The sequence below is a fragment of the Colossoma macropomum genome, unplaced genomic scaffold (genome assembly GCF_904425465.1).
Source record: "Colossoma macropomum unplaced genomic scaffold, Colossoma_macropomum, whole genome shotgun sequence".
Taxonomy (NCBI): domain Eukaryota; kingdom Metazoa; phylum Chordata; class Actinopteri; order Characiformes; family Serrasalmidae; genus Colossoma; species Colossoma macropomum.
This window is the reverse complement of record NW_023494785.1, coordinates 33,712,458-33,782,227: the sequence shown is the minus strand read 5'-3', so window position 1 is coordinate 33,782,227 and position 69,770 is coordinate 33,712,458. Positions and strand designations below refer to the sequence as shown.

Below are 69,770 nucleotides of genomic sequence, written 5' to 3'. Positions count from 1 at the left end.
AAATTTCTCCTTCCTGCATATATTTGAAATGAGCATGACAAGCTGCCTTACATCTTAACTATTGTTAACATGTAAGGTTTATTTGTTTTGTTAATTCGACATAGACATTTAGATACATAGTTACTAAGAAAGCTGTATTTGCCAGATTCTACGACTAACCTCTGCAATTAATAAGGCTGTACATTTAATTCCGCCCCACGTTCCGTGCGGCAGATAGTGACAATTACAGAAAGAAGAAGGGGCGTGGTTATACACGTAGCAGCCCCCGTGTTGTCATTTAAAGAGACGAAAGGGCGGAGTTAAACGTTTCCCTGAGCGATCATGATAGATCTATGAGTGTCAATGATAGACAGTGTCAGTGGCGTATTTGGAGGCAACAGGCTGTATGAACTAGGTTATGTTAAGCATTGGTTTGAAGTCCATCTTGGGAGTTCCTGGTTCAGCCTTAAAGGCGATTTTTTCTTCTAAATTATTCAGTCGTTAGGGTATAAAAAAGTCATTAGTGGTTTGAAGTAAAACGGCTCTTAGTAGAGGCTCATTGTGGTGATAGGAACCAGGGGTTGCTGTTTACAACGTAAGTTTACTATTCAGAAAATCACTTGCGAGCCTAGACGTATCTTCTGAGTTCTTTAGTGCGATGTTGATAATGGTAAAACAGTAGCAATCTGAAAAAAAAAAGATTTATATGGGTACTATTTTGACCTACAACATCCGGCGTGTACCTCTCCGTCATGAATTGCTTTTAAAGTACGCTGTATGTCTATCGTAAAATGAGTCGGACATCTGGCAACTATTCTGAATCGTTTAACGTAAGAACTTTATGTGTATTGTGTGTGCATTAGCTTTAGGGGCATTAAACACTTCAGACATCTGGTTCTTATCTGTCGAAGTTTTTTTTTTTCTAGAACGAGACATTCCACATCAAACTGCTATAATTTTGCTTAGATCTTAATCATTTAATTATGCAGAAATTTTGAGAAATCGGTTTAATTCCCCTTTAAAAGAAATTTGTTTTCTGAAGGAGCTGCATTATGAAAACACTGTGTGGTCGGTTTATATCAAAATATCTAAATAGTTTAATCTCTCTGTGGTGGATTCTGAAATGGCTCCCTAAATGTACGTGACATATTGGTAAATGTGATTCCATTTTTCTGTTTTGCAAACGTAATGGTTTAGTTCTTCATTTGCGTGGCGGCTGGTTGTGCTACAGCTAGAACTTTTACTTTGAAGTTTCGCCTCACTCTAGCCATGTTGACGAGGCAGCCACGCCCCTTCTCCTGTTGACTAGCCGACGGTATCAAGTGGATAAAACTGCCTTAGCCAGCGAACAAAATATCGGAGTACACAGTGGCACCAGGCAGCTGGCTAGCTGCTTACAGCTAGTATTACTGGTTCAACATGCAGAAGTATGAAAAACTAGAGAAAATTGGAGAGGGTAAGTTGGTGCATTAAGCTGTCTTCCTTACCGCTGGTTGGGAAAGACGCTAGTGCCGTTGCTAGCCATGGGCTAGCTAGGTTAGCTAGCTAGCTAAGCAGGCACAGAGCCGCTTAGCTTTACCGGCGAAGGCCAGCTTGCCTACCTCAGCTTACCTCTAGATTGTACCTTAAAGTGGTAGAAACTATGAAAGGTGATGAAGAGGTTGCCATTAGTTTAGTTAGCTACGCGCCAAGAACAGACCTGGACGTTTCAAAAACGAAGCAAAAGCGATGTGTCCGGTGTCTGTGTGCCTCTAGTTAGCCAGTCGCCAAGGTCCCGTATAGCTAAGTAACCGTTCGTTAAGGTTTAATAATAATAGTTAACCTAATATCTTGCTAAATTATATCATATTGTATTCGTAGTTATGCCTCCTGTAGTCACTCAAGTATTCTAAAACGAATTGTGCATCTCTAGGTTATAAATGTGGCATTCTGCTTAACCAGAAGAATTCGCCTGAATTAGTAATTAATATTCGGCCAATCTTTGCTTTTGGAATGTTGACAGTTTATAATCCCTCTAAAGCTATTGATATGGCACCTACTATTTACATGCTTATTCAAAGTCCTCAATTAGTAGCTGGCTCAGCAGTAAGACATTTGGTAACCAGCGAGTGTGTGAGATCCGTTTTGATGCTGCTCAGCTGTGGTCCATCAGATAGAGCTGCTAGTAGAGTTGGGCGATATGGCCAAAAACGTTATCACGATAAACAAAACTCATATCATTCGATATCGCTACATATCGCGATAAATGTCATCATTATTTCTTTCACATTTGAAGGCTGATTTTGCTCCTGGGTGGTTAATTGCGGTTTTAAACTATCACTTATGGTCGGATCATGACAAACACTCGGCAAACAGTGGAACATTTCACAAATCTGTCTTGGGACAGTGGGAGAAAGTTTCTGAGCTGTTTTTATCAGCTGGAAAAGCACAGCTGCAATTTTTGTAACAGTCATTATTTAAGAAAGAAAACAGATTATTTCTAGCTGTCTGGTGACGAGTGCTCAGCTGTCCAGTTACAAATACTAAACAAGTGGCCAACAGCAGTGCTAAACTCTTCAGTTTCTCAACAACGTCAACTCGGTTCGGTAGGTCACTGCTGTCACTCCTACCACATCCTTGTCAGAGCATATCACAGTATTCAGACACCAGCTAGCGACGACTGGATTTCTCTATGCTATCGTAGTAGTTTAAGGGGTGAACCGCAAAATATCTTGACGTTCGCTGTGTAAAAGCATTATCTGCAGTGTGAATCTCTCGTACCAGTCAAACAGAGTCCTCCTTTTAGGTATGTTTAAACTGAAAGTGGTGATTTTGTGTCTTGTTTGATCTACCGTATCATCAATTCACCGTGTTGCGCCAGAGCGCTGCTTCAATTAGCCAGCAGCTAAAAAACAGCTAGCCTGGAAAGATAGCGCTCTCCTGCTCTCCAATGCCTCACAGCTTCCTCAGTTTACTTTGGTTTAAATCAGGGCTGTAACTAACATTAACCCACTTCTTTCTTTCACTTTCGTTGCTCGAGAATGCACTAATACTAAAATATGATGGTTTGGCGCTGTAACACGGCGCTGCAGACGTGATTTAACACCGCTAAAGTTGTTAGGATGCACAGAAAGAGGTGAGTTCACCGTAGGACAGTACAGTTACATCACTTATCTCGTCACTTGATCACAGGAGAACAGATCGCCGGTCGCTCCACTCAATCAGGGAATGTATAACTCCAAGTTTCAGATGTTGCTAAAGTATATTTGGCAACCCTTTTTTTTTCTTGTGGCCTCCTCCTTCTCTAATCAAGTCGAAAAACTCGGAAGTGCGCCCTCTCCTGGCGACAGCAGAGTAGTGTCACTTTCCTTGCAGTAGAAAACGCCACCAGGGCTTTCGCTAAAACGTGGAAGTGTGAGAACGGTGTATTGTATTGAAAATTTATCGAACCTGCCTTATCGCTCTATCGAGGAAAAGTTATATCGCGATACTTATCGTTACAGTTTTATCACCCAGCCCTAGCTGCTAGGGTTCCTTTTTCTGGAGAACATGGCTTTGGTTCCTGTGTCCACCAAGATAGAGAAGGGTGCCAGCAGTTTTGCATCCTTGCATGTTGGTAGCATTGGATTATTGTATTCCCCACACTAAATATGCCAGATTAATAACCAAATTTAGAGATGGCACTGATTCCAGGTATCAGTATTAGGTCGATATCAGGACAAGATGCTGGATCGGGTATAACAGGAAAGAAAATGAATCAGATTCATTTCTGTTATGTATCTAGCCTGTAATAGCACACTTTGTGGGATGTCAGCTGACAGACTGATAGATTACACGTTTTATAAATGTTTATTGATCTGTGTAGGCAACAGCAGAAAAATGTACATGAAAAACATTGGATAATGACATCAACCCACAATTCCCATGTTGGTGCATCCTTGCTTGTTAGCTATTTATTTCTTCCTGTGGGGTAGTAATTTTTGAGCATGAGAGCTTACATTCAGATTCTCATTTTAAGTGAAGTGCTTAATTGAATGTAGCTCATTTTAAAGCTTAGTAGCTTTTAAAGAAAGAAATATCCATATCAGTCTAGTAAAGAAAAAAATGAGCCATCTATAATGAGAATACTAAATTGAATACTAGAGAACTACGACTTGTGGCTATATGCTTTTTTACACTGTGTGATGACTGAACTTTGGGTCTACAGTGCTTTTCTTAACTGGGAATCAGTGCTTGATTTCAGTCTCGTCTAACAGGTACCTATGGAACAGTCTTCAAGGCTAAAAACAGAGAGACTCATGAGATAGTGGCTCTGAAACGGGTCAGGCTGGATGATGATGATGAGGTAAGTAATTCAGACAGTACTTCTGGCAGTATATTAACTGTACATTGTAAAATGTTTGTTTTATATTAACCACTTTCTCTTGTAGGGAGTTCCCAGTTCAGCCTTAAGAGAAATTTGCCTCTTGAAGGAGCTGAAACATAAAAACATTGTCAGGTAGGATTATTTACTAGAATTTCAGTTGGTGTCTTTTCATATTTGACACACATTTGCAGTCGTACACTAAATAATTATCATTTTCTATTCCACTAGCACTGTACTGAAGTATTAAAATGTTTGTTAGTCCTGATTGTTTTGTTTGTTTGTTTGTTTTTTGTTTAAGGTTGCACGATGTTCTACACAGTGATAAAAAGCTGACGCTAGTGTTTGAGTATTGTGACCAGGTAAGGCAACATTTGGTCAGAAAACGTCTTCTTGAAGCGTCTCAAAGCTGTACAGGAGTAGTGATCTGATGAGTTTCCTAGCTTTTGTTATTATGTACAGGACAGGACAGCTGCATGTTATCCAGATGACGAAATTGTGTAACCAAGGCAAGGGTATATTCTACTTAGAATCTACTTATTTAAGATTTGTGTAATGTATGTTTACGTGTATTACTGTTTATGCTAAAAATAACAAAAAAAGTTTTTTCATAAAAGTCAGGAAAATGTAACTTCGGAATTGAAGAGTGTGGGTCTGATAGGTGCTGATGGCCTCCATCACTTCCGATCAGATTCCACTCTGAAGAAGCCCCACCTATATGACTGTGTCTCAAATAAGCCCTTGTAATGAGCAGTGTTAGGTTAGCTAAAAAGGATGCTAAAGAGGGTGAGTCTGAAATTGTCCTTTCAGATCCAGTGCCTTTGCTGATTTCCAAACAGAAAATACTTGTATGTTTACATTTTAATTCTCAATGTTTAACACACCCTTTTGACACATCCCTCAAGAAGGAGGGCTGATTCCACAGCAACGGCTGTGATTTCAAGGCTAGGTTAAACAAGAATATTTTCATATTTTAAATATATAAATTTATGGAAGTATGCACTATAACAAACTAATAACTTATTCAGTGTAGGCTGAAATATAAACTAGGCGTCAGCAAGTATCTTTAGTTTTTTTTTTATTCAGTGTTTCACGTTTCTTCAAAAAAAATGAAAATTAAGAAATGATTCATATAATACTGTAATTGTTGCTGTTTATTAAGTTAATTTTGTGGAGATTTGATCATGACTTTAAATACATGGCATTCTGGATGTTCATTCTCAATGCTAAACACATCTTTCAGTTTTAATGGATCATCCTCAGATGTGGACACATCTAAAATTGCTAATTTCTTAATAATTATTGAAAACAGTGACTCAAAAACTTTTAAACAGTAACAATGCATGTGGCTTCATTAACAGGATCTAAAGAAATATTTTGACAGCTGCAATGGCGACTTGGATCCAGAGATTGTAAAGGTAAGAGTTTTCTTTGTGCTCTCTAATATGAAAGCCATGGAACACCATGCCATTGAAATGCATTATGAAGTGAATCTTTTGTTTCAGTAACTTGAACAATGTACCTCCAAGGGCACCCAACTATATTACAGGACGTCCACCAGCCTGGAGAGTGGTAGATTAACCCAGAACTAACTGTGCAGTTTAATGCATCTTCAGAAGCAGAGTTGAGTGTGCCTAATGTAAATCTTTAGCAGCTTGACTTGTCTATAAGCTACGCTGTTTATCTCCATAAATTAAACAGAATGGTTGCTCACTGGTAGTAGGCAGTCTGCGTAGATACACAGAATACATAAATAGAATTTGGTTGTTAAAATGCAAGTGATCAGCTCAAGATTTGGCTATGTTGTACATGACGGTGTTTGGGATGAATGATCTTTGAGACAACGCATCTCTGTTCCACTTCGGTGGAGTCAGCTAGCTCTTTATATTTTCTAAGAGTATTTTCGTTTCTTGTACAGTTTTCTGCAAAAGGGTGATATTGCTTAGCCCTTACAGCAAGTCCTCTAGTTGTAAAATGTTTTTAAGCAGTATTTTGCTGGTCCATTTGTATTTTTACTTGCGTGCAAAGAAAACTAAGTAGCACAATGCATATTGTAAATTATGAAAACGTCTGTGTGTTACATTTTTGCCATGTCACTTACCCTCAATTTGCAGGCTTGATTGTGTAAGCACAAAAGCATTCTTCACATGGGAAATGTTAAATGCCAAAGGGTTCAGACTGTGTTGTTATTCCTCTTCTACTACAGTCCTTCATGTATCAGTTGCTGAAAGGGCTAGCCTTCTGCCACAGTCGCAATGTTCTTCACCGGGACCTTAAGCCACAAAACCTGCTTATCAATAGAGTAAGTACATGATTGTCTACTCACCTGATACTCAACTTGGTCCATTGTCGGTCACGGTTCTACAGGTATTTGTTCTAACCCTGAGTGCCAACACCTGTTTTAACTAATGGTTTCTGTTTCTTAATGATAAATAGAATCGAACTACTGAGAGTGGCTGTTGGTGAGCATGCCTAGAGCAAATACTTGTATGTACTGTGCTTTTGTATACCATTTGTGTACCCTGTAAGGACCTGATAGCATACTTGTGTGTAGTACACCTTGACAGCTGTCAGAGGGCGTTATTCTGAAGGCATCACTCAGGAAACACTGACATGAAAAGCTTGTAATGTTTGCTTGGCCAGTTGTTCTTAAAATTGCTTAAATAGCTGTGAATAAAATACATTCCTTTTTTTGTGAATGCACCATATAAATCAAGTATCAAACATTTTCATAAGTTGTCTTGAAAATGGCTCAAATAATATAATATGAAGTATTTATAGCTGCAGCAATTGCAAACAGGACAGGGTAGAAACATTTTCCTTATTTGATCTTGCAGAAGGTACACATTTGGTTTCATGCATGTTTGGATAGGGTACACTTGAGATGGGAAATGCGAAGGGTTTTGGTATTTTCTTTCAGTGAAAATTTTTCTGTACTTGATAGCCTAACAATAGCTGAATTGGCTGTCCCTTTAAATAGTCACACCTGGTTCAAGTGCTGCACATCAGGCAGTTTAGCTTGTCAAACCCAGGAGAAACAACACTGCAGTGTTGATACATTTATGATGAAACTTACATACTGATGACAGAATGACAGTTGTGGAAATAAAGTGCCTAGACACATGCCTTTTTATTTTTTTAAACTAAACAAAAACATGAAACGCATTAGCACAGAATTTGCCAAAGTTGAGATATAATTAACATTATTTGCTCTTTAATGGACCAAACAGGCATTAAAAGTTATGAAACAAAAAACATTTGCCTATTTAAATAGCACATTTTGCCTATTTAAAGAACATGATTTAAATAAAAAGTGCTACAATGAAAATAAGAGGCTATTTAGCACAATTAGTCATGTATTAAATTATAATTATACTACAACATTTTGTTGTAGGTGTATTAGCAGCATTCAAATAAAGCAAGAGTTCACTTACCTGTTTTGGTGTTTGGAGCAAAAAATAGCCAATTCCAGTCTTGGCTGATTCTGATCGTGCATCCCTAATCACAGTGCTACACTGTTCAACCATGCATGAAACCAAGAGTAGCACAAAGGTTTAATAGTTAGAGAGACTACTACTGTTAGTCCAGCTACTAGTACTAATACTCCAGTACTTCAGAATACAGCTAATATCAAATAAGACTGCACAATATTTAGAGTCACAAAGTCTCCTTTATGTTTAAAACAAGCTTATTTTTTGGACCTGGTTGGTAAACCTGGCTTTGATTTCATGCTTCCTTACATTTGACATTATTTATTATTCTTTAGAATGGTGAGCTGAAATTAGCTGATTTTGGTTTGGCCCGGGCATTTGGAATTCCTGTACGGTGTTATTCTGCTGAGGTAGGACCAAGTACATGTGTCTTTTGCTCTCAGATTCATTAATTTAATTTTAAATTCCTTAATTCTTTCACTGAAGAACATGACCATGCATCACACTTGATCAGCATGCGTTGTGTGGTTTGACTAGTTTTGGTTCATTTTAGGTGGTAACATTGTGGTACAGGCCACCAGATGTGCTGTTTGGTGCCAAATTGTACTCAACCTCAATCGACATGTGGTCAGCTGGATGCATATTTGCAGGTTGGAAATGGAAACAGAAAAATAATCTCAGTAATTTACCTTGTTTGCAAAATTGTGTTTTAATGTTAACATTTTTTCTGTTTGCATTTAGAGCTAGCAAATGCAGGTCGGCCACTTTTTCCTGGGAATGATGTGGATGACCAGTTGAAAAGGATCTTTAGATATCCTTTAGCTGTTTTTGTTTGTCATGTGTTGTTTTTTTTCCAACCATATATTGGTAGCTGAGTAAATCATTGGGTAGTTGTTCTTAATTTGTACTTGCCTAATACATGCACTAGCATAATGCAGGCATGTTTATCATGCAGTCAACTTGTCCTTGCATCATAATGTGCAGAGGTATCTGTGAAGTTCCTTCCTGATAACTGCGGTATAGCTTAAGTTGAGGTAGTGGTTTCATTCAGACTCAAGATGGTAAAGTAACATTTGAAAGTTTATTAGTTCTGCTAATTGCAAGGCAAATATCTCTTTGTGAACTGCTGGCATTCTTTAACATGTTGGCACGTTGCTGGGGACACCAACAGAGGAACAGTGGCAGACTATGACCAAACTCCCAGATTATAAGGTATAACACTCATTCCACAAAAAATATTGCTGCTTTGTTTTCCCAAAATCTTTTCATTGCAGTCCAGTCAAAGTTAACATTAAAAATGTGTTAACATGATAAATAATAAACAATACTATTTTTTTTTTTTATTTGTTTTGACCATCTGTAGATTCAGTTCAGTTAAGGGGAAGAAGAGATAAACAAGCCTATTGTCCAAAGTAGGGATGAAAATGTTTGGCACATTTTTTTGACCAATAATCAACCATCATTAGTCTAGGGTTAAGGTTAGGGTTATGTAATTAATTGCTAACTGATAAGCCTAAAATCAGGAGCACGACTCATTAAAATATCAGTTACAAACAAATGGTTCCAGTCCTGAAATCTGATTGGCTGAGCCATATTTTAAGCCAGGCGTGTCCAATCTTGTCCGCAAAGGGTCAGTGTGGCTGCAGGTTTTCACTCCAGCAAAGTAGGAGGTCACCTGATAAATTGTTTGAAGACTAAGACCAACTGATTGAACAAGTGGAGTGGAGGTGTGCTCCAGCTTGTTTGGAGTGAAAACCTGTAGCCACACAGGCCTTTTGCGGATAAGATTGGACACCCCTGTTCTAAGCCGTTATAAAATACTTAATATACGCACGCTTATGAGTACACACATCAACTTATTTCTGTATTAATATACTAAAATATTGTGCTCCTTGTATGTGGAACTGTGGAATGTAGTACTGGTAGGTTGGGCCAGTGTCTACATGAAGTAAGTGGCCCAAAACCATATTAAACTTACCCTAAGTAATAACCTTTTTTGTTTAAACCAAGGGGTTGAGAACTGTAATATGTTCATGATTATATGACCAAAAAGAAAAACTTGACAAAATGAGTGGAACAGAATGATGGGCTACTGAAAGTTCGGTATTCTAAAATTCTAAATTATATTTATTTACTAGCTCAAGTTAAAACAAACATAAATGCATGACCAGTACAGGTTTGGCTCAGTGTACCTCACTAGCTCTTGAAAGCCCTCACCATCCACTATGTGCATGTCTAGAATTTTGCATACTCATGTGATTTCCTCACACCACCATGCATCACACTTTCTTTAAGAGAACATGGATGGAATAGATGTCTGTAACACTTTATTTGGATAATCAACTGTAAATGCCTTGTAGATGCTCACCTCACATCTAATTATCTATAAAATTTACCATAATTTACCCTAACCTTAAACCTTGATCTACCGTTGGATTTGGCTGCCCAACTTTATCCCTAAAGTGAGACCTAGTTGTCTGTTTAATCACTTACAGATGTTTGCTTTGATATGGTACTTTAGTTGTGCTGTCATCCTCTTAAACACCAGTGCTGTTCAAATAGAAACTGTTGTTTATTGGAACATTTTTAATTGTTAGAATTGGTTGAACAACTGTTTGTCATTTAATGGTTCATCAGTTAATAATTTACATCTCTAATAAAAAGCCTCATTTAAAATATTGCTTTAGAGATTGATTTATTGTTGAAGCTGTCCTTCCTTTGGAATAACTAAAAATGGTTATTTTAATTATATGTTTTATGTTTTATAGCCATATCCAATGTATCCTGCAACCACATCGCTTGTGAATGTTGTCCCAAAACTTAGTAGCACAGGACGGGACTTACTTCAGGTAGGTTATTAAAGAGTGCCTTTGTACAAAATCCATTATTTAAGAAGCTTTTATCCTCAGTTTTTCTGATTGTATTGATTGTATCTGCATTGTTTTGGTTTTCTTTGCAGAATCTTCTGAAATGCAATCCCGTGCAGCGTATTTCGGCAGAGGAGGCACTACAACACCCATACTTTGCAGATTTCTGCCCTCCATAGTGTCCGAAGCTCTTGACCCTCATTCTTCAGAATGGACCAACATGGTCTTACCTCGCGCACCCCCTCAAAAAACATCTTTCTGGTTTTATTCTTCATAGTTTGCACCTACCTTTTCTGTGACATACTCCTCTTGATGTCACTGAATATACACTGCATATAGAGACATCTAAACTTCACCGGTCAAGCCCTGTCAGATTTGCTTTAGCCAGTTGCCAAATGTGCTTAATAGTTCTCAATCGTTTACAAACTACAGTTTTGAAGGCAAGACTTCAAGGTAGTAATCTATTTTTTGAAGCTCAGATGAACAAAGTAAGTTTGATAGTAGACAGGTTGCTTACCAGCCCATGGCATGGTTATGTATAGAAGGGTTTTAAGAAACTAAGCAAATAATCGTTTTCTTCAATGAGGTTTCAGTTTTGCTATTTATTTATTTTTTTTTGCACTTACTAAACAATATAGTAAGTGTGTAGAAAGTATTGGTCCCTCTGCTCAGTGTTTCTATGGCTTTTTATTCTACTAGCCATGTATGAAGGAGCTTTAGGTTAATATAGTGTACATTCATAGGTAATTTTTAGTCTAAATATCTTCTAACTTGGAAATGTTTCATCATTTTAGTTCATGTGCTGAGTTAAAAACTGACATTCTTGAGAGTTACATAGTACGTTGTTTTTCTGCTTTCTTTTCTTTTGTCACTGGAAGGACACCACTCAGCCCTCAGATAGATCTGAAGTGTGTTTGATGTGTGACGTGGACCACAAGTAGCTCTTCTTTTCTAATAGCCTTGACAATATGTATGTCTAAAGTGTAGTGTTTTAACATATGGTGTAATATTCACATTGAAGTCATTCCTTCGATTCCCGCAGAATATGTAGCAACAAACATTGTGAACCCGCTCAAATATCTCATGAGAATCAGCCTCAGACCTCACAAGAGACAAGTTTCCACTGTTGGAACTTGGAGCCAAGTAGTTTGTAGATGTTCCTGGTCCATAAACCCCTGATTGTGGTGTTTCCAAAAATGAGAGAAACGATTGTAATATAATGAAAATTTTAGGCCTCTTTTAAAGTGCCCAGGTTTAAAAATAAGGAGATACATATGTACCTGTTAATGCAAGTGTGTAAAAACTAGGAAAGCTCACCTGTGGTACCTGGGCGTTACCTCAGTCACTTTGCAAACTACACAGATCAGATAATCACGACTGTCAAGGAGTTATCCCAACTGTTTTCTGGCTTGTTTTTTGTTGCATAATTCAGGTGTTGAGATGTAAACAAAATCAGTCAGAGTGGTTTGATGTGAAATCGTGCATTGATAAGAAACCTACTGAGTCTGGTTTCTTTACAGTGGTGGTAAAAGGGACTAGAAGGTGTCATGTCTACAACGCTGATAATAGCCATTTTATGTATATTTTTATGCATATTTATGTAAAGTGACCAGTGAACCTACATCTATATGTGATATTGATAATGGTAAAAAAGTGGGAAATCTGAAAAAAGGGGATTATTTTGCCTTACAACACCCTGCATGTAACACTACTGTGCATGTATGTTCAGTTATACATTTTAAGTGCAAACCTTACCACAAAACAGTGTCTGAGGCATCAGGCAGAGTATTTCTAACCATTTCATGTAATAGCTTTCTATGAGGGAACTTTGAGGTATTAAACCTTTCAGATGTCTATTTCCTGTTACTACCAGTAAGTGGCTTGGTCATTTTTTTGTTTTAAATAGAGCAGGACACATCAAATTACTCTGACTGACTTTCTGTACTTCTCAACCATTTAATTCTGTAGGCATTTTTAAAAAATTGATAATTGATTTAAATACATTTATCATCACCTTTCACTGTATTATAAATTCGAGTTATACAGGTTTCAGGCCTTTCATAGTGATTGTATCATTGATCAGAAAAGTTGTACCCTTTTTTGGGGGGAAACAATACATTGCTTAGTTTACTTTTAGGATGGTGAATAATTTCTGTTTTCCATTTTCGTTCTGTTAAGTGAATTAGAATGCATGTATTTATTTGTTTATGAATGTTTGCTGAGTAGTAGACTTTTTAAAATACAAAAAAATCAGGGTTATTATGGGGCGTGGCCGTTCCTGGTTTATTTTGTTGGACTTTCGTTGGAAAACTCAATATGAATGGGAATTGGAGGCTCATTTTCAGAAACAAACCAAAACATTAACGCAGTATTCAACCAATGCATTTTGTTCTAATTGTTGACAACAGGTACGCATTTCATATGCTAGACAACAAAGTTCCACTAAGTTCTCAAAAATCAGTTACCAACCTTTACCAAAGCCTGTAAGATTTGCCAGGAAATCAGCACAATCCTGTTCTTCAACCCTGCAGTACAGTACCACAGAATAAAGATGAACATTTTTGTTTGTGATATATTTGGCACTCTACTGTATGTGTGTTTACGTTGTAAGAATTTATTTTTCACATCTATTAAATATGTTTTCATCAAGATAAGATGACTCAGGATTTGAGTACAGAGCTACAATAAAATGTGCTAGAGATTTTGAAAGTTGTCCTGTAGGTGTCGGGGCAAGCTTGTTGAGGCTAAAAGACAGATTTGTCTGTCTAGTGTATATGTTTGTATATATACACCCATCAGGCATAACATTATGACCACCTCCTTGTTTCTACGCTAATTGTCCATTTTATCAGCTCCACTTACTATATAGGTGCACTTTGTAGTTCTACAATTACAGACTGTAGTCCATCTGTTTCTCTGCATAACACACCACCACATCAGTGTTACTGCAGTGCTGAGAATGATCCACCACCCAAATAGTACATGCTCTATGAGGGTCCATGGGGGTCCTGACCACTGAAGAACAGGGTAAAAGGGGGCTAACAAAGTATGCAGAGAAACAGATGGACTACAGTCTGTAATTGTAGAGCTACAAAGTGCACCTATATAGTAAGGGCAGCTGATAAAATGGACAGTGAGTGTAGAAACGAGGCGGTCTTAATGTTATGCCTGATCGGTGTATATCACAATTCCTGACATTTAATCCTAGTACACATTCCCTCTCTTAGGTCAGTTACGATCACAACTATATTTTAATAATGTGAAATGTCGAAGTAATTCAAGATACATACACATGGTAGTATTAGTATTTGGCAGCATTGACTTTAAATTGTTTAACTTGGATAGCTTTCCAGGTAGCCTTCCACAAGCTTCTCGCAAATTTTGGCCCATTCCTCCTGACAGAACTGGTGTTACTAAGCCAGGTTTGTAGGCCTCCTAGCTCACGCACACTTTTTCAGTTCTGCCCATAATTTTCTATGGGATTGAGGTCAAGGCTTTATGATGGCCACTCCATTACCTTCACTTTGTTGTCCTTAAGCCATTTTGCCACACCTTTGGAAGTATGCTTGGGGTCATTGTCTATTTGGAAGCCCCATTTGTGCCCAAGCTTTAACTTCCTGACTGAAGTCTAGAGATGTTGCTTCAATATCTCCATATAATTTTTCTTCCTCATAATGACATCTATATTGTGAAATGCAACAGTCCCTCCTGCAGCAAAGCACCCCTATGGTTCACGGTTGGGATGGTGTTCTTTGGTTTGCAAGCCTCCCCCTTTTTCCTCTATATATTATGATAGTCATTATGGCCAAACAGTTCCATTTTTGTTTCATCAGACCAGAGGACATTTCTCCAAAAAGTAAGACATTTGTCCCCATGTGCAGTTGCAAGCTGGAGCAGTGGCTTCTTCCTTGCTGAGCGCCCTTTCAGGTCATGTCTATATAGGGACACGTATTACTGTTGATATAGATATTTTTGTACCTGTTTCCTTCAGCATCTTCAGAAGCTTGTTTGCTGTTCTTGAATTGATTTGTATTTTCCACACCAAAGTGTGTTCACCATACCTTCTGGTGAAAAGTCAGGCTGGCTAAACTGCTACTCAAGTGTCACAAAAATGGAATCTCAAATAGCTCCCTACTCCCTATGTAGTGCATTAAATATGTCATGAAATAATGGCTTCTAACCCCAAGTAGTGCTTTATGTGTCAGACAGCCATTATCTGCATGACTATCTATCTGACGTTTAGACCAGCATTTGGATGTAGAAGCTATAGATCCATGCAGTGCACAAATGGAGTAGGGAGGGTTTAAGTTGCAGCTGAGGTAAGAAAAACCTTGCAACAGGTACAACTTACATTCCATTACCAACTCACCCACTCACACATTTTTCCTTCAATTTTGCATCCTTCAAATTCTCAGAAATGAAAAATGCATTTCTTGGAAGCGTTTAAAGGATTCTACAAAATGCCTGTCCCGGCTGTATCCTCAGCTTTCAGGCAAGTCTAATGTTTGGCGTAATGTGTTGGTGAGGTTCTGGGCTCCACACCATTCCTGAGAAGTGTCTGAGGAGAGTTCTCTAAAATGTAAACATGGCTGCTGCTAGTTGAAACTGTTGTGGGATCTGTTTTTATAGAAAAGCTCTCCATGTTACCCATACCTTCTTCCTTTCCCACGCCTCCTTCTTTTCACAAGATACTGGAAGTACTACTTGTAGTCATCATCAAACATCTGGTTTGCTTCATGATGTTAAATCAGGTGTGCTGTTGATGATTATCAAGCTTTGATCTTCAAACTAGCTCACAAAATATCAAATACTTCTTTCAAAAGAAGATATTTTGTTACTTTTTCTTGCAATTATGTTTGCTTGTATTTATTCTAATGATATGGTTTTTACAAAACACACACATTGTCAAGATAAAAGTTTTTTTTTTTTTTTAAATGTGCTTCGGTGCCTAAGACTTTTGCACGGCACGGTATGTACATAGAAATTTAGCACTAAATTTTGATGCCAACAACGCACGTGATCCATGACCTGAGGCTGGCACTGTACCGTTCACTTAGTCATCATTACGCTAGTATTAAAGTCATTATGGAACAGTTTCACAACACCCTTTAACGTCTTACAGGAGGGATGACATTGTCATATCTCTCCTGTAAGATGTTAAAGGCTGCTGTGAAGCCGTTTCAGTTCCAGTATTGCATTTCTTAACAGTTTTAGGCATTCCTCCAACTCACCACTCCCTTTCAGATATTTTAGGTGATATCTAAGAAAGAAAGCAGATGGTGTACATTGCTGCTTACCAGTAAACAGATTTCTGTCTACTGAACTATGTGGAGACATCATAAATAAATTTGATTAAATTTAATAAAATATTTTTTGAAGTTTTTTTGCAAAATCAAGCAGATTCATTTCTAAATTGCCATAACAAGGGTATTCTCAGCGACATTGCTTCTTTTATCGTATGTGCAGCTTTCTAACAGAGCTACATGAAATAAATTAGTTCATCAATCCTTGTAGTCACCTGTTTACACATACACATGCTGATTTTTCATTTTGGATCATATCTATCGGTCCATTCATCCTGGAATCATTATACAGTGCAAAGAGCAGCTGGTATTTTTGTAAATTATGAGGAAAAAAAAGAAATTACAAAAATGGAGATCCAACATTTCCTTCTAACAGTGACAATATGGCTACTATTTACAAGGAATAATATAATAGTCTATAGTAGTCTGTCCTTTTGTTTTTCTTTTTCAGTTTACAAGAAAAAAAAATGTGCAAGCTTTTCTAACAGTTGCTAAATGTCTGATCTTCTTGAGAAGATATTTAAAGGATTGTTGTCAGTACTCTAGTTCCTGATGGCTATGACTAAAGCTACATTGGTAGATTTCTCATTGAGCACCATGGGCAGCTGAAAAAACTTTGTTTGTTTTTCCACTTCATCAGGTTGGCAGTTTTGAGAAAGAAATGAATGGCAGAATGTTGAGAAAGTTTAAACCTAACTGCCACAGATGGGACATCTCTCACCCTGTACCTCATAGGCATTATATACAGATGCACATTCAAACTAGCACTCATACACATATTAGCAGCCACCTGGGATACCATTGCAACAGCCTAGCAACACCTTAGCACAACTTAGTTTTTTCACAAAAGTCCACATTCTGTTTCCCATTTGTTTCATTTTCTTATATATCACCAGTTTTATTGGAGGATATTTAGCTGTATTATCTGTTGTTATTAAAAATAACATGACAAAAGTATAGGCTCATGTTGATTGATTAAATGATTGATTAAATTTATTTGACCATATCATGTTTTACAACAAAAAGCATTATTCACACCTCAAAAATGGGTCATGTCATAATATAAAAAGACAGAAACAATCAGAGATAACACAAAAGCCAAAGGCTAATTTACATTGTGGTCTCTAAGACAGAAATCAAACTAAAGGCAACATAACAAGCATGGCATGATATACAAAATCACTACAAATATCAAACACAATCATTTAAAAAGACCAACCAACAATCTCATTTTTAAAACATTTGTTAAAACTGAGTATAATCAAATTTATTGTCCTCTATCTTAAAACTATTTGTTAATTGCATGTCTAAAGCCATGCAAATTGTTAACAAGCTTAACAATTCCTGGTAACCAGTTCCACAAACTTGCTGCCACAGACTTAAGAGTATGTCTTGGCACTTTAATAAGAAGGACGAACAAAATATGTGGCTCCTCCCCTGGTGCAATAATAAAGCAATAAACCACAAGAGGCCATGAGTTACTGCGATTTTATCACGGGAAGGGTGTTCTTAGGCATGACACGAAGCGGATTTTCAATACGTTAACTTAGGAAATAAACAGAAATTGCCAAATTAAAGTTTGTTCTTGTAGAAGATGTGTAAACATACTGGCACTATGTACAATGTCCAGAGGTAACTCCAGTCCTTTATCAGTCCTTTTGCGTACAATAAAGAGATCCAGAAGCTAGCTGAGGAGGACTTCATTCTCTTGAACCTGGCAGTGAGTGAACTTATTTCCTGCATAAAAATTTCAAAGGATTATGTTTATGATGAAAAACACAGTGGACCATGTTTATATGCTTTTCATTTTCATTACAGTATGAAACCAACGACGAGCAGTGTTTACTATTCCTGGTCCTGGATTCTCCCAGCTTTGCCAATTTCAGTGTTCTCCTTGCTTTAATACACCCATTTTAGCATCATGAGGGTGCTGCTGAGTTGAGTCACATGAGCTGCAAGCAGAGAAAACACTAAAATATGCAGCTTAAACATGTAGCAAAGACAGATCATGACTGACTTATTCTGACTTAACAGACCCGCATTTCTTTGGTCCTGTTGTTGAGAGGTAGCAGCACCATACTTCACATGCAAAGACATACCTAGAACCAACTCTACTTTTAGTAGATTGTCATGATGCAATGACCCTCAGCTGGTCAGCAAATCCATATTTTGGAGCAACAAATGTGGCCTTTTAGACACCGTCTTTTTCAGGGATGTCCATGCTTATTTCAACATAACAGCGCCAAGAAACAATCTGCATGTGTTGCGACAGCACAGCTGCAAAATCAGAGAGTGCAGGTGCTGAACTGGCTTACCTGTGTCAAAAACGTGTGGCACATTATGAAGTACAAAATACAGTAATGCAGCAATTGATCAAGTTTTGTCAAAGGGAAAAGTGATGTGGTAAACATGCCCAAACTATTTTGGAACGTGCTGTAGGCATCAAATTTGGAATGAGCATATATTTACAAAAAACAGTAAAGTTCATAAGGTAAACCATCTCTAATCACTAATCACTGTTTTCTGTTTTTATTAGGACTTCACATAATGTCCCAACTTTTTTGGAATTGAGTTTGTATTATTACCCAATAAAGATATACCCTTAAATTAAAGGTGAATTTCTGACATTCTGCACTTTAACCTTATTGTTTCATTATAAATCTAATGTGATGGAATACAGACACTCACAGACTGCACTGGATAGTTTAACTTCTTAAATCAGCGATGTCAATGCTGCTCCTGGATTTCTGTCTCTCTCCGGAATTTGTATATATCATTATTCTAAGTTGCATTTAGGTAGTTGCTGAAATATCTGTTCATTCTACTTACTAGAAATTTATGCATCTGTGAACCTGCAGCAGTGCCACTGTGGGTGCTATCCCAAATGAAGAAGTAATAGATATATTTACATTTTCAAACATAGTGAAACATGTAACAATATATTTCGTTTTTTGAATCGACCGTTCACTGAGTCACCATTACACGAGTGTCAATGCTGAATCACCGATGCAAGATGTTAAGGGAGGTTGTGAAACAGTTTCCTGTTACAGTATTGCAATTTCTTAAGCATGTCTGCGGTTTTTTCACTCCTAGAAATACCGGCTTATACCTGAGAGAGAAAGCAGATGATGCATCTCGGCATGTAGTCATAAACAGAGTTCTGCCTGTATCTCACTTTGCAACCAGAAGCGAAAAGCGAAGGTAAATCACTTTGAAGTATTATTTTAAGATTAATTTAAATCTATACTTTTGTTTTATTAATACATCCTCATTAAATCAATGTTAGAATTGTTATAATAATTCAAGAGTTGAAAAGTATTCATACTGACATTAATAAATGGATGTTTTATTATAGAGTTTGATTACAGAAAGTTTTACATATTTCTAATGGAGATAAATGAATTAAGTTAATTTCTATCTAGTTATGCCTGCAAATACAGGTGCTATATTTTGTGATGTTAAGCCATGAAAAAACAATTTATAATGCCTTACAAATTATATTACAACAATAATTATTTCTGAACACAGACAAAAGAGAAATGTAAGAACAAATCATAGTACTCCACAGCATCAAACTTTTCATTTTTTCCTTTTCTTCTTTTGTCCTATATACTGTGTCTTAGATGCTTAGACACTCTCTTTAACTGTGTATGTGGTTATCACAGATTTTGACATAGAAGAGAATAGCATCACAGTTGACTCATGTATTGCTGTTTTTGGTAAAGCTTGCAAGACAAAACCATGAAGGTGTTTAGCACTCCTAACAATTGTAGTCAATCTGTTTAATCTCTTAGTTTGAGAAGATGGTTAAAGTATTGCTGTCAATACTCCTGGTCCTTGTGGTCATGATTTCCATCATGGGGAAAACACAGAAGGCCGCTGTCAAGAAGGAGAGAAGAGTTCCTCAGACTCTCTCCAAAGGTGAGACTTTCTTCCACATGGCTGCCTTTATTGTTAAGTTGTGAGGAATGAGGGTTGGCAGGTTTACTTTAAACCAGTATTCACCAGCCCTGCTCCTGGAGACCCACCATCCTGCAGACGTCAGCTTCAATTCTAATCGACCCCACATGATCGTTCTAATTATTAGCTGGATTAGCTACTGGATTATTAGATTTAGGTTGATGGGGAAACCTGCAATAAGGTAGACCTCCAGGTGGAGGGTTGGTGACCACTGCTTTAAACATGTATGAGGGGCGTAGCCAGAACTTTCACAATGGGGTGGCTAGGTTAGGGTGGCAAATGAAAACAGCAGTTAATAAAGTTCTTCCATTTCATTCCATGTTCTTTCCATTTTGTAAAGAGTCTAGTCCCTCGTTCAGGAGCTGAAACATATTTTCACATATATATCAGATGCCTGTAGCTGAGCTTGAGCTACTTTTGGAAATGTACACTACATTTGATGAACTAATTTTTTTGATGTGGATGAAAAACAACCATCTAGTCCGCTTGGCTGTTGCAGTGCAAACCAAGGTGGTAACAGAAATTGGTGAAGTGAATTCATGTCACTTGTGAAAGTTGTTGTCATCTGAAAAATTGCATCTGATGTGCATCGTGGTTTGAATGTAGTTCGTGTTTTCATACCATATCTATAATCTAATTACTGCCATTTTTCTGTACCTGTAACGGAATACTGTTACTTTTGAATCCTGATTTTTTAACCATGTTACATAATTTCATTACTACTCAACTCTCTGTGGAACCGCACTGGAACAATTCTCAACCCTGGACAGCTCAGTTTGATGCCAATAAGTTGAGGAAATCTTAGTTATTCCTATTTTTGTGACAAAGACATTATTATATTAAAAATAAAGGTGCCACAAAGGTTTCTTTGCATAATGCCTTTAAACCATTTTTGATTCAGTACAAATCTTTCCGTAGAAGCTTCCACTGAAACAAGAGAACCATTTTTGTAAGTCAAGAATCTTTTCAAGTGTGAAGAACCTCTACATGATGTAAAGGCTCTAAAAAGAACCCTTAAACTGGTATGGAACGATTACTTTATGTGAAGGTTTTTTAAACCTTTAAAATGTTCTTCAAAATCATGAATCTCCTTTTGTCCTTGGTGGCACCTTTATTTTCAAATATATAGTTTCAGTAACAAAGGATAGGACTCAGTATGAGAAGTGTTCATACAGTGTTGTGAATTTGCCCTCATTCTATCTCAGGATGGGGTGATCAGCTGATCTGGGCTCAGACATACGAGGAGGCGCTCTTCTGGGCACGCTCAAAGTGAGAAACATTAGCTCTGCTAGTACAATATGCATTTGATCAGTCACACCTGCTTTATATCTTCTAAAGCATGTGTATGGTTGTATTTAACACTGTGAGCTCACAAAGCCATCACCATGTTCTAATATATAAAACTTCTACCACAGGAATAAGCCTCTCATGGTCATTTTCCATCTGGATGACTGCCCACACAGCCAGGGTAAGATTTGAACTCCAGCTAATAAGTCAGCCGATTGCAGACTTGTCCTCATGATCCAACTTCAGGCTAGGCTTGAGGAAAAGGCTTTCAGTCATACTTTGACAATTTTAGGCCAAATTGGCTACTTGATCAGGACTGAGTGGCAGAGCAAGCATCACACTGACCACTCTTTCTACAGTTAAGATGATATTAAAGGTAAAGTTCTTTTGGGAAACTGGGCCCAGGATACTAATGCCACTTTGTTGACTATGTCCACAAATGTTCAGTACTGTGCAAACATCAGAGACAGTCATTAAATACAGTTATTCATTTTTCAGCATCAGGAAAAAAAAACAGAAAATTACACAGACTACACAGATTAATATCAGCTTCCATTCTTTTTAGGAGACTTGCTTTCAGTTTTTGAAAGAAATCTGCAGGGATATTTTTTTCCACACCACCGAAGTTCAGTCTTAGAAGTTGGTTGCATTTTCTGCTTCTCACGATCCAAGTAATCCCAATTACAAAGACTCATCAGTCCATGAAACATTCCACATCTCAGGTGTACAGTTTCGGTGATCTAGTGTAAATTTTCTTCTTTTTTTGTCTGTTTCCTTTTCTCAGTAATGGCTTCTTGACAGCTCCACATTCTGTCAGACCCATATCATTGAGTTGTCTTCTCACAGTGGACAGAAACACCTGTGGATTTGTTTAGATCTGAAGCAAGAGTGGAGTTGATTTAGGAGCATTTTCTGTGGATCTTTTAATCATTTTTGAAATCCAGTTTTGGAAACCCCTATTTTTTCCACTTATTTTCCTTTGACCTCCCCCTTCATTACAGAAGTAGATGATCTCATATCTAATCTCCTCAGGAATATCTCCTGAAATAAGTAACCTAATGTACTTAATGGCTGTTTTGAAATAAGGGTGGTCTCTGCCTTATGCACAGTACTGTATTTGTTCTGGTCTTTTTTCAGCTCTGAAGAAAGCTTTTGCTGAGGATGAAAAAATCCAGAAGCTAGCTGATGAGAACTTTGTTCTCCTGAACCTGGTGGTGAGGGTTTTTAAATTACACATTTTTAATTCCTACAGATAAAGTCAAATGGATTATGTTTATGATGAAAAAAAAAAACAATGAACCATGTTTGTAATCTTGTGAATGCTTTTGCATTACAGCATGAAACCACAGACAAGCATCTGTCGCCTGATGGGTTTTATGTTCCCAGAATCGTTTTCGTTGGTGAGTCAACAGCTGAGAGATATGGACTGAGGTTCTGCAGGGCATGGACAGATTTTTTTTTTTTTTCTATTATTATATTTATTCCTTGTCTGCTCACTAAGCACCTGGCAACTTATGTAATTAATTTCACTGAAAACATTATGTATAAACTTAAATTTAATTCATGCAACCATGCAAAACTTTCAGAAGTCTGTAAATATTTGGTTAGTTGTGTTAAATCTGCCTCATCTAAAAATGTTAAAATATTTACTTTAACCACTAGCAGATACAAACTCTTATTACACACCTATATAATGTAAGAATGACTTAGTGATTAGTTTGTAGTTACTAATAAAAATGTTAAACATCTAAGATTTTAAGTGGGAAAATGCAATCATGTGCAACTCATTTAAACCCTATATTTCATTTAAGTAGTATAAAGACAACAAATCAAATGTTGAAACAGATATTTTATTGTTTTTTTTATAAAATAAATGCCCATTTTAAATTTGATGCCAACAACACGTTTCAAAAAAGTTGGGACGGGGGCATGTTTACTACTGTGTTTTATCACCTCTTCTTTTAACAACACTCTGTAAGCGTTTGGGAACTACTGCTGTAGTTTTGAAAGTGATATGTTTTCCCATTCTTGCTTAGCATAGGATTTCAGCTGCTCAACAGTTCTCAACAGTTCAGGGTCTCCTTTGTCTTATTTTTCATTTCATAGTGCACCAGACATTTTTAGTGGTAACAGGTCTGAACTGCAGGCAGGTCAGTTTAGCACCTGGATTCTTAATACAGAGCCATGCTGTTGGAATACATGCAGAATGTAATTTGGCATTGTCTTGCTGAAATATGCAAGGCCTTCCCTGAAAAAGATGTTGTCTGGATGGCAGCAAATGTTGCCAAAACATGTATATATTGTTCAGCATTAATGGTGCCTTCACAGATGTGCACACCACCCATGCAGTGTGCACTAATGCACCCCTATACCATCATGAATACTGACTTTTGAACTGGGCACTGATAACAAGTTGAGTGGTCTTTAGCCTGGAGGACACAGTGTCCACGATTTCCAAAAAGAATTTCAAATGTTGGACCACAGGACACTTTTCCACTTCGCCTCTGTCCATTTTAAATGAGTTGGGGCCCAGAGAAGGTGGCAGCATTTCTGTATCCTTTGTATATGTGTTTTTTTTCTTTGCGTTTTAGAGTTTTAACTTGCATTTGTGGATGCAGTGATGAACTGTGTTCACAGACAGTGGTTTTCAGAAGTGTTTCTTAGCCCATGCAGTGATTTCCACTACAGAATCATATCTGTTTTTAATGCAGTGCCACCTGAGGGCCCAAAGATCACGGCCAGCAAATACTGGTTTTTGGCCTTGTTCCTTGCACACAGAGATTTCTCCAGATTCTCTGAATCTTTTAAAGTTATTATGTGCCATAGATGATGAAAAGCAAAAGTTCTTTGCTATTTTACGTTGAAGAACATTACTTTTGAATTGTTGCACTATTTGCCTGCACAGTCTTTCACAGAGTGGTGAACGTCTCCTCATCTTTACTTCTGAAAGACTCAGCCTCTCTGGGATGCTCTTTTTATACTCAATCATGTTACTGATCTGTTACCAATCAACCACCAGGTGTTTTTTTAACATTGCACAACTTTACCAGTCTTTTTTGGAACGTGTTTTTGGTGTCAAATTCAAAATGGGCATATACTAAAAAAAAAAAAAACAATAAAATTTCTCAGTTTCAACATTTCAATTACATATAGGGTTTACATGATTTGCACATTATTGCATTTTGCATTTTGCATTTACATTTTGTACAGCATCCCAACTTTTTTGGAAATGGGGTTGTAAATAAAGGAAATTTATGTTAAGTTCTCACATACATCTAATTTATTGAAGCTTTGATTTGTTTTTATATTAAAGTACACTACCATTCATCTTTAAAATGTCATTTTTAAGTCAGTTTTAAAATGTTTTTGAACATTAGTTTTTATGTAGTATTCTTACATTTCTATCCAACTTGAAAATGCTGTACATCCATTTTGAACAATTTTGGATATAGTACGTTTTTATATAAGAATAACAGCTGATGTATAATGGAAAACATTTTATTTCTATGATACAAGTGTTATTAGTCATAATTTTGCATTATAACATTGATATTTTTGTATTTGTAAAGATAACAACGTATATCATGGAAAAAAGAAAATTCTATAATTTTGGAATTCAGCTTTTCATTTCAAGATGAACACTATGAGGCATTTTAGGATATTGACTGCATATTTTCTCTATTAGGATTAATCTTATTTCTTTCAATCTTTTCCTGAATAAGAACAGTTATGTCTTTATATGTCTAACATATAAAAAATGACAGATGTGCTTTGACACATATGGTATAATATTTTTGAACATTTGACATATATTGATAAACAAGCACAATATGCAGAACTAGTATGAAAATGTGCATAGATTTTAGCATGGTTCCATGAACTAAATATATATTTTTAATGAGATTTTTTAAGACCTAGTTGAGTTGATAAGAGAACCCTTTTATCAATAACTAACTCATTCCTCTGTGTTTCTCCAGATCCCTCAATGGTTGTTCGGGCTGACATCACTGGCCGCTACTCCAACCGCAAGTATGCCTACGAGCCAAGTGATATAAAACTCTGTAAGTTCAAATTACTTACTTGATTCCAAATGTAATTCAGTTATAATGTACCAAAAGTGCTTTCTCTGAGTACTGCAGAAGAGATTTCAATGTTACTTTCAATGTTACGTTACTGCCTTTAATGACAATATTCATTCTGACAGTGCTGAGCAACATGGAGAGAGCCATAAAGCTTGTGAAAACAGAGCTGTGAAATCAACATGCAGGACTCTCTCAAAGCGGATCTTCTCCCAGTTGAGAATTTACATTTGTTAATCCATTTACTGGTGTAAAATATGCAGTGATGTTGGCCATGATGTTTTTCAGCATGTTTGCACTGCAGTGTAACTGTAACATATGTATTTCATCAGTGTTGCATTCCTTTCTGGATTAAAAAAACAATTGTTCTAAACCAACTTCTAAAAAATCCCTCATGTCACATTCCTGTTTGTAAAGAAATGGATTTCAATGAATGAATGAATGAATGAATGAATGAATGAATGAATGAAGTGAACTACAGCAGCTGGTCTCACATTCCAGCATTCTCACATTCTTTTTTGTAAGATTTAACTAATACTGTTTCAGCTCAATAAAAGCTCTATATAAATGAAACAGCAAAATTGTAGTTTACAACAATGCAAACCTGGCTGGACTGTTTGTTCCTAGAATTACATTAACTGTTACTCTGTTGAGGAATTTGCCCTTATTCCTTCTCTGAGGAAGAAACCAACAACATTTTTCAAGTTACAATTATGTTTATCGTTTTATATTTTGGTATTATCTGAAAAAATGTAATAGTTACTTGCATCCTGTGTACTGACTCTTATGAGCATCAGCATACAAAATATCAGCATAAAAACTGTTTACTGTACTTAGTACTGATGGACTGGTACATTTGCACTGGCCAGTATTCCTACTAGAGTATACTTTAATGTGTACCACTATAGAGGGGTGGATTACTGAACAGATCGGTGGGGCCAGTGCCTAGAGACCACTGACTGCCGGAGGTCTTGGAGGGCCTTGGACCACAAGGCCCAAGACAGTTCAAAAGGCTAGGGCAATCCCTTGCAAATGCAAAAATCTGATGAATGAAATGCCATTTAATATGTAATGACTAGGCTATAAATGAAAGAGAATTAAAAGAATTTTTAAATCCGTGCAGAGAGAAGAACTGCCACCCAGTAATGTCCTCCAGGTTTGTCAGACACTAAAGGTCACTCATGAGTGAGTCCAAAATGAAAATAGTACCAGATGGCACCAGGATGGTAGATCTCCAGGACCAGGACTGGGCATCTCTAGACTGTGTACCAGAACTGTATTGAGTACTCGTGTGCTGGCAGGTTTCCTCTAGTTCAGAAGTCTCCAACCCTGGTTCTGGAGAACTACTAAGAGCTAATCAACCTCTTCCCACGTCCCTGATTGGCTGGATCAATAGTAGATTTAAGTAAGGGGCTTATAAGATAGAGATTGGAACCAAACTGTGCAGGAAGGTTGTAATATTTATCACCAGGGCCAGGGTTGGACCACTGCTCTAGGTAGTGTTCTGACAAGAATTCCACTCTAGAGTATCAATACACAGCATGCAATACGCTTAGGGACAAAAAACCTTCACCGAGTACAAATCTGGAGAAACCAAGGAACACCAAAGGAACGCATTTACCAAAAAAACAAACAAACAAAAACAAACAAACAAAAAAAATCCCATCATAAAATAAATACAACTAGACAGAAAGCACGGTTTGCGACCTTTTGACATGGAGGAAACTGAGATTTATGGGAATTCTGAAGTTCTACAGTATTAAATTTATAGCGATGGCAGTATATGCATTATTATAAATGACAAGGGGCAGCATTTTTATCATTAGGGTTTTAGAAGATTAAACATGTACTTTAATAACTTTATTCTAGTCTTCAGTCATTCCTCCTCACTTTTTGAATCATGTGACGCACACCGTCGTGTTTTCGCTTTGAAGCGATCCTATTGGTCCGAATTCTCTCTTAGTCACATTTGATTGGTCGTCGCAGTCTGCTTCCTGTTCCTCCGAGGTAATCAATGGTGCGGGGAAAAAGTTTGGATGTTTTCATGCATTCCTGCAACCGATGTCGCCGAAATGTTCGAAGTAAGTAAAATGACTCGCACGTGGCGGGGTTCGTTTTTGACTCTTGTCTTCGTGTTCGTCGTCGCCGCCTCTGTAGACGGCGCTTTGGAGCACCTACGAACGAAAGCTGGCGATCAGACTCAGTCCAGAGCGGTGACGGATCTGCTCCGGCGGCTGCTGGGAGACCGCGCTCGGGATTTTATCGTCTCCGTTAACGGCAGTCTGTCCAGCGACGGCTTGGACGTGTGCGAGCTTCGGTCCACGAAAAACAACAAAGTCGTGGCTGTGGGAAGCACCGGCGTTGCGGTGGCCACCGGAATATACAACTATCTAAAATACTTCTGCAACTGCCATGTGTCGTGGTCAGGAGATCAGCTGGACCTACCTCGTCCTTTACCTCCCCTCACCGGCGTGCTTCGGATCCAGAGCCAGCACAGGTGAACTGTTCCCTCCTAGAGCGAGTGAGCATGGACGATGGGCTCAACATAGGATAACCACTAGAGCAGTGGTCACCAACCCTAGTTCAGGAGATCGATCTTCCTGTGGACTGTAGTTCAAACCACAATCTGCCACAACTGCTCCAGCTAATTAACACATTCAGATGTTCTTGATTGGCTGGATCAAATGCATTAGTGTTAAGTAAGGGGGCGGGCATATCAGAAACGAGCTGGTGCTAAACTGTAAAGGAAAGTAGATCTCCAGGAGGAGGGTTGACTGCCCTTTGGTCACCATCCCTGGTCCTGAAGATCTACTTTCCTGCAGAGTCTAATTCCAACCACGATCTGCCATACCTGCTCCAGCTAATTACCATCTTCAGAAATCCTTGATTGGCTGGACCGGATGCATTAGTCTAGATATGGAGAGGAGGTAACATGTAAGTTGCAGGTTGGAATTAAACTCTGCTGGAAAGTAGATCTCCAGGACCAGGGTTGTCGACCACTGCCCTGGGTAAGGGTGGACAATATGTAATGTGAGGCATGGACATATAGGCATCGCTAGATATGTGAAGGCATTTTCACAACATACAGCAAGTATCACAATATCTAGTTTTGTACTAGCAAAACAATATGAAAAACTATGAGTACATTTTTTAGTTCAGTGTTTGCAAAAATCAAACTGTAAGAAGAATACATTAATCCAGTAGGATAATGGCATAACTCATTGACATCAAATCTGCTGCTTGTTACTGTGCAGTTCATTGTCTTATTATAACACTGCATTATAACACTGCAGTGTAGTGCTGGTTGTTTTTACTTACAGAGTTTGTTTTTATGACACATGCAGTTGTTCAAATGAATAACCCAAGACTCTGAAAAGCATAGCTTGACATAATTTATCACAGAAAATTGTACGTAGGGGATCACAGTCCAGCTCCCAAAAGCACCTTAGATGTGTCCAACTGTTCCTGGTGGGCCACAGCTCTGCAGAATTTGGTATTCTATCTCATTAAACACAACTGATTCAACTCACCTGCTAATTAGCAAGGGCTTCCTGAGTTGAATACAGAGTTCTGAGAGAGGGAAAATGCTAAATCACTGAGCTGTGGCCTACCAGGCACCAAGTTTGACACCTCCGATCTAAAGTGAAATGCAGGCCACAGAGCTGTCACGTATTTGCAAAGCTGGAGACAGAAACAATACACAGGCATTTATAACCCCCTTACAGACAGTGGTCCTCAGTTGTGGTCTTGGAGTGGCCTTGCCCTGCAGTGACACAAGTTCAGCGTGTTCTCTTGGGTTGCTTGGAAATAAGCTGGTGAGTTTAAGATGTTGGAAAATACGAAAATGTTCAATACAGAGAGACAACAGGACCAACTGATAAACGGAAAAGGAAATGAGTCCCGTCTTAATACTTGAGTGTGTAATCTAATTAAACCCAAAAAGACTGCAGCGCTATCACCCATTTCCAATACTGGAGACTGAAACAAATAACCAGGCCATGTATGTAACTGAAGTACTTTTACAAATGCCATGTGTCTTGGTCAGTAGATCACATGAAAATCAGCTGAATGTCCTGTCCCACTCGGACAGTGGTTCCCAGTGCTGTAGAGTAGCCAGAGTAGCTCTGACTGGCACAGTTTAGTTCTGCTTTTTCTCCAAAGCTGCTTTCAAGTGCAAGTGGGTCTGGTAGTTTTCTCGCAAGAGGAACTTGTACATCTGACGCATTCATGTGGTTTATATGAAAGCAGTAAACAAATCTGTAAACAAACATGGGGGATGTAAACTGTTTTTTGTAGTTTAGCATCTATTCGTTTTAGCCTATTTTACAGATGCTTTTGAACATAAACAAAGCAGAAATAAGGCTTAGTTGTACATGTTAAATATTGCCTTTATTATTTATTAGACTTAAAAGTAGCATAAAATATGAGCTATTATTTTATGACCTAAAGTTATGTTGTAAGCTTAATAAATTTGATTTAACCTATTTCTAGTCATGTTTTACTTATTTTACTTTAAAAAGTCACATGATATCACTATATTGGCAGATAATTTTGCTTGAAACCCACAAAATTATCTGTCAGTATAGGGAATTTTCACTAAAATCACTTGCTTTCAGTGTTCAAACAATTCCTCTTTCTCTTCTCCTAAACGATTCCTCCTGTTTGATTGGAATAAAAACCTGGAGCCGTGCTGGCCCTTTGCATACAAGACTGGTGACCATTGATCTTAAGCGTGTAGAGTGAAACACAGGCCACAGAGCAGCTATATCTATTTACAGGAAAGGAAACTAAAACAAATGAACACAGACCTGGACTGTCTGAGGTACATCTGCAGCTGCTATGTGTTGTGGTCAGATCAGCTGCAGAATAGCTAAGTGTAAAAACCTGACCTGTGTAGCTGCCTATATAAGGCAGTGGTCACCAACCCTCCTCCTAGAGATGTACCTTCCTGTGAGTTTCAGCCCCAACTCAAGTCTAACACCCCTCATTCAGCTAATTAAGGGCTTCTGAATGCAGGTGGGTCTCCAGAGCAGCATTGTTGACCACTGATATAGTGAATAGAGAGCTGTTGTGAAGCACAGGACACCAGAAGCCATCACCCATATTCAGCAGTGGAGACTGAAATACATAACCCTGGGATGTCCAGTCTTGTCCACAAAGTGCCAGTGTGGCTGCAGGTTTTCATTCCAATCAAGAAACATGCCTGATTCCACTTGTTTAATCAGTTGGACTCAGAGAGGAAAAAAGAATGAATTCCATCCAATCCTGTAACAAATCTAATCTGAAATAGCACACACTCACATTGTGTGATCTGATGTTGTTAACTGTGTGAGTTTGAGTAGTTTCAGCATGATAGCTGACTTTTAGATGCTCATTTGAAGTGCTACAAGTGTTACATCAATGTTGATATTGGCTGATATTCAATATCAGTAGGAAGAAGTGAAACATCCCTCATTATCTCTAATTATTAAACAAATTACACGCAAATAAGTGCACACAATCTATGTATATTTATAATGTGGTATCAATTTGTAGTAACTTAACATTGATAAAGCTATTAACTGTACATTTAACCAAGAGAATGAACCCATGCTTTCTGCGTCTAAGCAAAAAGAAAGTCTTACTTTGGCCATTACATCATGGATATAATGCTCATATCTAGCAAGCATATCACTATGAATATCGCTCAAACTGAAAATAGATATCATGGTGTTTCAGTATGGGACTGTGGTGGCCTTACAGCAAGAAGGGCCTAGGTTTGATTCCCTGGCCAGATGACAAGGTCCATTCTGTGTGGAGTTTGCTTGTTCTCCTCATGTCTGTGTGGGTTTCCTCCCACAGTCCAAAGACATGCAGTCAGGCCAGTTAGAGAGATTAAAATTGCCCCTAGGTGTGAGTGTGTGTGACTATGTGATGGACTGGTGATCTGTCCAGGGTGTTTTCTGTCTTCTGCCCATTGGGTGGTGGGATCCATGACCCACCTCTGTTTGTGGTGGACAAGTTAGCCAGCTTGCTGACTGCAGTGTTAGCTCCTTGGCTAACCGCAGCCCCACACTAGTCACCAACCATGCCAGTTATCTACATTTTTGCTACAGATCAGTGTGCAGCACTACACTCATGCAGGTATAGAATTTTCTGATATAATTATGTTCACTTTTCTGTCATTATAAAGCAAGTTAGCTAGCTCGTTAGCTGCACCAACATGGAGGAAACTGCAAATGTGTAGTGTGACTGTAGCTTTAGAGTGAGATCTTTAATACATGCATGAACGGACTCATCAGCATGACAAACATACCATGAATTGCCTGTTTTAAAGAATTTCCCTCAACAACTGTTATACTGTTGAAATGCTCAGCGTTTTTCTGTTTAGGCTACAGCTGTTTTTGACAGTGTTTATCTTGGGAAACTTTTTATTCTGTTAATTTGCTCAGTATGATCGTGTTAGGACATCCGTGTTTGTTTGTCTTATGTATGTATTTATGCGGGTCCCCGCAGGGCAGCCTCTATGGTGTTTTGTGCGGCTCGTAAACCCATGAAAAATGGTGCATTGTTGGTGTCCCCTTTGCTATTGTTTGGTGGAAGCACAGTGGACACTTGCGTGGTGGACGGAGCTTTTTAAGTCTTGTGGTTGTGTGTTTCTCTCATTAGATACACATGGGCAGTCATGCGCTATGCCCCCCAATACACACACGCAAACACACACACACACATGCACGCACACACTGTGAGCCTGGGAATAGCACACAATTAGAATGTGACCTTACTCTATAGACTAAAGATGAGGGATAAAATGAATGCTGAGCAAAAGCCTGAATGCCTGTTTAGGTTTGGAAAGGTAGAGCAGAATATAGGCTAGATAGGGTCACTGAAATCACAGGAAAACAAAAACATGTGCAATGCAGACTGATGACCTGCCTATATCCATAGTCCTTATAGGAAAGCCTGTTACTATTTTAAAAACATATTTGACATCCCCAGTAAAATGACAAATATCTTATAAATAGTTTGTAGCATTCAACTCAAAAAACACACGAAAAAACGTGTTATTCTGGCAACTGCACATGCGCAGATCTCTGCAACAAAGGGGGATTTTCCTGCTTGTGGCTTTATTGAAGGGTGGGATTTTTCCCATAAACAGACGTGTTGAGCTTTATGAGCTGTTACTTATCAGGTTGCGCTTGTGTTCATTTGCATGGAAGTTCTTAGTAGGTAAGGCACTAAATACGCCATCCCCACCAGTGCAAAGTGTCAGTAGACTGCCGGTAAGCAGCACCTCTCTTAGTAAATCTGCCCCCAGTAGTTTTAATTAAACAGTGAATTGTCATATATGACTGTGCGTCCTCAATCTGAAGCAGAGATTCCCAGAATATTAAACGGTTCTGATTAATTTCTGTTTATTAGCTTTTATTTGTCTCATTTTTCAAAAAAGGTTTTTCTGTGTTAGTACATCCTCATGCTAAAGGTTAGAATTGTATGCATTGTACATGTTTTTGTTATTTTAGTACTGCAGCATCAGCACAAATAAATGATTATCACATTAGATGTATCTGTTTAATGTAAACTGAAACAAACAGTGCTTAATATCAGTGCTTAATCAGGAAAAGCTTGCCCTGTGGAAAGGAATGGTTCAGTGAAAAATCAAATGTACACAATTTTCCACTTACCCCAGATGCAGTCGATCAGCCAAGACGTTTGTTGTCTAAATTGTGCTTCTTTAGCTTAGAACTAGAGCTACAAGGCTAAAGTTGATAAGCAATACTAGAAGTCAATAGTCACCCAAATCTTTTCCACAAATACATCACCTAAATTCTCTCAGCTTTAAGGCCCATTAAGGTGAAACAGACTTGTCGATGTGGTTTAGAGCACAGTATGATTTACTGTTACTATAGACTATTTTTATAGGCCAAATGATATGTCGGTCAGGCCCAATTCTCTGGTCTAATTTTCCATTGTGTTTGTCTCATTTTGTGTGTATCTAGATTCAGGTACTACCAGAATGTGTGCACTCAGAGCTACTCCACTGTATGGTGGGACTGGCCACGATGGCAGAGAGAGATCGACTGGATGGCGCTGAACGGCATCAATCTGCCGCTGGCATTCACAGGGCAGGAGGCATTATGGCAAGAGGTGAGGTGCCTCTCATCAGAGACGTCATTAGTGCAAATGTGAGTTTATTGTACATGAAGTCCGTAGTTGAAGACCTTACAGCAGAGGTTTTCAACTATGGACCCTGAATCCAGTTTTCAGTCCTGGATTTTGTAATCACTGCTAGTTAATTAAACTGTTAATAGAACTGATTGGCCGCATAGAGTCACCTATCAGTGATTTTCAAAGTCTGCCTACCTTTAGTCCACTGTTTCAGTAATAAAAGATTATTAATAGTCATAGGCTTTTCCAGTACTATACTAACAAGTAATTTGATTAGTTTTTAAATGGTTTAAGGTCAGTTCAGCGTAGCCAACAGGCCACTAACAGGACATGAAAATATATAACTTACGTTATATATTTACTTCCTAATCATGGTATGGTGCCCTGTCGAGGCGAGGAGGCTTGCGTGCGTTGGAGCAACAGAGAGCTATGCTGCATGGAGTTTTAACTCCTTTCAGGGTCTTAGCAGAAGTGCCACACTAAACCTACCACCTATATTGGGCAGCAGCAATATAGGACCATGTCATCAGTGTATGATCACCAGTGACAATGACAAAGACATCAATTCAACTGCGCAGAAGAAGGCAATGGTAAACCGCTTCTGTACTTTACCAAGAAAACAGATATTTAAAAGATCTTTAAATGCAACAATTTATCTTGTTTTCCCTCTGGTTCTTTATGGACATGAAAGCGGTACAATACACAAGTAGGACAGGAAAGATTTTGATGTTTTTGAACTTTGGTGTTGGCATAGACTTTAAGAGTACCTTGGACAGCAAAGAAAACAAACGAATAGATCCTAGACCAAATCAAGCCTCACCTTTCACTCGAAGCCCAGATAACCAAACTGAACTTTGGACATATCCTGAGAAGAACCAATTTATTGGAAAAGACTATTGTGCTGGGAAGAGTTGAAGGTAAAAGAGTCAGAAGACAACCAGCTACAAGATGGATAGATACAATCAGAGGAATCAAGAACCAGGCATCGATAAGCCTGAAGACCCAAACAGAAGACAGGATATTCTGGAGAAACACTATCTATGTGGTCACCAGGAGTCAGAAATGACTTGACGACACTTTTTCTGACGTTTCTGTTTCCTCTTTTCCCTCTTTCTCTTTCTCCTACCTCTGAATCACCTGCTGTCTGTCTCTCATTCTCTGGCTCTCCTGTAGGTTTATATGTCTCTGGGTCTAAATCAGACAGAGATCAGTCAGTTCTTCACAGGTCCTGCTTTCCTGGCATGGAATCGGATGGGGAACCTGTTTGAGTGGGGAGGGCCGCTGCCACAGTCCTGGCACATCAAACAGCTCTCTCTGCAAGTATGATCTTTGCATTTTTAGAACTTTTCTACACAGCCTCCATTTTGGTTTCTTCTAGAAAATGACACTGTAATACCAAATGTATGTTTGGGCAGTATAACAGTACATGAAATATGAAATCCAATAGTATTGAGTCTAATAGTATTATTGTACATTACGATTGTATATCATCAATATATACAACCCAATCTCCACAAAAGTTGGGATGCTGTGCAAAATGTAAATAAAAACCAAATGCAATGATGTGCAAATCATTTAAACCCTATATTTTATTTAAATAGTACAAAGACAACATATCAAATGTTGAAACTGAGAATTTTTTTTTTTTTAAATATATGCTCATTTTAAATTTGGTGCCAACAACACGTTCCAAAAAAAGTTGTGTACAAAAAGAGCATCTCAGAGAGGCTGAGTCTTTCGGAAGTGAAGATAGGGAGGGGTTCACCAGTCTGTGAAAGACTGCACAAGCAAACAATTCAAAAATAACATTTCTCAACATAAAATAGCAAAGAACTTTTGCTTTTCATCATCTATGATACATAATAACATTAAAAGAGTCAGAGGATCTGGAGAAATCTCTGTATGCAAGGGACAAGGCCAAAAACCAGTATTTACTGGCTATGATCTTTGGGCCCTCAGGCGGCACTGTATTAAAAACAGACATGATTCTGTAGTGGAAATCACTGCATGGACTTCTGAAAACCACTGTCTGTGAACACAGTTCATCGCTGCATCCACAAATGCACGTTAAAACTCTAAAACGCAAAGAAGAAACTGTACATAAACAGGATCTAGAAACACTGCCACCTAGGGCTGGGCGATAAAACAATAATGATAAGTATCGCAATATAACTTTTCCTCGATAGAGCGATAAGACAGGTTAGATAAATTTTCGATATAATACACCGTTCTCACACTTCCACGTTTTAGCGAAAGCCCTGGTGGCGTTTTCTACTGCAAGGAAAGCGACACTACTCTGCTGTCACCAGGAGAGGGTGCACTTCCGAGTTTTTCGACTTGATTAGAAAGGGAGGAGGCCACAAGAAAAAAAAAAGGGTCGCCAAATATAGTTTAGCAACGTCTGAAACGTGGAGTTATACATTCCCTGATTGAGTAGAGCGACCGGCGATCTGTTCTCCTGTGACCGAGTGACGAGATAAGTGACGTAACTGTACTGTCTGAACTCACCTCTTTCTGTGCATCCTAACAACTTTAGCGGTGTTAAATCACGTCTGCAGCGCCGTGTTACAGCGCCAAACCGTCATATTTTAGTATTAGTGCATTCTCGAGCAACGAAAGTGAAAGAAAGAAGTGGGTTAATGTTAGTTACAGCCCTGATTTAAACGAAAGTAAACTGAGGAAGCTGTGAGGCATTGGAGAGCGGGGGAGCGTTATCTTTCCAGGCTAGTTGTTTTTAGCTGCTGGCTAATTGAAGCGGCGCTCCGGCGCATCTGTGAAGACACCATTAATGCTGAGCGATATTTACAGGTTTTGGCAGCATATGCTGCGATCCAGATGACGTTTTTTTCAGGGAACTCCTTGAATATTTTCAGCAAGACACTGTCAAACCACATTCTGCATGTATTACAACAGCATTGCTCTGTATTAAGAGTGTAGGCGCTAAACTGACCTGCCTGCAGTCCAGACCTGTCACCCACTGAAAACATTTGGATTGTTATGAAATGAAAAATATGAGAAAGGAGACCCCGAACTGTTGAGCAGCTGAAATCTTATGCTAAGCAAGAATGGGAAAGCATATTACTATCAAAACTACAGCAACTGGTCTTCTCAGTTCCCAAATGCTTACAGAGTGTTGTTAAAAGAAGAGTTGATGAAACCCAGTGGTAAACATGACTCCATCCCAACTTTTTTGGAATTTGTCGTTGGCATTAAATTGAAAATGGGCACATATTTTTCAAAAAATAATACAATTTCTCAGTTTCAACATTTTATGTTTCCTTGGTTTACATGATTTGCATATCATTGCATTCTATTTTTATTTACATTCTGCACAGCGTCCCAACTTTTTTGGAAATGGGGTTGTATTATGTCTTTTTCATTTATAACAAATGTGTTCACAACTTCAAAACAACTTGCATTCATGTTTCTCTAGGAAAGGTTCTGTGTGTGGAAGACTATAGCTAATTAGCAAGCACAGCCAGGGTAAAAAAAACACTGCTATATAACACTGCCTTACACTGCTATAGACTGTTTTGTAGCCAGACAATCTTGGTGTTTTACATTAAAACAGATTACAAGACAAAAATAATTTACTTTATTTGTGCACTTTCAAGCTGCACACAATAAAATTGATGATTCAAATCTGACTTCAAATGTCTATCTTCCCACTAGTTTAAGATCGTGGATCGTATGAGAGCTTTTGGAATGATTCCTGTACTGCCAGCCTTCTCAGGGATTGTGCCTCAGGGAATCACCCGGTAATAACTTTCATTAAAAACCAAAATATTTCAGACTAGTTAATCTTAATCTGTGTTTTTAATGAAATTGAGTTTGTATAAAACTGTGTAATATGATTTGTCATTTGTTATTACTATTTAATAATATAACGCTATAGTCACAATACGATATTTTGTGCATAGCGTGCAGGCCCAAATGGAACGGTTTCAGAATCCTGTGTTCAAGAGTTAAGCACCATTATGTTGTCTTTAGCCTGTTTCCTCAAGCAAATGTGACCAAGCTGGGTCCCTGGAGCCATTTTAACTGCAGCTATTCCTGTGCCTATGTCCTGGACCCACGTGACCCACTCTTCCAGAGAATCGGCTCTCTCTTTCTGTCCCAGGTTGTAAGGGAGTTTGGGACAGACCACATCTACAACACTGACACCTTTAATGAGATGAATCCTGCCTCCTCTGATCCCGCTTACCTTGCCTCAGTTAGCCGTGCAGTTTTCACCACTATGACCTCAGGTATTACAGACATCTAAAATGTTTGGTTGCTACAAGGGTTGCACTGTTTTAAACAGAATTTGGTTTATACAGATACCAATAACCAAAATAAATTTTACTCTTACTGCATTTTAAAGCATATTTAATACATATATGAAGTGCACTGAGCATTTTAAAACTTGTACATTTTAGGTAAAACTCTGAAGGTGGATTATTAATTGATTTTGCATAGCTTTGTCATGGCGAAATCAGAAATGACAATTACAATAAACATACACACACTTTACGTCCAAAAATTGGTAGACACCTGCCTATCCAACATTTTCTACTCTTCTGGGAGGGCTTTACATTATGTTGAAACATTGCTGTGAGGATTTGATTGCAGTCAGCCACAAGAGCGCAATTCACAAACAACACTGTTACTCATCTGAAAAGTATTCAGTAGCTTCAGAGATTGCAGTTCCACTGCTCTGGTGTCCAGTGCTGGGTAGCTTTATACCATTCTAGTCTAGTGGTTCTCAAATCCGTCCGAAACAGTCCACATTTTCACTCTATCCCTATGTGTTGCAAGTTACATTGGTGCAAAAATCTGTACTATCTAGAGGTTTGGTTTGGAACAGTTTGAGAACCACGCTCTAGCTGACACTTGTCATTGATGACCTTAGTCTCAAGTCGCTGAATTCACTAATTATATTATGTTTTTAGCAACAAGTTTCAGTTACAAAGTATCAGAACTCTGTTAGGTTTGCTCAAGGATCCTTAATAGAGTAGCAGTGTGGGGTCCTGTGCTATCCATTTTGGTGAGCGAACAGAAAAAGCCCACCACTAACCATACATACATGACCCAAAAAGGGGCACCAAGTTATTGGCTGTAATTTAAATTATTGGATTAATATTAATAATTAAAATTTTCCTATTTATTTAATATGTTGGCCACAAATACATCGGCTACAGGACAGATCTATTAGCAGTTGAGGGGACGGAGAGCTTCTCTTATTGGAGAAGTGGCTAATGCTAAAAGGCTTTCCTGCTTTGAGTGAAGAGCACACACAGGCTCGGTGTCAGCTTGGCGGCCTCAATTAATGTTCCAGCGCCGTGTTCAGTCCATGGCACGTCTGACTGTAATTGTTCTAGTTTCATAACCCAGAACTGACCCGCCTGCAATTCTGGGACACAGTCGGGGTCCTCAACCCCAGACTGTCTGCTTCTTATTCGAGGTGTCATCAAAACTGTGTTACTCCCACACCCTGCTGGTGCTCACATACATCGGCCATCATAGATTTTCCTCACTGTTGTTTATTCATGCCCTCTCTGGCTGCCTTACTCACTCTCTTCCTCTCTTGCTATCTGTTTCTGGCAGTGGACCCAAAGGCGGTTTGGCTGATGCAGGCCTGGCTGTTTGTCAATGACCCTGAGTTCTGGAAGCCTCCCCAGGTGGAGGCCCTGCTACGTGGTGTCCCGCTGGGCCGCATGATTGTGCTGGATCTATTTGCAGAGTCCATGCCTGCGTACTCTTTCACTCAGTCCTTCTATGGGCAGCCCTTCATCTGGTGCATGCTGCACAACTTTGGAGGAAACAGCGGTCTGTTTGGAACGGTAGAAAGGATCAACCTGGGCCCCTTTGAGGCCCTCCGCTTCCCCAACTCCACCCTGGTGGGGCTGGGCATGACCCCTGAGGGCATCGAGCAGAACCCAGTGGTCTATGAGCTGATGTCTGAGCTGGCCTGGAGAAAGGAACCCGTAAACTTGGTCAAATGGGTGTCGCTGTATGCCTCCTGCCGCTATGGCAGCATGGATGAGAATCTGACAGTCGCCTGGCGCCTCCTGTTCCGGAGCGCGTACAACTGCACCATCCCTGGATACAAGAACCACAACCGAAGTCCACTTGTGCGCCGGCCATCTTTAAAGATGCAGACAGATATTTGGTACGACCCAGCTGACGTCTATGAGGCGTGGAGGCTGCTATTGGAGGCTGCGCCTTCACTGCTTTCTGTGGAAACCTTCCGGTACGATCTAGTGGATGTGACGCGACAGGCTCTTCAGCTCCTTACTACAGAATTCTACCAAGAAATAAGAGACGCATTCCAGGTGAAACACTGCCTATTTAGAGCGATAGTTTGGTAAAAAATCCTATTTTAAACATTTTTGTTCTTACCTCAAATGTAGTCGTTCAGCTGCTTATGAGGTTCCTGACACTGGACAGTACAGTAGTAGCAGCCATATTGAAGCCTGAATGTTGTCCATAAACGTGTCCATTTTTATTGACAGCAGTATGCTGTAAACTTTTGACTGATTGACTACATTTGGGATAAGGGTAAGACTGTGTAAATTAGATTTTTTTAAGTTTGTCACATAGAGTCAATCTTTTTATACTTTACTTGGCTGATACCCAGTCATACCTGTATTTTCAGGCCTTCTGAAGGTCTGAATTTTGAGGTCAAGGTTGAGTTTAATGTTTTAGGTGTTAAAACTGTGTTGCTTCTAAAGAGCTCTAATTACTTACTGCACACATTAATTTCAGGAAAAAATACTTGTTTTATTTCAAAAGATTGCAAAGTAGTGTGACTGCAAAATAGTGCTCTTATAAAACAGTGCAACTGAGCTGTGAACAATACAAAAACCTAAACTGTCTCATATAAAATTTTATATAGCATGTCTCTATTTTGCAGTTGTTTGAAAGTGGACGTGTTCATAACATAAGCCCCTCATCCTCCTCGCCCACTTTACTGTGATAGGATGCCTCCAGACACTTTGGTTCTGGAAATTCCAGTTTATGCTCAGTTTATTAATCAAATTAATTTGACTTTCAGGCTCAGAAGCTTTCAGAAGTCCTGACAGCTGGTGGCGTGCTTGTTTATGACCTGCTACCTGAACTGGACCGCCTACTTTCCAGCGATGCCCACTTCCTTTTAGGGGCGTGGCTAGAGCAGGCACGGTCACTGGGCCTCGATGAGCAGGAAGCACAGCTGTATGACCTGAACGCTCGCAACCAGATCACGCTCTGGGGACCCGATGGCAACATTCTCGACTATGCCAGCAAGGAGTGGGCAGGGCTAATGGAGGACTATTACTCACAGCGCTGGGGTCTGTTTGTGAACACGCTCGTGGAGTGTCTTGACCGTGGCCGTCCTTTCAGGCAGGACACTTTTAACCAGGCTGTGTTCCAGGTGGAGAAAGGCTTCATCTACAACCAGAGAAAATACCCGTCCAAACCGAGCGGGGATACCTACAACATTGCCCGGCGGATCTTTCTCAAGTATTACCCACATGCACTGAAGAGGTTAAAGTAAGGCATGTTTCTCTCAATTATAATAGATTGAACATTCAAAAAATTCAAAAATTTAAAAGTGTAAAAATATATTTGCCATCAGGAGAGATTCAGCTTAGCTTGTGTGAGTGAACACATTAAGTATGAGATGTAGTCTCAATTAGTCACAAAGTAAAATCTGTTGCTATTATTATTTTTGTAAGTACATCTGCTGATACATCCAGAACATAGGATGATCTGTTCCAGAAATTTTGAGACAGACCCTAATAAGCTTGTTCTTAAAGATCAAGCTCATTAGATGACTTTTTGTAGGCATGATATCTGCCTGCATCCCTGAGCGCATCCAAGCAGCGCAGCTCAAGAACTACATTTCTACAACAATCTCTTCCATTCTAGGTACAATAAATGGGATATTACATTCACGTTTGGGAATCTTAGTGGTTTACATGAAATAAATCAACAAATGAAAAACAGGTCTTTAAACTGACTGTACTGTCAGTGGGGGCTATTAAACTTTACTAGGCACAGGCCTACCTTTAACCAACAGATTTGTTTTGTAAAGCTTCTTCAATCTAAACATAGAAAGGGCAAACAAAGGGCAGTACAAAAATTATTGTACAGATCATAAATCGTTTAAACACACTCACCGTCCACTTTATCAGAAACCGCTACCTTGAACTTCCATTCACCAACCTGTTCACTTACTTTTTAGGTTTACTGTATAGGTGTACAATTACAGACAGTAGACTGTAGCTCGGTTAATGCTCAATTTCTGAGACACCCTTTACCTCATTAATCATTGGTCAGTTTTTGACCTTAACAAGGTGGACCTGCAAGATAGGTGTTTCTAATAAAGTGGCTGTTGAGTGTATATTATGCTGTATGTGTATGTTATGTTGTAGCTAAACCCAGTTTGGCCAGGAAGGAAGGTCACATGCTCAGAGGTAAAAGTTCAGAGTAAAGTTAGAAGACCACCCACAGCACCAAAACAGCATGCACAGCCTTCTTCATCCTGCAGAGATTTTGTGGGTACTGTAGAAGCAGAATTCATCTCATAATTAGTTCAAGATCAGGTTGTAGTGTGAAATCAGTGTATTTACACATCTGAGTAGTAATATTAATAAGTGTGTAGGCACATAAAAACCTAAATCCAATGCATTCCACGCATTTACTTATACACTGCAATATTAAGGAGACATTGTTTGATGATTCAGTGTATTGTGTTGTGCTTCCGAATTAGAAATTACACTTCTATTGAATTTTCAGGTGCCAGAGTAAATATTAACTATGCGAGATTGTGAAATGCTGTAAATATTTTGTAAATGCAAATCGCATGGAAAATATTTCAGTTTATAAATATCTATGTAAATCTTCAAAAGCTAGAGGTCCAGCATCTGTCTTAATCACCTGTACAGACATGATGAAACACTATAAGAAACTGTCTATTGTTAATGTTACTGGCTAGGATAATGTAATAATGTGTAATTGTAAACTTAAAGAGCTGATAATAATGCACAGCTTTTGTTACTGTCTTATGCTATTTCTGTTTTGAAAATTGTCTTTTTTACTTTTATAAAGAACTCTATTTGTAGATGACTACACTTTTCTACTTTTATTAAAAAAATCAAGTTTACAGAAGCAGCATCTTTTATAAGTAAAAAAGAGATGAGTCGACATTGAACATGCATTACAAAAATATTTGAACTTAATGACTTTGAACACTTAGTTTTTTTTTATTTTCAGAAGGGTGTTACCAGCAGTAAATCTCAATGCAGGACTAAATGTTTAAAATGATGTATTTTACATCTAGTAGAGTGCAAGTGCCTGTCTGTCTTTTTGAGCACTTTCGTTCATGAGTGTAAGTAGCGGTAATTGTCAGGAACCCAACTGAATGTGATTAGAAATTGCTGAAAATGAAATGCTATTTTTGTATCTGGTTGAATAAAATCTATTCTTTTCCTATCACTAATGTCTGTCTTTATCCTGCCTTCATAGCACATTAAGGGTTTTTTTCAGCAAAAGAAAATAAAATGTTTAAAAAATCATTTTTAAAGCCTGAATGGTTTCCATTTAACTGAAGGTTGAATGCTACAGCGTTAGTCTGAACGTACGTAAGGCTTTTTGTCCCTGTCTTGTGATGAGTAGAAATCTAAAGGTTCTTCAAAGTCTCTCTTCTCTAGAAGAGAGAGAGAGAAGAGAGGACGACAAAGCAAAGGATGAAGGCCAAGTTCCCTTCATGCCTCAAATGACGCATGCTCTCTGCTGTCACCGTGAAGGTAACTTAAGGTTGCTGATCTTAAATGTGACCATGAAGGTGTGAATGCCTCTAATCATTTATGGTATGGTGAAAAGGTTTTCTTACAAAATGGTTTGCATTAATAATATAGGAATCTACACTCACCGTTTACTAGAAACCCTGCTTTGTACTTCCATTAAAAGGTAATTTATTGTATGAGATGCACCTACCTTATATATCTACTATATCGGTATACAGCACTGTACACCACCAATGGGGGCCTGCAAGGTATGGGTTTCTAATAAGGTGGCCTGTTCGTGTATAGAGTAGTGTATATGAAGCATCCTTAATAATGAAACATTAGTGGAACACATGTACGCACTGATGTTTATTGCTTTGCAGTTTAAACTGCATACATGTGAAGTGATAGCACATTTGAGATTTGACCAATACAGTATTTATTTTGTAAAACTTGAACACACACAAATAAATACATTCGGCATTTCACTCATCTGTTAAAGAAAGACAGAAAAGGAATCGATCAGGAACAGTGAATAGATTAGCAGTGCATTTGCTGAATGGATAAAACACAATCAATCTACCTCCTTTAACCTGTGGGATATATGTTTGCCATAGACGACTCCAGGTAATCTGAGTGTCTTTCCTTCCTCTGAGCTGCCCTGACTTGCATGCTCTTCAGGACCAGTGCTGGGAATTCTGGAGCCGTGCGGTCCACGTACACACCCCTGTCACTGAAATACGACTGAAGAGCACTGAGGAACTGAGGAGAACAGAGTAGAATAGAACAAAATAGAATATAACACAGAAGAGAACAGAATAAAATAGAATAAAAAATAAAGTACATCAGAACAGAACAGAATATAATCAAGCAGAGAAGATCCAAACATTATTAGAATAGGATATAATCATAGAACAGAGTAGAATAGTACAGAATATAATATAAGAGTACAGTAGAGCAAAATATAAAATAATAGAACACAGCAGAGTAGAAAAGAATGTAAATAGTACAACAGAAGATAAAACAAACAGCAGAACAGAAAATATATTAGAGAGGTGAAAGAAGAGGTTTACTGAACACATCTGTTTGCTTTCTTTCCTTAAAATATTGCAAATTAATCATCAAATTTATTTTTGGTGAATACTAAGGTACAACAGTTAGCTCACCAGGTCTCGGTTCTGTGCATTTTCCAGCGTCCAGAGCTTCTCGAAGATTGACTTGCCCAAGACTCCCACTGGAAAAGAGACCACCCACAGCACCAAAACAGCATGCACAGCCTTCTTCATCCTGCAGAGATTTTGTGGGTACTGTAGAAGCAGAATTCATCTCATAATTAGTTCAAAATCAGGTTGTAGTGTGAAATCAGTGTGTTTACACATCATAATAAGTGTGTAGGCACATAAAAACCTAACTGTGTTATAGATAAATAACATATTTCTGTCAAATGCTAAAATGCAAACCTTAAGCCTTAGGAAGCCTAATAAAATTAGTTTAAAATGAACATAGGTACAAGAGATTACAGCCTACCTTACTCGTGCTGCCTCGCTCTCTTCACTCCCAGGGAGGAGGCAGTGCTTTTATATAGCAGGTGATGGGTAGTGATGATGCTGTCAGACCATTAGAACACAGAATTTTTTTCACAAAAAAAATGCTGAAATACTATATGTATTTTATAATCCACTGCTATGCCGATGACACTCAGTTATATCTAGCAAGCGACCCGGATGATAAAATTAAACTTAGCAAGATTGAGGACTGTATAAAAGACATAAAGGACTGGATGTCGCGTAACTTTCTCCCTCTAAACTCTGATAAAACAGAGGTTCTGCTTCTTGGTCCAAAAGCAGCTAGAAACAAACTGTCTACTTTAACACTTAAACTCAGTTGCATCAAGCTCATCTGTAAAAAACCTTGGTGTCATTATAGACCCTGATCTGTCCTTCGACATACATATAACTAATATTACTAGAACAGCCTTCCTGCATCTCTGCAATATTGCTAAATTAAGAAATGCATTGTCTCTACAGGATGCAGAAAAGTTAGTTCATGCATTTATTACTTCAAGGCTAGATTACTGTAATGCCCTGCTGGCTGGATGTCCCAGCAAAAGCCTTAACAAGCTTCAGCTAGTCCAGAACACTGCAGCCAGAGTTCTTACTAGAACCAGGAAGTTTGACCATATCAGCCCAATTTTATCAACCTTACACTGGTTACCAGTTAAATTTCGCATTGATTATAAAATTCTCTAACTGACGGACTAAACGGACTCGCCCCTCAGTACCTGAGTGAACTTCTCTCTCACTATGAACCATCACGCCTACTTAGATCACAAGGTGCTGGCTTACTATTAGTACCTAGAATTAATAAAGTTACGTTAGGGGGGAGAGCTTTCTCATACAAAACCCCCCAGCTTTGGAATAATCTTCCTGTTAATGTTCGGGACTCAGAATCAGCCTCAGTGTTTAAGTCTAAGCTAAAAACTTAATGTATAGTCAAGCCTTTGGTAATTAGTTTTCCCTGTCAGTTCTATACCTACCAGAGTCTCTGCTGCTCTGCTTACACTGTAATTTGTGATCAGTCACCCATTACAGAACTGACTCTCTGTGTGTTTTTCCTTTCTTTTCTTTGCCGAGTTGAACAGCTGCCCATCCTGTGCGTTCTGATGCTGCTGCCTCTTCTGCCTTGATCGGGTGCCACTGCTCGCCAGCCCTCTGGACCGGCTTACCACCATTGAGCCTCCTGCTGTACAACGCGGTGCAAACCTCACCCTCACAACCTGACCCCACTGATGCTACTGCTGTTGCTACATGAACTAATCAAAATTAATCATTTGAACTAATCAATCATTTAAACTAATCAAATTAATCAATCACCCATTACAGAACTGATTGTTTTTCCTTTTTTTCTTTTCTTTGCCGAGTTGAACAGCTTCCCATCCTGTGCGTTCTGATGCTGCTGCCTCTTCTGCCTTGATTGGGTGCCACTGCTCGCCGTGCAAACCTCACCCTCACCACCTGAACCCACTGATGCTGCTGCTGCTGCTGCTGCATGAACTAATCAAATGAATCATTTGCTCCACCTGTTTTCCCTGTTTTTGTACTATAATACTTTATACTAACAATGTTTTACTATCCGGTGTCGACCAGAGGAGGATGGGTTCCCCTTCTGAGTCTTGGTTCCTCTCAAGGTTTCTTCCTGTTTCTCTTAGGGAGTTTTTCCTTGCCACTGTCGCCTCTGGCTTGCTCATGGGGGCTTGGACCCGGATTTCTTTCTGTAATGCTGATTTCCTTGTAAAGCTGCTTTGTGACAACACCTGTTGTAAAAAGTGCTATATAAATAAACTTTGCTTGCTTGCTAGACTTACTGGTGTTACTTTATTCTGATTGGTCCCTTCAGTGTCTATAAAGCAGCATGTCTTGATTCAAAGACTAGGAAAATCCCCTACTGATGATGTTTCATTAAGGTAGTAGCAAATTTTCTAAAACTAGAAGTGCTCCGGTGTGGATGTTTGGTGGCGGGAAGGTGAGGTTGGTGAGGTTATTGCTATCATCAAAGCTAGCTAGCACTACAGATTCATTTATTAGCAGTCAGGATTTGTTGAGCTGTAGAGCTTCACTCCAACTCTCCCTCTCATGTCCGCTGTTCTTCTTCCAGTGTATCTCATCTCTATCAAGGATTTTCTTGACCACTTTCAGCAGGATCTCATGTAATACGTCCTGAGATACATATTCCATCCTGAAAACACTTAGTAATGAATTCAGTAACCATACACGGCAGCTACCGGTCAACACTGCTGCTGTAAGCACAACACTGAAATTTTAATATTTACAGGTTAATTTGTAGTGCCACAGGTGCCCCTATGATGTCACCACACATACAAACCTACACTGATCAGCCATAATGTTGAAACCACCTCCTTGTTTTTACACTAACTGTCCATTTTAGCAGCGCCACTTACCTTATAGCTGCACTTTGTAGTTCTACAATTACAGACTGTAGTTCATCTGTTTCTCTGCATACTTTTTACAGCCCCCTTTCATCCTGTTATTCCCTGGTCAGGATCCCTACAGGGCCACCACAGAGAAGGTAATGTTTGGGTGGTAGATCATTCTCAGCACTGCAGTGACACTGATGTGTGGTGGTGGTGGTGTGTTAGAGTGTGTTGTGCTGGTACGAGTGGGTCAGACACAGCAGTGCTGCTGGAGTTTTTTAACACCTCAGTGCCACTGCTGGACATTGAATCGACCTCCAATGAAAAATATTCAGCCAACAGCGTCCTGTGACCACAGTGAAGGACGAGAGGATGACCAACACAAACTGTGCAGCAACAGATGAGCTACTGTCCCTGACTTTACATCTACAAATTGGAACAACAAGGTAGGTGTGTCTAACGTAGCTCATCTCTTGCTGAGAGCTGTTCAGAGTTAATTATCTTCACAGCCAAGGCTCGTTCTGACCGTTTGTTTGTTGATGATGCACGTGACCACGTGATTCATTCACGTGACGTTACTGAGTAGGATGTGCGCATGCGGGTCGTTTCAGAACACCGGTTCGTTCACATTAATGACAGATTTGAATCACTTACCTAAACGAGTGCGAACCATCATGTCAGAGAGATCGGGTTTGAGCGAAAAATCGGATTTAAGCAATGAGGCTTGTAATGTAGACGTAGCAGTGTAATATTTAACGTTTATATCTCATTCAATCATTTACATTTCCAGAAACAAGTTATATCCAGCTGTTTGCTAGCTTCGTTAGGGGGACTAACTTACTGTTTATCTCTCGGCTGTTAACGTTAGTGAAAGTTATCTAAAGGCTATCATTGTTCACATCTATGTTAATTAGCTGATATTGCCTTACCCTTCCTATGATCACAGAGTTTTTTCTCCTCTTTATGCATCAGCATGGGATCCTTCACCCACCCTGACGCGAAGAGCCGGTGGGTTTCTGTGCTTTTAGACGCTTTGAGAGACTCTCCAGAATAGGGAGAGTGGTTTTGTATGAGATAAATATATGTATCAAGAAAAACAAATATATGGTAGCTTTTCCGCCAGTTTCAGCGGGACCAAGAGTTCGGGGTAAACTGTATAAGGATCGCAGCCTATTTTATCCACGTTTTTCTCTTCCAAAGTAAGGTGATTAATCTTTCACCTCTAGTTACGTTCGTGTGAAGCAGCGAAACCAGAAATTTCACGTGACTGAAACCCAAGGATACATACCTGGATGCCGCGTTAGGTCCAGCCAGGCATGTCAACGGCGCCGCCATTTTGGGGCGGGCAACATCGCAGCTGGACTGTATTCCGTACCATTACAGAGCGGCAGGTTAAGAAAGATACTGTCCAAAATGATACTATTTTAAGAGTATGCTCTCAGAAAATGGGATAGGATTATTTAATGTAGGGAACGCAGCGATCCACGCTCATGTTTGTGTTAATATGTAGATATGGCCGTGTGGTTGGTGAGGCACAGAGAACCATTTGATATAAAAAAGGGAATTGGAAAAAAAATGCTAGACCGAAACAGAAGAGATGAACTACGCTTGCTATGCTAAAATTCCTTGCTGATGGCTGGTTAGCTAACCTAGCTAGTTAACCACTTGGCTACACGGCTCCGAAGCTAGTTAGCATGGCCGTAGCATTTACAAAACATGCAAGTTAACAATCAACTATTATCCAAAGCCTGCATGTTATATCTTTATAATGGACTTTTGTGTGAACATGTGTTTAACCTTTAACTGTAATAACTGTTGCAGTATTAGGCTCTGTCATTGGCCCTTGTGCTTTTGTATTGGCTAATTAAAAGGCCACATTCTAGAAGTGTCTTCCTCTTCTTCTTTTTCTTCTCTGAACTAGAACAATATTTTTTTCCAGTAATTTTTCTTTCTTCGCCCACCATGCCGCTCTTCTCTCTCTCTCCTCATGTTCATAGTTTTCATGTAAGCATTGTCTATTTCACCCAGCAGATCCATCACGCAGGGGATCCAAAGCAGTTCCTCTTTGCTCCAGCGACATAACCGTGAATCTCGCATACCTTATGCTTATCATTTCTCCCGGTTGTTTTTCTTTATATAATTTATCTGCTTCTCGAGCAACTGATTCACTCTGATTTGTCCCTGCAGAGACTTCAGAAGCTCTCTCTCCTTCTCCGTCTTTGCTGCAAGCTTTGCTTTCAATCTTTTCTACCGAGCCTCCTTCGTATATAAAGTGAAAAGTCAGTAGACGCTGAAAAAAAGGAAGATGGAGGGTTGTTCCATTTTCAAATATGCCGTTCGTATATACTATAGAACTGATTTATATGTCTCTTTTGAAAAACTTCAAATGTTCAACGTTTAAATCTTGCAAAGTTATTTCAATCTTGAGAGATCCTGCTAAATCCTGCTGGTCTCAGTCGTGTTAAGAAAAATTAGTTATGTTTTATTAGCCGGAAATGGGGAAATTCCGCCTCCTGCAGGCAGTCCCCGGAACAGAAAACTGTCGCTGTAGAATTACATGTAATGTTACGCCATCTTTTCCCTCGCTTTGGAAGGTTTACTGTGAATTTGAACAGCACTCTACACGGTGAAGGCAATTGAAACCTATCAGTTGTCAGAGCAGTAGTCTGTTTACATACAAAGTTTTAACAAGTTTAGGTTTTTATTTGCCGGTAATATAGAGCAAAACAAAGTCAAACTTAATGCTTAATGCTGGAATAGAGGGACACATTTCTCTGCCGCATATGAAGGAGCCTTCGGAATGGGACAGTGTAGTTGCGCCGTTGTGGCGCAGTCGGCCTTCAAATGCAGCCTCTGAAGGATGCAGCCCCTGAATTGGGACACAGCTTATGAATTAAACGTATCTAGGAGGTTACATCAGTGGTACGTACTCAGTGGTACGTACTCCCGGAATGGCCGCGTTGAATTTTGGGATGCAGCATACTGGAAAATTTTGCCAGAAATCATCCGGGTATCTTTAGCATACTACAGAAATTCATGTTGGTCACATACTGCATACTGCTAACTACTTTTGAGCAGAATCAGTACATGAGCAATATATAGTAGGCTAATTTGGACACAGCCCATGAAGGTGCAATCTTGTCAATACGTTTTCAAAGGCATTTCGCCACACAATGAGTGCAGTAGGTGAGAATACATAATTGCGAAGAGGAGATGTGCTGTTTCCCGTTTATAGGCTGTGGCCAGAGCCTCAAAAACATTAATTTCGTTGAACCCTTTTTCATTAACAAGGAAAAAAATTTTGACAATAAAGATTTGTATATAGTTTTCTAAAAATGTAAAGTTTAAATCGTAGTCTTTAGAGGGAGTTACAGAGAGCTCCAATCAGAGCTCAGCTATGATCTGTTGACAAGAAGCCGGTCAATCAGATTAGCTGTCGGGGCGGAGCAAAACCAGAACACATGATTACACATGGAACATGGGAAAATATGGCAAAACCCACATTTTACTGCTAAAATATATGTATTATTTTTCTGATTACCTAGATTAGCTAAAGATAGACTACAGAAGATGTGTCATAATGTCTATCATTAACGTCTTCACACATTTGTGACCTTTACTTTTCTCAGGCTCCTCACCATGTCTTCCACAGTGGCAGCAACATTCACAGATAATGGCTGCCTGTAGAATGTCCTAATAGACCTCTTCATTCATTCATATATGTTTGTATTCATTTGTATGTACAGAAAGAGGGGCGTCTGTCCCTATTAATGAGAATCTCTAGTTCACAGGCCATGCTTCTTTTCATAATTAGTTTATTATTCTTTTGCTGATCATGTAAAGGGTAAAAGTTGATTTGAAGTTTTTTGAGGTTTAAACTGATGGAAAAATTGATTTTGTTCATCTAATTTTACTCTGTTTTGTTTTACTAAAAAACTTAATTAAACCACTTAAAGTGCTTGTTACCTCATGAAATATTCGTAGGTTAAACTGACAAACCATTTCTTACAGTGAATGAAAAAGAAAAATCATTGCATCAGAGAAACATAAAAATACAAAATGGTGTATCTTTATTATATAGGAACAAATGAAGAAACTAAAAAAAACTAAACTTTTTGTCTTAGCTAGAAGCAAAGAAAAGAAGTCACTGATACTGTAAATGCTTAGTTTACCTGGTGTGCATTACTTGGCCACATGTTCTCATTCACATCGCACCTAATGTCCTGTATTTCTTATACACATAAAATTATCACTTTGTTTATAATGTTATGGACCCCTAATGGACTATGCATTGTGAACATAATTTCTCCAGAAATTACCCCTTTTATAGATGGTCAGCACCTGGGTAGGACTTCAGCTCAGATGGGAATCAGTCTTAACTGATAAGACATAACACTTTTGAAGAAACAGGTTTGCATTTAGCATGACAATATATCTTCTCACACGCCTCCTATTAAATCACTGCTGTTGGTATCTTTACAGGAGAAGGACAAAACCTACTTTACTTTTAATGTAAGTCAGTGGAACCAGAAGTTTTTCCAAGTAATGTATGTAAAGTAAACAATTTAAAGGGCAATATTCATTTTCAAATTATGTTAAAAACTAAAAAACGCCAAAAATTGACATACAAGTTGTTTTTTTTTCCCAACAGCAGCAAAATATTATTTTTTTATGCCGCAATAAGAAAACTGTAAGATTTATGATGTAACCCACAATCTGTCTGCCAGTTTAGTCTCTGTTCAGTGGCCTGCTTCCAGCTAACGTGTTATGATGAACTGATGGCTGATGCCATTTGCCTCATTAGCTTTATGTTTAAGTTAACAGAAAAACAACCACATTTGCGATCACAAAAAATGAAATGTGTGATAGTGAGTTTCCACTCAGTTCTGAGCCAGGGATCGATCAACTCAAAAGCTAAAACAGATCATGAGACTCGGCCCACCACCTATTACATTTGAATATTACCCTTTTTCTGGCTTGCTGTTCTCGTTGATAATGCAGTTTAAGTGTGTTATTAGAGAGTGAAAATGCATATAAGATAAATTACATTTAAATTATCATTTTGACACAATTATTGCAGAATCACATTAAGCATAAATATACAAGTCTGGAAATAAATGTAAATAAAGTTACTGATAAAGCATATAAATCTTTGTGTAAATGAAATGTGTGTACTAGTATACCAAATATCAAACTAAAATCGTAGTGTTGAAATTATTTTTTTTTATTTTGAGCTCAACATTGCATATATGATACTGATATGATTCTGTAGAAACGCTGCACTATTGAATACTATATAACATAGACAAGTGACGTTAAATGCTAGCTTTAGGAATGCCTCTTTAATTAACATTTCAAATAACGTTAACAAATCTCTTACATTCACCATAACTATTCATGAACCTCTGAACCTAACGCTCATTCTAACGTCACCTACGAGTCTCAACGCGAAACTACTTTTGAACTACAAATCCCAAAATCCCACAGCTGTGTTTTCCGCTCATCCTCCAATGAACAGCCTGTTTGCCTGTCACGTGTTTTCTAACTCGGGCAAATGGGCATGAGACTGCCTTGAGGGAAGCGTAATGAGGGAACACAGAAACGATGTGTATAAAAATGATGAAATTTAGCTGTTAGTTGTCGTATGAGAGGTTTGCCAACGTAACTTGGCTGTTCACGACGGATCAGAAAGGCGTTCTGGTAGGTGGTCGTCTTGTATGAGCGAAGCCAGTGGTAAATCTAGACAGTCCTTACTACAGGTTTGGTGGCTCGTTTTGTTCAAATAGCGATTTTTTAGCAGCTCACAGGCTCCGCAGACCTCCTCCATTTTAACCTCAAATATGTTAACTGCTTATTTTATCTGCAGTGTTTTAATACGCATTACCTAAACCAGTTTCTCAACTCAATTTAGCATGCCGCGGAAAACTTGTATTAGCCTGCCAGCTAAACCTTGACGTGACACTTGACAGAGGTAGGAGTCGTGCCAAGATAGAGTCTAAAACCACACCGAAGTAAGTAAAAAGCGGCTACAAAAAAGAAAAACTGTCCACACAAGTAGTGTCTCTCTATGGAACTTAGCGGAACTTCTTGATAAATCCAGTATCTGCCTTTATTTTTATCACATTTGCCAGTTAGCTGGTCAGGCTCTATTCTCTTTTATATGGAAGCAAGTTTTCCGTCACTGGAGAAAAATATATAACCACTTAGTAAGTCATAAGAATGAAAAAGTATTACATAATTATGACTTAATGTATTATTATTATTATTATTTATTATTATTATTACGAGTTAAAGCAGTTTAGATGATGTGTGAGTATTATGAGTTAGTTTCACATAATAATGATGAAAATAATAAGATTCTGTGTCAGTATTTTGATGTCATAATTATGAGATGCTAAGTGAAAATTATGAGATTGTAAATCATGACATAGTAAGTTAGCAGGCCATTGTAATGAGATACTTTGTCGTAATTATGAGGTTAAAATTTTAGCTACTTTCAATAACAAAACAATAAAATTAACCAAAAAAGGGATTTGTAACTAAAGGCTCATGACTGATCTGGAAATGAGGAAAAGCATATTCTTTTGCAGTTATACTTGATCCTGTAATTGATATACTGTTCTTTTGCATAGTTGTTAGTATTGGAAACTGCTCAGTTTAAGTGCAAATTCAGAAAAGTCGTGCAACTTTCTATAGTATGCTCTCTATGAGTATTTCTTAGTCCTGCTCTTGAAGGAAAAACTGCTTTGTAGTGTAGTCACAATGCACTCTGAGAAGACAAGAAATGTCATTCAGCTGTAATGCTTTTCCTTTGAATTAATGAGATCTCTGTTCTCTCTCTTTCAGGTTGCTGGATGAGGCCGTGGTGAATAGTTGTTCATAATGTCAATGTTCAGCACTGGTGTCCTGGTTCTCACGTCCCCATTACACACCCTCCCTTTCCGCCTCGCACCTGTCCTCAGCTCTGCTGCCCAGGTGGTGGAACGCACCCTATATGTGCACCTCCACCCCGGTCTCAACCTGGGCACGGGCACACAGGCTCGACCCGCCTTCATTCATCCTGTGGTGGACCTTCCCAGTGTCATCTCTCGCCTCTACAGTAACGCAGCTGACGTGTGCGGCCACCTAGACGTTAGGGTGCTGCTGACTCATTTCAGGGCGCAGTCAGGAGTGCCTCAGGTTGGGGCAAGTGCTGTCTCCAATCCTTTCCCTTCTCCGCAGACCCTGTCCCACTCCCCTGAGGTGGTTTTGACAGATTACCCCCTTCAGGACCCTGGCCAGTCGTCGCTGGTATCTCAGTGTCTGCAGAGGTACGCAGGTTACTGCTATGTCTGCACACCTGGGCTGTCCTCAGTCATACTGCATCCACAGCTCAAGCAAGCGAAGAGCGAGGATGAGGAGCAGAAAAGAACAGAAAGAACCGAACCCATAGAGACATACAGTGACGTGGTCGTGGGTGGAACCTTTGACCGCCTACATGGTGCCCATAGGACCCTGCTTAATATTTGCTGTCTGCTGGCCAATAGGCGCTTTCTGATTGGGGTGTGTGACCAAGAGCTCCTTAAAAGTAAGCTGAGAGCAGTAGTATTTCTTTTAGTCAAATTTCAGTGTTGGTTTCCTTGATTTTTCATATGTATAGTATTTCTTTGAACTTTTTTGTGGCATCCCATTGCTTTATTTTGTTTCTTTCTCTCTTACTCTGCCTGTAGATAAGGTGTTGAAGGAGCTGATTGAACCATATAGTCAGCGCGTGCAGAAGCTCAAGGAGTTTCTAAATGATGTCAAGCCGTCTCTCCAGTATGAGATTGTTCCTCTGTCTGACCCCTTTGGCCCGTCTATCACTGACTCTCAGCTGCAGTGCATTGTGGTCAGTGAGGAGACGAGGAGAGGCGGTGAGGCTGTCAACAGGAAACGCGCAGAAAATGTACGTTTCTGAGTGGCTACTGTACACAAAGTAGACACAATGAAGTCCAGTCTGTGGTGTCTTTCTTGTTGTTTATGTATTCACAAATGAAAAGGGATACAATTGCAGAGAAATAATAATAGTTTTCACATTTTCAATGCATGAGGGACAATCTGCAAGCAGATCGCTTCTATGTCAGACTTAAATTATTCAGAGGGCCATACCTTTGTGTAAAGCATGCCACTTAACTGAGTATACTGTACTGTTTTACACATGTAGTATTCCTAAAATGATAAAACTCACTGGGAGGGATTAACCGAGTCCAGTTTGTAAGGTCTGGTTTCTCACATAATATTCACCAAAATACTAAAAACCCAAATAAAACTGAAACTAAGGAAAAACTACCAGGGGAAAAAAAACTAAACTAAAACTATTACTGCATCTTTAAAGCTAACTGAAAACTGAAATTTAATAAAGTAAAAAAAAAGAAACAACTAAATAAAAACAGTAGTACTAATGCAGTTTCAAAATTGTAATAATGCTAATGTAAAATGAAATCTGTAAGATATAGGGGAAAGGTTACAAAAGAGGTGATCTGAGGACAGGACATTTGGAAGTGCATTTCACTGTTTATTCCACATAGTTGTGAGCACATGTGTCCAGAGTTCAGTTTTCTTTTGTGATGCAATACAAGTTATCGTCCAAGCATCAAGTTAATGCCTTGATATTGGACTAGGTATAATGTTAGTAAGTCAGTAACTTCAGATTAGAAATCCAAACTGTTGTCCTCAGTTAAAATTGTACCTTAATGAAACCTGAAGCTTTAGGGACTTTAGTTTGGAGTACTTTTCTTCTACTGACCATCAAAATACTTGTTAATGTCTCTCAGATGGTTGTATAATAGTTGATCATGAATTATTTGGTATTTGAATGAACATATACTGATTTTTGTGTAGAAGTTGATTTAGTTAGATAATAATACATAAATTGTCTAGCACAGGTTTTTGTGACCCTATCAGTGCATAAGATCAACTTACAACTTATAACTCAGTTTTCCCACGTAACTTATTTATGTCTTAGATCATAGGTGCCCAGTCCTGGTTCTGGAGATCTCCCACTCTGCAGAGGTTACCTGGTCTAGGTAATGAAGGCCTTCAGGAGCATCAGAAAATTAGAGCCAGCTTTGTTGGATCTGAAATCTCCAGGGTGGTAGATCTCCAGGACCAGGATTGGATCACACAAAATTTGTTTCCCACTTTTATTTTGGGATTTGAGGGTTTTTGTTTTGTATTTTTTGTATATACAACAGTTTTTTTTTTAAACTTACTCTGCTCATATTATGCATCAGTCATACCCAACATGGCTCCAACAGAGCTACCAGGTACATGTAGGCTAGGCAAACTTTTACTTGGAGAACAAACAATCATTACAGGAACCTGATAAGGAGATACTAGATAGAAGGCTTAAAGCGCTCAACAGGAGTCCAAGACCTCGCATTGTCTAACAGTAAGTATGTGATAAATTTATTTGCTGGGTCTTGGTTGGCAGGGATCTAAAATTGTTGTGAATAAATTAATAAAATAATAAAGCAAGATAATGGATTAATGGTCTGACATTGTCACATACTTGTTACTAAGCAGTTTATGCAGGTTCTTTATATAAAACGTGTACATCTAATTTGACCTGTCCAGGGTGTATCCTGCCTTCCACCCAGTGACTGCTGGGATAGGCTCCCCCCGTGACCCATAAGGATAAGCGGCTTAGAAAGTTTGTGTGTGTGTATATTGCCTGCCCTACATCACTGGTGTAGACAGAAATACATTTTTGGGTATTGTGAAAAAGTGGGAAGGCCAACTTATTGGCTCCGTGACTGGCACTGACATGCTGAAAACAAATTGAAGGTTTGAGGCAGTGGTTGCTAAGCAGGTCCTGGAGGGCAGAGAGCACTGTGATTTGGTTGACCATACAATAACAGCCCTCACAAAAAAAACAAATCAAATTTCTTATCTTAAAAAATGCAGCTTAATAAATATTCTCTCCCCATTTAATTTGATGGGCCAGTGATCAATCTGGGTAGGCTCAGGCCAGGTGTACCTGTGACAATGCTGCTACCGTGAGTAGATTCCCTGCTAAACTGCAGATGATGAGAGCAGAGAAAACATGGAACTATCAAGGGTGCTGTGGCCTTTCAGAATTGGAACTGGGGGCCACGACTGGTTTTAACTGTTTATTTTCATCACATTAATGCTGTGTTTTACAGGGTTTATCAGAGCTGGTACTGTATGAGATCCCACTAATTAAAGATGCACATCACACAGACATAGAGGAGGAGAAGATCAGTTCATCCAGTCTGCGCTCACGACTACTGGGCACACTCCTCAAGCCTCCCATGGTAATTGTCAGCCTATTTATTGATTTATTCATTAATTGATTTAGTCGTACTTATCTTGCTTTCATCCGTTCATTGATTTGTTTATTCCTTTCTTCATTTGTTCTGTCAGTCGGTCTGATATTAGGGCACCTTATGAAGTGCAAGGGGTCTATAGTATTTGTTCAGCCTATTTAATCTTTTGGAAGGTTTTATTTGAGCTATCCTTATTGCATCCAGTTTATTGTGATTGCAGTGTCTTTTAAACTCGAAAATACTCATGTATGTGCAATCCAGCAAACAACAACAAAGTAAAGCATTAAATTAATGCAATGACTTTTCTTATAATGAAGTAATATAACACATGACAGTTTAAATTCCTGTAAACACATAAGTCACTGGCTTAAAAAGAACTGCATTACTTGCTTTACTTGTATGTCTTTTAAGAGAACGAAATGAGTTATGCAATATGTATTTAAATTGTAATTTATCTCTCTGTATATTATGTGCCTGTCCTTGTATGTATATTGCGTGTGTATGAGTAACCTGAATGCATGACTCTGATTGTGCATACGAGAAGCACAGCACAGGAAGCGCCGTGAACTCGGCGAACAATGTCAAAGCATCTAATCGCTTTAATGTGAAACTGATAAATGAAGATGAAGAGAGACCTCCAAACTCACTTCACCACGCTTTCTGTACTTTTATCCATTTACATAACTACACTGGTCAGGTCTGGCTATTTAAGAGTGCAGGCGTTTCAGTTCTTTCAGCTACTTCACATTTCAAAAGTATTAATCATTCAAAGGTGGACTATTAAAGAAGCTCCAACTATTGGAGCTTGAGGACACAGGGAATAATTGAACTCTTCTAGAGTACTTTTACATCTATTTTTTCTGGACAAAATAGTGTGGAAGCTTTGTTAGCTGTAGCACGCAGTGCTGTGGTTTGGAGCACAGTGTTATGCAGTGTGGCCTTCAAATGTTTTATCAGTGGCAGTAAAACAGTATTCAACTATTTTCTGTCATAAAAAAACACAAAGCTTTGAATTTGAAATTGCACATGTTGGTTACATATCATACATGACATGAATTCATATCTCATGAATTATTGAAAGCAATTAATGCCATTCAAACCTGCAGTTGCTTATAATTTTGTGTGGTGAATGCACATCATGCAAACTTTTTGGATTGTTCAGCTTCTTTCTTTGCCATGTGTGATAGTTATAGGGTCCTGGACAGGACTTAAGCCTAGTCTTAGACTAGGCTTAATCCCTGACGGGAAACTGACATAGTGTTTTGCAGGCTTGCAAATCTCAAGATTGTTATTGAGTTTGCTGAGAAAAGTAATTGTTTTTGCAACCTGTTTATTTCATTCAGTGAAATTCCCAGTGGAGCTCTGTGCAACGGTGTAACGTTCTGTCATGTCTCCTCACTCTTGCCAGCCTCGGCCTGCTCTCTCTCAGGTGCCTTATGTGATTGGTCTGACAGGGGGCAGCGGGAGCGGGAAAAGCGCTTTGGCGCAGAGACTAGAAGGGCTTGGAGCAGTACGGATTGACGCTGACCAACTTGGCCATGAGACCTACAAACCTGGCTGTGTCGCCTACCATAAGATACTGCAGGAATTTGGTACAGGTAAGAGAAAATGGAGGATTCATTTTGCAATAAATTTCTCTTCATTTGCTAAGTTTAACATATTAGAAAAAACGAAAAAATTTACACAACCACATTTTGTCCAGGACACATTTAGAGGCATTTAGGGATGTTGCTAGGCCAGATAAATGTTCTTTAGTCCCCCTTACCAAATAAATGTACTTTATTAGTTCAAAGCATATTGTAGTTTTTTCTTATTCATTCTTCATTATTCAACCGTGCCATTGCGTCTCCAACTTCACAATATACTGTGATAGCAGGGCATGACCTGGGGGAGGCACTGCTGCTCTAATGCAGTTCTGCCTCTGCTGCGCTACTAGAGATTTATTAATGTAAAGTGAAAAGTGGAACCCCCAGCTCGGCCAATCATATCAAACCTCACAAGTTTTAAGCCAGTCATATCAGACCTGGTTGAGGATCTCTGGTTTTATTCACTTTGTAAAGTAATGTCATTCGGCAAGTGCCAAAACTGAAGACAGGAGCTAAAAGCTGACTGAAATAATTATTAGACACACAGAGTGAAACAGTAAGTAGTTGCAGAGTCTACTGTATGGATTTGTGGTAAATTGTTTGTATGTATGTGTTATAGTGTAGCTTTTACTCAATTGCTTGTTAACTTAGCTTACCAGCTTTGGGTTTATGTGAGGCAAAGAGAAGGGGTTAGGTACCTAGCTATAACACTAACAATAGCTGGCTAGTGACAAGCCAACTAGTTTGAGTTTGAAGAAACTTTGTGAGAGTGTGAACTAGTAACAGGGATATAAATAATGCTATTGGCAGCTCTTTTTATTCCTTGTTTATATATTTCTCTTCAGTATTTGGAAACAGTGACAACATTTACCAATGGTATTTACCATATGTCGTTGTTTACAGTAAGTTAATGTCAGTAAAAAGGTCATATAGTATTGATCAGAACACAGTTTTATATCCCTCAATTCCTCAACCTATAGATGGAAATTAAGAGGTGGCCACTCTTTCGAAGACCAGTCAGATGAGAAGATTTTTACCAGTTGATCTCTCATTATTAAATCTGAGTTCAATAAAAAAAATCTGAGTTCAATAAAATATTACTAAACAGGCAAGGAGAAGGAGAGAAAGAAACCAAGAGCCTGAGAGCCTGAGAATGAGCAGATCTGGTGGAGGTTAGTGATCAAGAAGAAAGCGATGGGGAGTTGCTTTAAGCTTTCAATTAAAATTAATACTCAATGTAATAAAACTTGAGTGAGACATACTCAGTTATTCAGTTATATTATGCATCTGGGTTATTGTACAGTACTAGAATATGCACCAGGTGAACTTTTCTTGCATTGGCATGGGTTTACATTACAGTTTGTTTTGCAGTGACAGTCAGTGGTGCACAGTGATGTCTGTTCCGTGAGATCAGGGTTAGACAGTCAGTGAGAAGATAAAGCCATCTTTTCCTTCTTCCTCTTCTGTCTGTTTTTGGATAGAACATAGAAAATGCAAAATAAATGAAAGTATGAATAGTAGGATTTTGCAAGAGTAGTTGTTGATTACTAATAGCCCACTTAACTGCGGAATCCATACAAACACCTGAAAATGACCAGCCAAAAATGCACAGGTCGTATCAGTAGAAACAGATGAAAGTGAACCAGTAAAAATTCTTGAAACTGTCATCATATAAAACTGACACATTGGTGCTACATGTGAACGATACTTCTCCGTCTTTCTGACTTGAGGCGAGTTGGAATACTAGGGGTATACCCATTAACTCCTCATTAGAAGTCAATATACATAAACAACCTGGGAAGAAATGTGACTATAGTTATGTGCATAGGTTTGGACACCAATCCCCACCCCCTGAAGTCAAATTACGTTAAGTAAGTGAAAGTACATTTTGACATTCTCTATAGAAAAACCATCCTCTAGAGAGAAATTGTTTATTTTCTAAATTTAACATATTGGAAAGTAAAAACAAAGTGTGGCTTGTGCAAAAGTTATGCCATATTTTATATTTTCCGATATAGTAAACTCAAATAAATAGAAGTTGCGCACAAAAATATGCCATATTTAACTAAATTGCCATATTTTTATTTTGTTCACTGTAGAACAATTTTTTTTCACTCCAATCTACAAAACATGCATTTTGATTCAAACTTTTGCATATGACTCTATACATGTGTAAATACTTGACTACAACACTGATATGTATTATTGATAAGTGATGTATTTGAGTCTTTCGTGTCAGATATTTTGAATGAGGATCAGACCATTAACAGACGAACTCTGGGAAGAATGGTGTTCGGGGATAAGGTAATAAAAGCATCCTGTAGTGAACTGAGAAGAATCTAGAGGTGTGTACTTTCTATCATGCTGAGTATATGTTTGTCTGCCTCTTTCCAGGAGCGATTGAAAGCCCTGACTGATATAGTATGGCCGGAGATTGCCCTTCTGGTAAAAGCAAGAATACAGCAGGCTAAAAAAGAAGGTAACTCACTTTCTGACCATGTTTCTGACCAAGTCTCACGCCTGCTTTACCTTTACTACGTCTGTGTGAGTGACACGGAACATATTGCTGTTCAGTTCACCACCCATGTTAAAAGGTTTGAGCATTCACATGGGTTGCACAAGCAGAGCATTCCAGATGCAGTACAAAAACAATGTGGCATGCAGTAAAACTTCGTGAAATAAACTACAATCCCAGTTCTACACAGGTTGACACAGTAGGAAAAATGCAATTAAAAACATAAACAGTGATATGTAAAATCTTTTACAGGTATTTAATTGAAAACAGTCCAAAGGAGGGATATCTAATTAACCATTGCTCCGCCTGTGTTCCTCGTTTTGTAGTATAATATTTTAGATTAATGCTGTTTGGTATCCTGTGTCGACCAGAGGAGGATGGTTTCCCCATTTGAGTCTTGGTTCCTTCCTCTTTATCTTAGGTAGTTTTTCCTTGCCACTGTCGCCATTGGCTTGCTCATGGGGGCTTGGACCCGGATTTTTCTGTAAAGCTGCTTTGTGACAACACCTGTTGTGAAAAGCGCTATATAAATAAACAAGAGAGAGATAGAGAGAGATATTTAATATTTTACTTTATCAACTGCTGATTTTCGTAAATATGCACTGATCCAAATTTGATGCCTGCAGCACATTGCAGAAAAGTTAGGTCAGGGGCAAAATAAGACTGGGAACACCTACTTTGATATAGACACGCCTCCACTGAGCTGGAACAGTGCAACGGAATTCTTGGAGAAGTAGGAATTGGTTAAATGTCTCAGTACTGCAAACTGTTATTGTTAATGTGAACATTCATTGAAAGGGCTGGAAAATGGATTAAGATTATTTGACAGTGTCTTGTCCTATTTTTCCCTGTTTCTCTCTGCCCACTTCAGGAAAATGTCTTGATGCGGTGTATGTGTGTGCATATTTGAAACTCCCTCCCTCTCTTTCTGTAGGTAAGCATGTGTGTGTCCTGGATGCAGCAGTCTTGTTGGAGGCTGGATGGACAGACATGGTGCATGAGGTTTGGGTGGCCATTATACCAGAGGAGGAGGTAGTGTACTCCCATGCCTTCTATTTCCACATTGAACTTCACAAAAATGCACATATGGGACCCAAAAGGGGTGTAAAGATAACACAAATTTAAAAATTAATCTTTATTTAACTGTTGTATCTTGATTCGATATGTATACAACAGATATATGAAGAAAATGTTTCTTCCATGCTCCCATTTTCAGTTTGTTCAGCATTCAAGATTATCGAAGCACAATATTTGGAACAAAAATTGTGCTTTAGTGCCCCAGTCTAATACTCTAGCTAATATGCTGGCCACAAGCTACATGCTTTGATACAGTTAGATATGTTTTATTACATCCCTAGTTTTTTTTTTTCTTCTTTCTCAGGCAGTAAGGCGTATAGTGGAGCGTGATGGTATAAGTAAGGAGGATGCACTGAGGAGACTGCAGAGTCAGTGGTCTAATGCAAGGCTGGTGGAGCAGGCGAATGTAGTTCTGTGTACACTGTGGGAGCCAGATGTTACTCAGAGACAGGTACATTCACCTATACACTCAAACCTCACATAAGAATTGCAGTGGTGTTTGTTTATCTTTTTAGAAACAGTCAACCTGTTTTCAGATTACTTTATGATGTCTGAAATTGGTTCCAAGTGCTATAATTACTGAGTATGTGTGTGTTTTTCGACAGGTAGTAAAGGCTTGGAATCTTCTGCAAGAACGCATTCAGCAGAAAAAAGAAAAAACTGGACTGCCGTCCTGAGACAGCAGTTTTATATTCAAGCATATGCACACGCTTTAGCAGTTTACTTTCGCAGTCTGAAAGAGTACAAATCAGATTTTTGGAGAGAAATTTGACAGGGCTTTATCCTTCTTTTTCTTTTTTACTTTTTAACTATAGCCAAATATTTAAGATGTTGACTGGTGGTCCTTGCCTCAGTGGATTGTGTGGGCATCTCTCTGTATGGACAGGAGGAGTGGACCGTTACGTCCCACCACACCCAGAACTGCACTTAATCTGAAGTTTTGACTGCATGACTGGATTAGATTCTTCACGTGGAAAGGCCAGGTATTGTTTATGACACTAATCAGGAATTGCCAGAATGGCAGCCAACACTAGCTCTGAGATGATTAGCAGAGGACGTGTTAAACATAATAAATGTATTGCCACATATTTAGTGCAGTGCAGTGGCTGTGGGCGATAATGTACATGGTTGCTGTACAGCTCTTTGCTTTAAGTCAGTTAAGAGCCAGCATATTTCTAATGAAAATGTTCTTGACATATATAGTAATTTGTGGCACTGTGAGGCTTCAGGATTAAAATTTTATGTCTATTTTTAATGGTTTATTTGTTAGTCGCAGTTTTCTATTTGTACTGAAAAAGTGGGCCAGTCACTCCTACAAGTTCTATAACTGGTTGGTTTAGTTTTGATTCTGTCAGAATTTTCGACCCCAGTGTTACTTCTCATTGTCTGTATGATCTGAATCATCGCTTATGCAATCGTAGGAAATGTAAGAAGAAATTTAAAATGATTAAAGGGGAGGACTGATGCCAGTTTGGTGTTACTTTAACCTCTTATTCTCCAGTGTGTATCTTGGTTTTTCTATCTGAATTTACATGACCAAATCGTAAGGCAGATTATTCAGTAACTGCATGAAATAAATATTTACATTTATTTATTTTTGTACAAGCTCCCCTCAGATTAACAGAACATGTGTTTTATGATCATACACATATTGCTATATGCTTACAATTTACTGCTGAAAGCCAAACTCCTTAGACGCTCTTTGTATTATTTTATAAAAATAATTTTTACAGAGTACTGAAGAGCCCAGATTTGTGGAAAAATGGGTCAACTTTCAGTAGACAAAAAAACTGAGTTAATCTTCTTCTATTATAAGGATTTCAATTACATTACCCATCTATACGACTGGAAAGAAGACAGTTACAGCTCTCATATGACACCCACCTTTTGAATGTAGCTTATGAAATCAAAGTTATGAAGAATATGACAGTGCATTTTGGAACCACCAGTGGTCTCAAGGAGTTAAAGAGGTTAAAGCTGTGTTTAAACAGTCCTGATGTTTATAAAATGTATGATTATGGTATTCAGACTGAACGCAACAAAAAACACTATTCAAGTGCCCTGCTCAATCAGAACACGATCAAGAAATGTACTTGTGATACATAATACCAGGCTCTCATCACCTTGAATTTACTATAAAAATGTTTTTTTCAAAACGTTAATAAAAACCTCTTGTCGAGGAGAAAAAAGCTAAATTTCAGAAAACCTCACAAAGTTTGTTTTACTAATATAATCAATATCAGACTAGTTCAACCAGTTTGCAGTGACAGCACCTTTAATCTAAAACTAGGGCTGCTTACATAGGATCCCTTACAGCTAAGGCCATCATCTGAGCATCTGAGTGAACCCTAGGACCAGTTTTGTCATTTGTATGGAGGGAGGTGATCCTGCTAGTACTGGGTAGAATGACAAATATAATGCTGGGATGTCCCTTCCCTTTTTAATAAGAACCATTTTAATAACCAAAGAAAATCTGAGAATATTAAATGTGCGAAACAGTGACAACAAAACTGAACCATAGATTGATAAACCTATGTAAGTTTTGCTTTCTAACACTAGACCTACAGGACCAGCAAAAACTGTGCTAAATGTTGTTTCATGTCTTAAAGCTGGAGGATAAGAAGCCAACTAGACAAAATGAGAATTTTAAGAGAAAGAATTTTCCATTCCTCCTTAATCAAAGCAGCGGTTATTATTCAGTCACCTGTATGCCATTCCTTTATGTCTGCTTCCTCAAAACAAAGTGGAGTACTTCAGATGCAATGGACTACACAGCGCGAGGTGATTGGTCTACTACTTTTTTCATTTGAAACATGACCGAAACATTTCTGACTCAGACATTTAGCTAAATGGGTTAATGTTAGTGTGTTTTGCAGTGTCTGTATGTTGCCTTGTCTGCACTTATTTGTAGCATACTGATATGGTAATGACAAAAATCATGCCTGATGAAGAATTGCATGTACATGATGAACGAGTAGATCCTACATCAGTGCTCAAGTGTTGCTAGATATAAACACTGATCTTAGATCAAGACTTGAGCAGTGAATTTTTGAATATAGCCCCAAGAAAGTGAAAGTTGAACTGTGGGAAAATGCCTTAGCAAAGCTTAACAAAGTACTTCAGTGTTTCCCAACTCCAGCATTTTGTCCTGTCTCTTTCGGGCTGTTTCACAGTTCACACTTGCTGTTTTTGTATGCTGGTGCGTGCAATGTTGTGCTTTCTGGAAAGTGTCTAAGGCTACGTTTACATTACAAGCCTCATTGGTCAAATCTGATCTCTCTGACACGATGGTTCACACTTGTCAAGGTAAGTGATTCAAATCTGTCATTAATGCAAACGAACCGGCATCCTGAAATGACCCGCATGTGCACATCCTACTCAGTAACGTCACGTTAATGAATCACGCGTGTCGCGTACATCATCAGCAAGCAAATTAACGAGCAGAACGAGCCTTCACTGTGAAGATAATTTACTCTGAACATCTCTCAGCTGTTCATTATTAGAGCGAGATGAAGGCGAAACTGGTGAAATGTGCCACTTTTCTGCTGTTTACAGGCTTTAACTTATGTTCGGCTCTGCTGCCATGGTAAGGCTGAATGATGGCGCACGCGCAGTGGGGAAAAAAGCACATGAATTCCGATCTGAGCGTTCACATTAAGGTCGCATGGCCACAAATCGGATACGTATCGGATCTAGGACCACACATGAAAGTGGCTTGGGTCAGATTTGAAAAGATCATACTTGCGTGTCCACACAGCTCTGAAAACATAAGGTCTGAGTCACATTAGGGCAAAAAATCTGATTTGTGCCACTTCAACCTGGTAGTGTGAATGTAGCCTAAGTGTGTCCCCTTTCTATAAGCTAAAAAGCTAAATTCACATTAAACACATCCTTTTCCAACTATAGCATCAGCAGTATTAGAAATCCTAGAAATTAGAAAAATAGTATAAGAAATCCTCTGACAAAAAATCGTTACATGCATCATTTTCTGATGCCTTAATGTCAGTGCAGATCCTGGCTGATAAGAATGACTTCTGTCTCTTGAGATACTTCTTATCCGTTTTAGTCCACTCTTCTAAGAACTTTGCTGCTTCATGTCTCCAAAAAACATTGATACTCCCACATTCCAGGATGACAAATGTAGGGTGTCTGTATGCGAGTGGGTTAACAGACTTGGGACATAGTGACAGTTTGACTGACCAACAAAATCACCAGGCATCAATCTCAGGTTGGAACAACAGGTAAAATGCTGAATTAGACACCTGAGCTTTTGCTGAAATGAGCACTCAGTTTGAGGAAGAGTGACCTATAATGGACCTTAAACTCGAGACTGGTGTAATCCTTACTTTATAGGGTTGGCGATGTTATAAAAGCAAGGGTACACATAACCATGTTTTAGAAAATAAATGAATATGACTGATTTTTTTGGCAGAATGATTTTCAGGTCACAGTTTGAGGGGGTAGGAGTGATGAGGAGACCTGAGTCAGAGTAGTGAAGTGAAACTTTTCTGTTTTCAAGATAGTCTTTGTATATCCTCTCTTTAAAGGAAATAATGCGCAAGAGACCTATTAGACTTTTTGATGTGCTGCAAAACTTGTGCTCTAGACCCCTAGTGATAATTTAACTTGAGAATTTTTTTTAGTTTATTTTTGTTTTGTGTTGCTTGTTGCCATTGTTTATTGTCAGCGCGTTTGATTTTACGCTCATCAAAAAAAAAAAAAATATTGAAATGGACCCCTGCAGCCCACCCTCACCCTTCATATAGTTTTGCGTTTTCCCATGCTCCAACACACCTTATTCAGCATGTAAAGGGGTTGGTGATTAGCTAATGATATGACTCCAGTGTGTTAGGTTAGAGCAAGCACAACAGTATGCAAAGCAGGTGGGCACCCACACTGGAGTTGGGAAATCCTGCCTCATCTTACTGTAGTTTTTCTCCCCATGCTGTTTATATTGTGGCCTACACTCTCATAAAAAAGGTACAAAACTCACTGGGATGGTACTCTCAAGGGTACATCTCAGTACCTTTGCTCAGGAAACAAAACTGTACCATAATCAGTTGAAATTATATTTTCTATAATGTAAGTTGAATTGACTCCACACACCCCATCTTGTTTCTAGGCCTTTTATTTTATTGTTTTGTTTTAAAATATTAGGCTGTGAAAATGTACAAATATGTACTTTTCACTTGGGAAAAACTTTAAGGTACACAATTGGACCATCACTGTTGTACCTGTAAATGACAAATGTACCTGTACAGTACCTTTATTTCTAACAGTGTATAAGACAAGTGCCTTGTGTTTTCCTTAAACGTTTTAAGCCTTCAAAAAGTTTGTAATATTAAAAAAGAATTGGCAGTAAGACTTGAATATCAACAACTTTTTCCTTTCAGCTTTAGTGGGAAAATTGTTTGACACCTGAAACGTCGCGAAAAGATATGATGCATGCATTTATCATCATGTCTTACAGAGAGAGATGTTCAGACTACAGCCTTTCTAAATGAAGTCCTAAAATGGCTCTATATGGCAGAGGAATGTCTCTCGCATAATGGTTCAGGTGAAAAAATATAACAATTAAATAAAATGTCCTTATCAAGTTATGGTGAAGTCAGGGAGGCCAAAGGTACAGAAATTGCAGCAAATGTGTAACTAGAGATGGGAACGTGATATACAACTTTAGGTTTATCGATAAAGTTAGTAAGAAATGACATCATGAGGGAAGCAAATACTGCTTTTTCAAAAAAGAAAAAAAGTATCACTTGCAATTTACTATTGCATGATGGAAGTATTTAGAATGAACAAATGTACCAAATTAAGTGATTAAGAGATGATTTTTAGGGCAAAAAGCAAGTTGCTATGAAATGGAAATAAAATTCCTAATAAATGCCCAACTTAACAATTGAGCAAGACAAATGAAAAGGACAAATTGGCACATTAGTATCTCAGAGGACAAATGTCTTTATTTGACTGTATTTATTTAATTAAAAATGTTACAGTGGAAATATTACAAAACATGTCAAATCTGAAAAGGTCACTTTGGTCTAGGAACACTTGAAATTGGTATGCTATGAAAATGAAACATGTATTCTGAAGATGTCCAGCAGGGAGAGTCATAGCTTACCAGATAAACCTCTGTCTCTAGAACCTACCACTGAAGATTAAACCCCTTTTGTGATGGGCAGTGCCATTTATTTTGAGTGCTTTGTCAGCCCACAACACCCAAAAAAATCTTCCGTTTTGCTTTCGCTACATTTGGTCCACACCGCTGCAAATTTTGCTATGGTCCTAAAGCTCCAAGTGAAGTCCACTGATCTATCTGGCTACAGTGAGCCTGGCTGAACACAACGCCTGTCCAAGATAGTTGGAAGCATGACACTTGTATATACCAGAGTCCTCTGGCTGGACTTGAGCCAGAGTGAGGGTGCACAGGCCGTCCTCCTTGTACTGGATCTGCACACGCTGAGTTTCTTCAAGTGGCTCATCATCAAGCAGCCACACCACCTCTGGGTCAGGGTAACCTGCAGGAAAGACAGGCATTTATACACTGCATTCATGCAGTCCCAAATTTATTGTACAGTGATGCAGAACTGGCTGATTGTAGATCATATTGTCCGTGGGGATTCACAGTTTTACACACTTCCAAATAGAAACGTGCAACTAAATGGCAATTTTAGTGCAGAATGCTTCAAGTCTGTGGTTCACGTCTGCATTGCAGGCCAGGGATACATAATTTATATAATTAATAATGAAATGTCCTTCTAGGAAAAGGAGAGAAACATTCTCAGTGTCCGTTTGTGTAACAAGATTTTATTCTACATCATTCTAGGCTAATTCTATCAAAATGATGAACATATACATTTGTTTGTATATTGCAGTCCAGCTCAGTTGTGGCACATTAAATGCATCTTATCTTATTATGTTAGCACTTACCCTGTATGACGCAGGCCATGTATACAGTGGCACCGCAAGGTTCTGTGAGATCATGAAAAGTTTGAGGGAAACTTGGCTGACTCCTCAGCTGCTGCTCGAGAGACGCAACAGCCTGTTCTGCCTCCTTCCCCAAACCTCTATCTGAAAAAGGGAAAAAGGATATGGACCATTCTGGTGTTGAGTTAAAATCATAGGTGGTTTTACAGGAGACGTCAGCAGTGGCACGCTGTAGATATTCAGTTGTGTGCACACGCATTACCACTCATCGGCATGGAAGGA

The 69,770-nt window shown here is 38.7% G+C and overlaps 5 protein-coding genes across 6 annotated transcripts in view; 4 read left to right on the top strand and 1 right to left on the bottom strand.

Moving 5' to 3' along the window:
* The first annotated feature begins 1,273 nt into the window (after positions 1-1,273).
* cdk5 (cyclin-dependent kinase 5) lies at positions 1,274-13,268 on the top strand. The gene is made up of 12 exons (XM_036591847.1): positions 1,274-1,435; positions 4,215-4,303; positions 4,389-4,456; positions 4,623-4,683; positions 5,683-5,739; positions 6,528-6,623; positions 8,088-8,162; positions 8,306-8,402; positions 8,494-8,563; positions 8,904-8,964; positions 10,521-10,601; positions 10,712-13,268. The coding sequence occupies exons 1-12, from the start codon at positions 1,399-1,401 to the stop codon at positions 10,796-10,798; spliced, it is 879 nt and encodes a 292-aa protein (XP_036447740.1). The 5' UTR covers positions 1,274-1,398; the 3' UTR covers positions 10,799-13,268.
* Positions 13,269-17,409: 4,141 nt separating this feature from the next.
* Positions 17,410-25,611, top strand: LOC118822631 (anterior gradient protein 2 homolog). The gene is made up of 9 exons (XM_036591812.1): positions 17,410-17,642; positions 19,016-19,123; positions 19,717-19,843; positions 21,088-21,151; positions 21,298-21,350; positions 22,307-22,383; positions 22,506-22,569; positions 25,147-25,230; positions 25,374-25,611. The coding sequence occupies exons 3-9, from the start codon at positions 19,726-19,728 to the stop codon at positions 25,421-25,423; spliced, it is 510 nt and encodes a 169-aa protein (XP_036447705.1). The 5' UTR covers positions 17,410-17,642; positions 19,016-19,123; positions 19,717-19,725; the 3' UTR covers positions 25,424-25,611.
* Positions 25,612-27,254: 1,643 nt separating this feature from the next.
* naglu (N-acetylglucosaminidase, alpha) lies at positions 27,255-42,818 on the top strand. Its single transcript, XM_036591799.1, has 7 exons — positions 27,255-27,745; positions 33,228-33,375; positions 34,570-34,716; positions 37,069-37,154; positions 37,387-37,643; positions 38,983-39,710; positions 40,433-42,818. Exons 1-7 carry the CDS (start codon positions 27,285-27,287, stop codon positions 40,910-40,912), a joined length of 2,307 nt encoding a protein of 768 aa, XP_036447692.1. The 5' UTR covers positions 27,255-27,284; the 3' UTR covers positions 40,913-42,818.
* Positions 42,819-52,631: 9,813 nt separating this feature from the next.
* On the top strand, positions 52,632-64,054 carry coasy (CoA synthase). Of its 2 annotated transcripts, XM_036591786.1 has the most exons (11): positions 52,632-52,776; positions 52,988-53,087; positions 53,923-54,643; positions 54,786-55,000; positions 57,240-57,371; positions 58,792-58,981; positions 61,209-61,273; positions 61,364-61,448; positions 62,419-62,516; positions 62,866-63,012; positions 63,167-64,054. In XM_036591786.1, the coding sequence occupies exons 3-11, from the start codon at positions 53,959-53,961 to the stop codon at positions 63,236-63,238; spliced, it is 1,689 nt and encodes a 562-aa protein (XP_036447679.1). In that variant the 5' UTR covers positions 52,632-52,776; positions 52,988-53,087; positions 53,923-53,958; the 3' UTR covers positions 63,239-64,054. The 2 variants fall into 2 exon arrangements, with proteins under 2 accessions (XP_036447679.1, XP_036447669.1); XM_036591776.1 differs by lacking the exon at positions 52,988-53,087.
* Positions 64,055-68,564: 4,510 nt separating this feature from the next.
* LOC118822605 (myosin light chain kinase, smooth muscle-like) overlaps positions 68,565-69,770 on the bottom strand; it is a 15,354-nt gene continuing 14,148 nt past the window's right edge. Inside the window, exons 13-15 of the mRNA XM_036591765.1 lie at positions 69,751-69,770; positions 69,492-69,632; positions 68,565-69,079 (exon numbers count right to left, since the gene is read on the bottom strand). The exon at positions 69,751-69,770 is cut by the window's right edge and continues 71 nt beyond it. Of these exons, the coding sequence (XP_036447658.1) occupies positions 68,874-69,079; positions 69,492-69,632; positions 69,751-69,770 (367 nt within the window). The 3' untranslated portion in view covers positions 68,565-68,873. The remainder of the gene's footprint in view (positions 69,080-69,491; positions 69,633-69,750) is intronic.

Excerpts from the sequence above, each read along its gene's own strand:
- cdk5 (XM_036591847.1), top strand. The coding sequence starts at position 1,399 with ATGCAGAAGTATGAAAAACTAGAGAAAATTGGAGAGG. Across the intron at positions 4,304-4,388 it reads GGCTGGATGATGATGATGAG|GGAGTTCCCAGTTCAGCCTT; the intron begins GTAAGTAATTCA and ends TTTCTCTTGTAG. Across the intron at positions 10,602-10,711 it reads CAGGACGGGACTTACTTCAG|AATCTTCTGAAATGCAATCC; the intron begins GTAGGTTATTAA and ends TTTTCTTTGCAG.
- coasy (XM_036591776.1), top strand. The coding sequence starts at position 53,959 with ATGTCAATGTTCAGCACTGGTGTCCTGGTTCTCACGTCCCCATTACAC. Across the intron at positions 57,372-58,791 it reads CACTCCTCAAGCCTCCCATG|CCTCGGCCTGCTCTCTCTCA; the intron begins GTAATTGTCAGC and ends CACTCTTGCCAG. Across the intron at positions 62,517-62,865 it reads CCATTATACCAGAGGAGGAG|GCAGTAAGGCGTATAGTGGA; the intron begins GTAGTGTACTCC and ends CTTCTTTCTCAG.
- naglu (XM_036591799.1), top strand. The coding sequence starts at position 27,285 with ATGTTTTCATGCATTCCTGCAACCGATGTCGCCGAAATGTTCGAAGTA. Across the intron at positions 27,746-33,227 it reads CGGATCCAGAGCCAGCACAG|ATTCAGGTACTACCAGAATG; the intron begins GTGAACTGTTCC and ends GTGTGTATCTAG. Across the intron at positions 34,717-37,068 it reads TCAAACAGCTCTCTCTGCAA|TTTAAGATCGTGGATCGTAT; the intron begins GTATGATCTTTG and ends TCTTCCCACTAG.
- LOC118822631 (XM_036591812.1), top strand. The coding sequence starts at position 19,726 with ATGGTTAAAGTATTGCTGTCAATACTCCTGGTCCTTGTGGTCATGATT. Across the intron at positions 21,351-22,306 it reads TGACTGCCCACACAGCCAGG|CTCTGAAGAAAGCTTTTGCT; the intron begins GTAAGATTTGAA and ends GTCTTTTTTCAG. Across the intron at positions 25,231-25,373 it reads GCCAAGTGATATAAAACTCT|TGCTGAGCAACATGGAGAGA; the intron begins GTAAGTTCAAAT and ends TCATTCTGACAG.